The 71,729-nt window shown below is 34.2% G+C and overlaps 6 protein-coding genes across 10 annotated transcripts in view; 3 read left to right on the top strand and 3 right to left on the bottom strand.

The window, feature by feature from the left end:
* LOC132629851 (probable purple acid phosphatase 20) overlaps positions 1-3,214 on the top strand; it is a 5,783-nt gene extending 2,569 nt beyond the window's left edge. The window contains exons 2-5 of the mRNA XM_060345242.1: positions 1-275; positions 1,258-1,832; positions 2,050-2,138; positions 2,784-3,214. The exon at positions 1-275 is cut by the window's left edge and continues 20 nt beyond it. Of these exons, the coding sequence (XP_060201225.1) occupies positions 1-275; positions 1,258-1,832; positions 2,050-2,138; positions 2,784-2,967 (1,123 nt within the window). The 3' untranslated portion in view covers positions 2,968-3,214. The remainder of the gene's footprint in view (positions 276-1,257; positions 1,833-2,049; positions 2,139-2,783) is intronic.
* Positions 3,215-11,468: 8,254 nt separating this feature from the next.
* Positions 11,469-13,158, top strand: LOC132633632 (protein LITTLE ZIPPER 3). Of its 5 annotated transcripts, none has more exons than XM_060350161.1 (2): positions 11,469-11,559; positions 12,577-13,158. In XM_060350161.1, the coding sequence occupies exon 2, from the start codon at positions 12,579-12,581 to the stop codon at positions 12,813-12,815; it is 237 nt and encodes a 78-aa protein (XP_060206144.1). In that variant the 5' UTR covers positions 11,469-11,559; positions 12,577-12,578; the 3' UTR covers positions 12,816-13,158. The 5 variants fall into 5 exon arrangements, with proteins under 5 accessions (XP_060206144.1, XP_060206147.1, XP_060206143.1 ...); XM_060350164.1 differs by having other exon boundaries at positions 11,542-11,667; XM_060350160.1 differs by lacking the exon at positions 11,469-11,559 and adding an exon at positions 11,711-11,807.
* A 5,655-nt stretch (positions 13,159-18,813) lies between these two features.
* Positions 18,814-29,717, bottom strand: LOC132629849 (CAAX prenyl protease 2). The gene is made up of 8 exons (XM_060345239.1): positions 29,337-29,717; positions 27,994-28,050; positions 27,639-27,848; positions 26,039-26,150; positions 24,902-24,970; positions 21,371-21,433; positions 20,264-20,341; positions 18,814-19,278 (listed from the first exon to the last, which is right to left on the bottom strand). The coding sequence occupies exons 1-8, from the start codon at positions 29,553-29,555 to the stop codon at positions 19,145-19,147; spliced, it is 942 nt and encodes a 313-aa protein (XP_060201222.1). The 5' UTR covers positions 29,556-29,717; the 3' UTR covers positions 18,814-19,144.
* A 2,215-nt stretch (positions 29,718-31,932) lies between these two features.
* Positions 31,933-37,895, top strand: LOC132629850 (sm-like protein LSM7). The gene is made up of 6 exons (XM_060345241.1): positions 31,933-31,994; positions 33,074-33,137; positions 33,931-34,012; positions 35,076-35,147; positions 36,878-36,930; positions 37,597-37,895. The coding sequence occupies exons 2-6, from the start codon at positions 33,135-33,137 to the stop codon at positions 37,681-37,683; spliced, it is 297 nt and encodes a 98-aa protein (XP_060201224.1). The 5' UTR covers positions 31,933-31,994; positions 33,074-33,134; the 3' UTR covers positions 37,684-37,895.
* A 5,816-nt stretch (positions 37,896-43,711) lies between these two features.
* On the bottom strand, positions 43,712-48,644 carry LOC132633631 (fatty acyl-CoA reductase 2, chloroplastic-like). The gene is made up of 9 exons (XM_060350159.1): positions 48,320-48,644; positions 47,462-47,565; positions 47,066-47,265; positions 46,847-46,947; positions 46,371-46,581; positions 45,985-46,146; positions 45,798-45,879; positions 44,569-44,957; positions 43,712-44,032 (listed from the first exon to the last, which is right to left on the bottom strand). The coding sequence occupies exons 1-9, from the start codon at positions 48,642-48,644 to the stop codon at positions 43,867-43,869; spliced, it is 1,740 nt and encodes a 579-aa protein (XP_060206142.1). The 3' UTR covers positions 43,712-43,866.
* A 1,438-nt stretch (positions 48,645-50,082) lies between these two features.
* On the bottom strand, positions 50,083-56,169 carry LOC132633630 (fatty acyl-CoA reductase 2, chloroplastic-like). The gene is made up of 9 exons (XM_060350158.1): positions 55,237-56,169; positions 54,828-54,931; positions 54,480-54,679; positions 54,274-54,374; positions 53,964-54,159; positions 52,392-52,553; positions 52,213-52,294; positions 51,153-51,541; positions 50,083-50,421 (listed from the first exon to the last, which is right to left on the bottom strand). Exons 1-9 carry the CDS (start codon positions 55,565-55,567, stop codon positions 50,256-50,258), a joined length of 1,731 nt encoding a protein of 576 aa, XP_060206141.1. The 5' UTR covers positions 55,568-56,169; the 3' UTR covers positions 50,083-50,255.
* Between the last annotated feature and the right edge of the window lie 15,560 nt (positions 56,170-71,729).

Here is a 71,729-nt window from a genome sequence, read left to right as displayed (position 1 = left end):
TGCTGACAAGATGAGGATTTCATGGATAACCAAAGATTCCGATACACCGGCGACGGTGCAGTACGGTACATCACCGGGAAGTTACCCATTTTCAGCAAATGGAGACACTACAACATACAAATATATTTTGTATAACTCTGGTGAAATACATAATGTTGTTATTGGGCCATTGAAGCCCAATACAGTCTACTACTACCGTTGTGGCCCAATGTCAAGCCCAGAGTTCAGTTTCAAAACCCCTCCAGCTGGATTTCCTATCAAATTTGCAGTTGTAGGTAAGAGCCCTATCTGGATGACTTAACATTTTATTTTATATGTTGACGGGGTAAGTCCTATTTTTACACCGTTAGTATAATTTAACTTGTTATTCAAATTTCCAATCTGCACTTACTATAAATAGTTGCTTGGAATTTACTTTTCGGAGATCACTTGGTAGTTGATTGTATATAAATTTCGGTGTACATATTTCAAAATGAGACGGAGGGAATAAGCTAAAACAATATGCATAGCTGCCCCCCCCCCCCCCCAGGGCTTTGGTCTAGTGGCAAGAATGCAGCTTGTGACATGTGCATTAGGCACACATCCTACAGCAGACAAAAGCTTGGTATTTAAGTAGAAAATAATAGAGAGCTGGCTCATTGTTTTCCATCTAGTTTGAATCGTGTGCCATTGGAACTTGAGGATTCCTCGGTTATTACAAAAGGGGGAAAGAACGTTGATGCCTCTTGAATACAAAATAATTACCCGTCCATACCCCCCTTAATTTCATGCCCCTAAAACTATTTGCCCGAAACGCCCCCAAAATTATGATACCAGTATGGTATCAACCTGTCTCTTATATACCATGATGGTATCATAGAGGGCTTCTTTCATTTCTTCAAAAACACGCATCAGCCCTCTATGAAACCCATGTGGTAAATATAATATACTGATAGTGTATCATAGAGGGTCGTGTTTATTTACTCATAACACACACTTTCTTAGTCCTCCATGATACCATGATGGTATATAAATATACATAGATGGTATCATGGAGGAAGGGTTTTGTGCAAGGGGTACTCGGGTAAATATTTTTGACCGGCTGGCTAAAAGCGAAATTACTATAGGAAGGGGCATGTGCGAGTAAATATTTTGCATTTTAGGGATATTTTGTGTTGTTTTTCCTTAAAAAGGTACGATATGTGTGGTCGTGTTTTATCCGGACATAGAGTGTATCGACATTTTAAGATTACCCTAACGAGTTAATATGAAAGACAGGTGATTTAGGGCAAACGGATTGGACAACGTCAACCCTCAATCATATTGCAAAATCAAATTATGACATTATGTTGTTGCCCGGGGACCTATCGTACGCGGACACTCTCCAGCCACGATGGGACTCGTTCGGCCGGCTGGTGGAGCTACTAGCAAGCCAACGCCCTTGGATGGTGACTGAGGGCAACCATGAGATTGAGAAAATATCAATAATTCATACACATCCCTTTACAGCATACAATGCAAGATGGCTCATGCCATTTGAGCAAAGTGGTTCAACTTCAAACTTGTACTATTCCTTTGAAGTTGCTGGGGTTCATGTCATCATGTTGGGCTCATACACTGATTTTGGGCCTGGTTCGGCCCAATACAATTGGCTAAAAAATGATTTGAAGAAAGTTGATAGAACAAAAACTCCATGGTTAGTTGTTCTTTTGCATGCACCATGGTACAATTCCAACACTGCTCATCAAGATGAGTATGAATCTTATGGCATGAAGAATTCTATGGAGGATTTACTCTTCAAGGCTCGTGTCGATATCGTTTTCGCGGGACATGTTCATGCCTACGAGAGATTTGTAAGCTTCCTTTTCTGAAAATCCGTTGTTTATTTGCCTTTCCTGATCATCACACCACAACTAAAAATAAGAATTAGCTATGAAAGTCATCGCTAAGTACCCCATAGCTAATAGGCTTTTCCGATAATCTGTCGTTAAATAGAATTAATCGACGGACTTTATTGTGCAATGTTTTCTTGACAATTAATTATGTCTTGTTTTTTAATTCATGATATAGACTCGAGTCTACAAAGACAAAGCTAACAACTGTGGTCCAATATACATCACAATTGGAGATGGTGGTAATCGGGAAGGCCTAGCCAGCAAGTAAGCTTGTTTCAACTTTTGCATTTCCTTTAACGGGGATTTTTATACTATACAGCAGGCCAACAAATCCCACAACAACATAAAAAACACTAATCTTTAATTTAAACAAATTTTAGCAAGTATAATCACTATATATACTTCTTATACACTTGTTACACACTCAATATATACCGATGGCGGCTACAATCTAATCTATTATGACTAGGCGAGTGAATTATTTTTGACCGACTAACTAAAAAAAGTTTAAATCCGTTTTTTGGTTTCCAATTTAATCAATCAGTCGATTGCACCTTAATTTCAAATTGTTGGACCGACTACACGAGTCTCTTTATATATATGCACTATATATTTTAGCCCATTTAATTTTTTGTCAATACTTTGTCTTGGTATCAAGATAGTGACACTTCAAAATTCTTTGTTTTTTGAGTGGTGTGCTTATATAAATTGTTTTAACCTTGATTTTGTCTTCTTTGGACCAAACTCACTTGTTTGAAATTAGTTGAGTAGATTTTTGTACCTTCATGTCTATCATCGTGAGCTGTTTTAGGAAAGATTAATCACATTAGTTTCCCTTTTAATTTACTTATTTACTTTTTTGTGCTTAGAAATATGTATATCGACTTTCTTATCGATCAAATATTACAGGTATTTAGATCCGAAACCGGAAATTTCAATATTCAGAGAGGCAAGTTTTGGGCATGGAGAATTTGATGTTGTAAATGCAACTCATGCACAATGGTCATGGCACAGAAATGATGATGATGAAGCTGTTGTTTCTGATAATATTTGGATAACAAACTTTGCTTCAGATCCCTCCTGTAAACAATAAAGAAAAACAATATTCAAAGTGGGAAAAAAAAAGAAAAAAAAAAGAGAATAATAGAGTATATGTACACCTCTTGTGAGAGTGTAGATTTACAAGAAAAAAAAAAACTAGAAAAAATTCAACTGTAATAATTTCAAGTCCATGGGAAAAGGTGAAGCTAATTCCAGGGAGTTGGCCTTATTGTTATTTTCTTTAAACTTATTATAAGATGGATATATTCTCCTTATATACACTATTAAGAGTTCAAAGTTGTTTCCAATCTCATGTTCAACTAATAATGATGTACCATGTTCAATTTCTATATTTGACAATGCACAAATTTGTTCGTATATGGTCACTCATTTTTCACTTTATTGCATTGAAATACTTATCTAAACTATCTTTTGTAATTTCAAGCATCACAAAGAGTTATTACTTTTCATTTTTCACTTTATTGCATTGAAATACGTAACTAAACTATCTTTTGTAATTTCAAGCATTACAAAGAGTTATATTACTTTTTATAACGAAAAATTCATTCACCTCTATCTAAGGATCCCAACAAATCAATTGTTGATTGAAATCGAGTATTCAAGTTGAGCCAAATTCGACTACAAAGAAATCGAGTAGAGTCGAACTAATAAAAGACAGGTCAAGTAGATCAATTCTATGGGTGTTCACGGTTTGGTTAAAAATTGATCCGAATAGCAAATCGAACCAAACCAATTAAATAAACCGACAGTTATTTGAGTTTGGTTTAGTTTGGTTTTAAATTTTATGAAACCGATAATATTTGGTTTTACTAAAACAAACCGATGAAAAAACCGAACCGAAGTGATTAAATAAATGCACAATTATATATACGTACACACTCACACACATTATACTAATTTTTATACATAATTTTAATATTTTGTTTATTCATTCATCGAAATTTTCTTTATCTCTATAATTAGGTCAATGAAGTTTACACCGTAAGCTCATTTCTTAAAAGAAAATCATGTATACAAACTCATATATTCGAAGAAAAACCTATGAGATCTACCTAAAAGAAAAGGGGTGTATTTCTTACAAATTTTATTCACTTGATTAAAGCTCATATGTCTCAAGACATTTTCTCTGTAAGCCTAGAAAATTATAGTTCCAACAATAAAAGGGTAATAACGGATTATAAGTTGAAAATGATGAAAAAGTTTTTCCTAATCGTAGGAAAAAAAATGAAAGAGAGAAATAACATTATGTTTCTTAAAAACTGAACCAAACCGACAACAGCCAAACCGATGGTTATGTATTAAATTTGATTTGGTTTGGTCTTAATAACTAAAAAACACTGACTAAATTGGTTTGGTTTGGTTTGGTTTTAACCTTTAAGTTATTGATTATATATAGATCGATATTAGAACTTAAACTCTTTAACAATTTTATCGACTTGATTAACAATAACAACAACAACATACCCAGTATATAATCCCACCAGATGGTATTTGGGGAAGCGACTTGATTGTAGAACTGATTATATGTTTTGTCCATATATACACACACACACACACACACACACATATATATATATATATAATTGGGGTTTATGACCCGTTGTTAATTAAACACATCTTGACTTAGGTCATCTCAACAACCAGCTCATTTATTAACTCAACTCATTTTGATTCGCCCAATTTAACTAATTAGGTATATATAATTAACTAATTTCATAGTTCAACCGTAACAAACCCATTTTACCGTTCTTCTATGGCTCTCCTTCACTTTCTTTCTTCTTTTAAACTATGTGGGGGAAAAGGATCAAATACTACTGACCCTTTTTCACTATGTTTTATTATTATTATTATTATTATTATTATTATTATTATTATTTTAAAATGGTATGACTTATCTGTATTAAAAGCTAAACTATCTGAAATAAATTGCTTTAAAGATTACATATGGCACATTCGAGTAAAGAATGTGAATAATATGTACTCTCAACCAAGCTGCAACTACTTAAGAAGTTATAAATTTCAGTTGCTCTACAAATGAGATCACATATGCATGGTGAGCTGTTTAGGTGTATTAAAAATAAAATGAGTAAGTTGAATTAGATTTTTTGAAAAAAAAAACATGTTGGTGGAACTAGATGCATATTATGCACTTCTACTGGTGATCTCAGTAATGTAATCTAGCAATGCTGTAAAAATAATTAAACATGATGAAATGTGTTGGGGAAAAGGTTGACAGAAGACAGACAAAAAGTTCATTAAAATAAATATTACTTAGGATTGACACCAATAGCATCTCTATCTAATTTCCCTTCTAATAAAGCATTTCAACCTAGATTAAGTGGACCAAACGTTAATTTTTTCTTTATATATAAAAAAAAAATGTAACTACCTCAATAGATTTGTGGTCCATCAATCGCTAATTTTTTTTAAAATTTTTTTTATTTTTTATAACGTAACTACCTTATAGATTTGTGGTCCATCAATCTTCAAATAATGAAATTTCTCAAGAATCTTTTTCTAATCTAAATATGGAAATTGGTATCATAATCATGAATCCATGTTTAGTTAATATTTTATAACATTAACTTGTCTTCACTTGATAACTCTCGTTATCCTTTATTCAATATGTTGTTGAATAATCTTAAACTTATTGAAACACTTTAAAAAAAAAAAAAATAGCGACTGACAATTTAATTAATATGTTTAACATTAACTTGTCTTCGCGTTGATAACTCTCTTTATCCTTTAGTCAATATATTGTTGGAACAATTTTAAACTTACTATAACACTACAAAAGAACAGGAATGAGCGACAAACAATTTATGTCGCTAAATATTATAAATTATTCCTAATTCTATTTAAGAACGGATTCGTGATAAATTATCAAAGAGATCATGTTAGTTGCGAGCTATTTAGTGACATATCGACAACGAATTTTATACATTTAAAGTTTTTTTCGTAGTGTAAAATGCATGATTAAGAGGGGTACATTGTCTGTTTTAGTACATTTTCAGGGGGCAAAGTTAAATTATCTATCCAATTAAGTACTCCAATTGATTAGTTAATATTTTCTTCTTAGAAAAATTAAATGGGATACTATTGATGCTAACAAAGGTGGGCAATTATGTGAAACTGTTAACAAATAAAGTAGTATAATATATTCACATAATTACCAACATCTTATTCTGTCTTCCATACCAAATTTCAACTTTTGCAGTCTTCGAGATTCTCTTCTCATCATTATCACTCTCTTTACACAAGGACCAAATTTAATTCAGTCCTTTCCCCTAAATATTTGAAAATAAATGAAAAAATGAGTAGAAAAGAACAAAAAAGCAATTTTATGATCTTTCCATGTTGCAATCTAAGCCATCAGATCAAAAATCTAGTTTTGAATTTGATGGCTGAAGTGTATGTGTACTACCAGCCCATATATGCAACTTGGATTAAATTTTTAACATATATTCACTAACTATCAAATAAATTTTTTGTATTATTAACATAATTTAACTTTTATACAAAAAGCTTACTTGTCTGGTTACTAGTTTTACTTATTATGAGTAATTATATATGATTATCTTTCAAAATAATCCGCTTGTGTATGTATACACACATGCACATTTCATTGAATTTTTCTTGAAGACAGTATTCAGATCGTTATGTCTTTCTTGTGGGTCGGAACTTACTTGACAAGAGATTTTGCTACGAAGTGTTATTGTTACGATCCTTCGTTTACTGGGGTTTCACTCGCCTGCTCCCGCTGTCATCAAGTCATGACCAACTTTCTTGAGGTTTCTATACTAAACAGGCGTCGGTCCCATACATGATCTTACCACTTCGCAATTCGATCATTATCAATATGGAAAATTAGAACTCTAAATTATAAGAGTGATCATAGGTCCCACAAAATCAGTGACTCAAGAAGAAAAATAAAACTAATAAATGAGTAGCAAATATAAACACTCACGTGTAGGGTTCAATGCACCACAGGAAGGAAAAATAATTGCAAAAAAATCCATCATTAGAGTTGCAGGGTAATGGTATTATGTGAAATCATTAGGAATTACCTCAGAAAAAAGTAAACTTTAATTTTTTTTTGCTGCAATAGTGATGAGGTCATTGCAATGGGGTTTTCAAAAAGAAGTTTCAATTGACATTAAAAGTCTTCACATGTATTTGTACCCCAAAATATGAGAAGTCTTCACATGTATCAATAATGTCCCTATAGGATGACACACGAGTGAACACCCCCCCCCCCTTCCTTAACCCCTCCCCCCAGCACCCCCACAACCAAACCCCACTGCCCAAATTTTGTGTTATTAGGAATCAAATGGTCCGACTAAAAATAGAATTATGCAAACCAAAATCATTATAAAGGATTTAGCTCCACCAAGGCCGTCTTCATTTCTAATGATCGAAATTGAGATCTCTAATTAAGGCCGAAGGGGTACCTACCACCCCGTTACAATTTTGGGTGGTAGGGGAGGGTGGTTTACTCTTATGTGTTTGGTCTTGAATGGGTAAAAAGAAGGGCTAAGTGAATAATTGTAGTTAATAGGCAAATGTAGGAAAGTGATGATGAAGTTGGATGGGTACTCAATTGGATTAGAATGAATGCCTTTGACATCTATGACCATGCAAATCTTTTTTCCATGACTGCTGCCATTACCATTCATTTATGAAACCAAAATCATTATAAAGAAAAATGGAGTAAATTAATTTCAATGGCTGCAAAAAGCAGAAGGTTTATTTATTACAGTATTAAGAAGAAAAATAAACAGTAGTCTAGATGCCATTATTATTTATTTTAGCTATATAGGCTTTGCCATCATGAGTATTTTCAGAACAAATACACTTTGCCATAAATAAGGCCAGTACCCAAAAAAAAAAAAAAAAAAACGTATTTGGCTAACTAGTGGTTACTCTCTTATGCACGTTGGAGGAGAACTCTTCTTTGTTCCACCTATTATTTTGTATAATAAAAATAGTGTAAATGAATATTTATTATCCAATTGACCAAAATATAAAGAGTGCAATGAATATTTATTATAGTGAAAACCCGACATTAAATAAAAATAGAATAATGCAAATTAGAGATTCATGTCATTTAGGGATCGCTCCTCTCTATTTCTCGTCTCCATTTTTCCCAAGTTCTAGCTTAGATTAGAGACACATCGCATATGTTTAAATTAATGGCTAAAATGTAATTAACTAAAGCAAGATCCTAACCATAATTAGAATAATAAATATTTTCTTTATTTACTTTCAAAATTTTGACACACAATTCTAGCTAAAACATTTTCTCTTTCATCAATATATTAAAAGAGTTATATTTATCACTGGATTTGAGTAATTCTTCGAGCTAGGTTGAGGGGGAAGCTTTGGAGATTAATTTTTATTTTTATTTTTTTTATTAATCATATATCTAATTATGAATCACTTTGTAATTTTCAGAACATGTAGGCTGGTGTTCTAACCATGCTTTATTAATTGTTAATTATAATTAAGTTTAATTCTTTTAATCTTAAGAAAAAGAATTATTCCTTTTTAAAAAATAATTTTGGGTTATAAATTACTCAATTGAAGACTTGAAATGGATCTTTTAATTAAAGTACCAAACAAATAACTACACATATCCCATGTAGTAAGATCTCAAAAGATGTAAAAAAAAAATCAGCAAGGATGTGAAAAAGAAAAAAAAAAACGTAGTAAAAAATCTAGTGGTAAATATAACTCTTTTAATATATTGAAGAGAATATGTTTTAGCTAGAATTGTGCGATTGTCAAAATTTTGAAAGTAAATAAAGTAAATATTTATTATTGTAATCATCGTTAGAATCTTGCTTTAGTTAATTAAATCTTAGCCATTAAATTTAAACATATGCCATGCGTCTCTAATCTAAGCTAGAACTTGGGAAAAATGGAGAGAAGAGAAATGGAGAGGAGCCGGATCAGTCATTTAGTTAACATAATCCAGTGTTTTATTACCACATTTTGTAGTAGTACCCCTTTTTTATTGTAAAAAATAATCAACAGCAACACTTTTTTCTAAATTTATTGATTTTCCATCATAATGCATTTTAGAAACATCGAATATGAATTCACATGCCAAAATAAGATCATTAAAATAACCAAATTTGCTATAGTAAATGAATGAGGTAATATTTGAACAAAACAGATGCTATTTTCTTAGAAAAATACACAAAATCTTGACAAGTGGAGGTTCCATTGATAGTTAAACTGCTCAGAATATGAAATTAAATCATACATAGATAATATCAAAATCGATGATTAACCAAAGCGAAAGTAAAGGGCCTTCATCTAAATTCACGAGAAAAAACCTTATGATTTTACAAAATATTCAACAAAAACATTATTAACATGAATGAGAAAAAATTAAAAAGAATATGATGCTTCCATCCAAAAAAACATTAATGCTATCATTTATCACGTTAATGCACTCATAACCCATGAGGTTGGTCCATCTGTAAAATTGAACCGCTCATAATTATTTCAAATTAATCACACTAAATATGGGAAAAAGAATGCTTAACTTATGATACTTGGCAGAAATAATTATGATTACTATAAGTATTACCTAAGTAAAAAACAAAACACTATCATGCAGTTAGCCAATTGGAATTTCAAACGGCAAAATGGTTAGTATATGAATATTGATCATCCCAAAAGCTAGCTTAGTCCTCTTAATATGAAGCTTTAATTTCCTAGTTTTATTTTCGATTTTTTTTTTAATTTCTAAAAGCTTTAAAAATGTTTATTAGAAAGCGTACATACATTTTTGTAACATTTGACGAAAATGTAGAATAGAAAATATTGGATATATGTTTCCTATTTCCTTCTTTTTTATAGGCATTCGTCATCTGAAATTTACAAGTCAATCTTATTTAGACTCGCTCTAGGTATGACTGATATAACACGTAACATGGTAAAACTATAAAATATTCTCTATTCGATATTTTAGCATTCGAAACTTTTGATCAAAGGAAAAGGAATCCCAACCACCCCATTGCGTCTTTCTGTATTTATTTTATTTATGATTGTCATTTTAGGGAAATACCTAAAGACTTTAAATAACAATCACATAAAGGAGTGGAACTGAATTTCATTCGGCGAAGAATTACATTGTACATATAAGGTTTTTTTTTTTTTTTTATGTATATACAGTAGACGTTGGATTTCTTTGTATGTTTCCTTGACTTCTTTGTATATTTACTTCTGACCCCGTCACTGCTCACATGGACAAATAAGTCAAGTTAATACAAAAAAAAAAAAGTTCTAAGAAATTCTTTTAAAGAGATCAAAAGAAGAATTATGCAAAATGGATAAACATAAAATAAAAAACATTAATTATGGGGTGGGGGTGGGCAAGCGGGGGTGGGGTGTGGAAGTGATGATGGGCCTGTCTTGGTTCGAACCAATCCAAAACATCATTGCGAATCTTTGGAAGGCCAAGCCCCTATCATCATTGGACATTATTTTGAAATTCCCAAAATACCCATCTTTAGGCCCAAATCTCTACATGTAATGACAAAATTACCCTTGATTGCCTTTTGTTCAAGGACATAAATACCCTTTCTTGCAAAAAAAAAAAAACATATCATTCACATGACGCCATCACCTTGGCCTAAAAAACACTATAATCATCATCATAGTAGAATGGAAGAAGAAGGTTAAATCCTTCCCCACATATTACTGTTGATGAATTTAACTTATATGCAATAGTACTTTTAGGTAAAATTTAAATGGAAGCGTAGTTATCATTTTTGTTTATTATTAATTAATATTTATTAAAAAGAATTATCTGTTATTACTGTACGAATAACTTGATTACATAAATAAATTTTAGATCGTTCGTACATTCAACTCAAACTAAAAAAAACTATTATCATCTGTGAATTTACAATCAGCGAATTTTAACTTTTATGGAAACTTAATAACTTTCGCCCAAATCTTATATATAAGCTAAGAATTTACTAAATACTTTAATGTAAATCTAATTTTTATTGTCCATCAACTTAAAATAGGTAAGTAACTTATACGGTAATCTATAGATTTTAAGTTGTGAATCTGATTCTCATAATGATTCATAGTACAATAGAAGAAGGATAAGTCCATGCCTGTAGATACAACAACTAGACAATTATACACAAGCCGCTTTCCATGTTAGCTAATAACTCATATAGTCATTCATAAATTTTAAATTCAGAATCCAATTTTTTAATAACTCATACGTTAATTTATAAATTTTAAATTCTGAATTCTATTTTAATAATGATTCATAGTTGAATAGAAGGAGAAGGTTAAGTCCTTGCATATAGATACAACAACTATACAATCATACAGAAGCCGCCTTCCATGCTTACACATGCATGATTGTTGTGCAGATAGAAAGAGAGATACAAAAAGCCCTGTCCCCCACCCCACCCCCCACTCCCACCCCAAAGATTTACTCTTTCTCTCTCCTACTTTTCCCACTATATATATCTCTTTTTTACTGCCCGAGAAGTATTAGTTTTTGTTTGTTGTAAGAGAAAACACACCAACAAAATCTTCTTACTTCTTCTACTTCTGGTTCTATAACTGACCAAAGCCCTTCCAAAAGGTAATCTTTTTTGAAAAGATCAAGAACACCCCCCCACGCCAACCACCCACACACTTACTGTACACTCAGTTTGTCTCTCTCGTTTTTTCTTTCTTTTCACTAACAAAGGTTAGACAAAAGCATTTTGCATAGCTGCATTTTTTTTGTTAAAGTTTACAACTTTGCAACTTTCTTATTCCTTTTGTCTCCTCCCACAAACTAAAATTGTCTTCTTGGATCTCCTATGTTTTTATGTCTTAGATACATAGGTTGTTCTTGTCACTTGTTTTCTTTTCCAACATTACATTGCTTCTTTAAACTTTTCAAACTTTTTCTTTGCACAATTTTCATGCATGTTCAACTTGGGAATATTACAAATTCCCTTTTCTTGATTTCCATATTGTTCTGTTTTTTATTTTTTGGTGTGTAAATAAGAAGTTTGTCTCTTGTTATAGACTTTATTCTTGTCTTCCAAGTGAGGAAAACAGAAAGAAAGAGAAAAGCACCAATTCTTGAAAGTGTTTCCTTATTCTATTTGCTTTCTATCTTTAACAAGAAAATTTCAGCATCATATCTCACTTGTTTTGTTTTTCTCAATTCTTGATCATTTGTTTCTCTGAATTGTAATGATTTCCCCTACTACTTTCCCTTATACCAAAAAAACAAAGGTTAAACAAGTCTTATTAATTGCGCTGCAATAACCCCTCTTCATATCATCATTTCCTTTTCTACCTTTCCATCTCTTTCTACAAAATCATCTTCACATTTTATGATCTTAATATCTTCTTGTATCTTATCTATGTAAATGCAATAGGTACATTATGTAGTTTAACATGTATTACCATGTTAGGGACTTGATCCCTATGTTGTTCGGACTCGCTAAAAATGTTATTGCACCCGTGTCGGATCTTTCATTCTCCAAAAATGCACTATTTTTGAAGGATTCAACATACACTCGTCAACATTTCTTACATTATCAGTATATAGAACTTAACTGTCATGGTTTTTATTGTTTTTTTTTTTTTTTTTTTTTTGCAGAAATGGACAGAATCAACTCAAAGCTCTACTTGCAAAACTGCTACATAATGGCTGAAAATGAAAGGCTAAGGAAAAAAGCTGAGGTATTGAATCAAGAAAATCAACAACTTTTGAATGAACTCAAACATAGGCTTTCACAAGCTGGTCCTAGCAACAACAACGACAATGGAATTCCTGATCTCAATCTCACTAATTGCTCTTCATCCAAGAATGCTTCATCAAAATCCAAGAAGAAGTGAAGAAAAACAAATTTGCCTTTGAAAAAAAAAATCAAGAACGGGTCCTACCTAGTCATTGAAATAGTATTATGGTTTTTCTTTATTTATTTTATTTTGGGGGTGTTACATATTATTAGTAGTACAATAGTAAGGTCAAATAGTTGGAAGTTATGGTTGTTTGTGGGGGGGTTGGTATTTTGCAGGTTTAGTTAAATGGTAGGGGAATAGGTAGGAGGAAGGAATATATGTTTTTCTTGTTTTATTTTTGGTTCCTTTTTTGTATGGGTTAGTTCTATTTTGGAGCTGAAAAGTTGTAATCAAATCTGTTTAGCTACAAAAAATATAATAGTATATGGTTCCTTTATATGTTCCTCTTTAAAATTTTCCAGTTTGTTTCATTTTTTGTGATTTAGTCCCAAGATGAAAAGAATTTCTTAGGAAAAGAAATGGATGGAAAAATTTCAAGAATATGAATATTGAGTGCCACCTAGTCATTAAACTAATATTATGATCCTTTTGGGGTGTTTTATATTAATATTATAGTAGGAAGTTTATTTTTTAGTGCTTGAATTTGTCCAAGATTACAAGAGTTGAAAGTTCAAAATGTAGAATCTGCTTTGTGCCTTAACATATTTATTTAATGGAATCAAATTAGTAACAAACCACAAGGACTAAAAATACATTATGCTAAAAAACTCACATTTTTCTTACCAAAAGAGTGACACTGACTGTAAATCATTATCCTGCAAATCTTATGGGTTTTGGTAAGTTAACAAAATACTAGAACCAATAAATTATTGCATTCTTCTCTGTATCATTAGAGGAATCTCTTGCATAATTCACTTGAAATATAGTAAGTATTAAAACAGAGGCACCTAATTTGTTCAACTTGTTTCAATAGAATGCCTAAAGTGTAGCTAACAGATTGATCCAAACTAGTCAATTAAAGAAAATTACGTCAATAAATTGCTTAAGTTGAGTATTACACTATTACAGAGTTGGCCTATAATGTTATAGCAATTAAATAAAACAAATTATAATCTTTGTATTTAAAATACTCTTCCACACATATCACATATGCATGCTTTATATATTTCTCTCCTTTTTAATTTCTAAAATTTTAAAATGTACAATCTGCTTTGTGCTTTACAGACTTATCTCCAAATTTACTTGGATTGACTATGGAATCAAATTAGTGTCAAACCAGAAAGACTAAAACGAAATAGAGTGTAAGTTTTAGGGATAATTTCAGAAACATAACCTGAGATTTTGGCTTGTGGTTTCAAATATTATGTTAACCTCCCTTGTTTGATGATTAATATAACAAAACTATTCGAAAACCTAGAATGGAGAAGTATAGGACCTGTGTTAGAATCAGTTTCTATTGTGAGTGGAATTAGGATTTTCTATCTGACATTAGTTACGGGCAAAAAGGAGTTCATTCAAATTACATTATATATATATATATATACATAAGGTTAAAATATTTTTTAATACAGTTCTAATTTGTCGATTCCTTCGATTTAGTGCCTCATAGTATAAAATCTAATAGATTGATTTAAACGAAGCAATTTATAAGGAAAAATTATACTTAGCCAATTGATTATAACAGATTTTGGCCTGTAGAACTTCGAAAACACCTATTTACTCTTCTACCACTGATAATTCATAAACGAACATATTCTTTATATTTACATAAGCTCCTCGAGCAAGTTTGATTATTTCTTGTAATTATTATATTGCTATATAGGGCGGACTGTTGGCCAGTTAACAACACTCATGTTCAGAAGAAGAAAGTTGCAGAAATGAGGATGTTGAGGTAGATTTGTGGGCATAGTAGGAGAGATAAGATTAGTAATAAAGATATTCGGGATGTGGGAGTGGCCTCCGTGGTGGCCCAGATGAGGAAAGTGAGATTGAGATGGTTCGGATCACGTGAAGAGATTTGCAGATGTCCAGTGAGGATGTGTGAGAAGTTGGCAATGGTGGGTTTGTGGAGAGATAGAGGTAGGCCGAAGACGTATTTAGAGAGGTGATTAGACAGGACATGACACATTTTCAGCTTACCGGTGACACGATCTTAGGTAAGAGGATATGGGGGTCGCAAATTAGGATAGACAGTTAAGAGGTAGTTAAGGGTTATCGTGATTTCCTGCGGGATAGGCTTTGTGGTAGTTTAGCTGTACCTGTTTCTCCTTTCATACTAGTAGTATTAGCACTATTCTCATAGTTTCTTGTCCTTCGGTTGTTGTTACTACTTGTTGCTTCTTGTGCTTCAGGTATTACATTATTTTTATGTTGTTACTGTTCCTTTTTTCTGAATGTCATGTAGTGTTTCTCCTAATATTTTTTTCATGTCTTCTTTGCTTCAGTATTTTTTTTTCAAACTGTTTTGATATGCACCACTTGAGTCGAGGGTCTTTGGGAACGACCACTTTATCTTTATGAGGTACAGGTAAAGTCTGCATACACTCTATTTTTCACGTACCTCACCTATAAGATTACATTGGGTATGCTGGTATTGTTTTATTTTTCCGTGAAAAAGAATAAAGAAAAGAACCTTGGCAAATCAAAAGAGATTCTGTGAGTTGAAAAAGGATCTAATCAGAGGAAACGTCATACAGAAGATTTATGTATATATATATGCTATAAAGTCAATGAGAATTTTAGTACCTTCTTATACTATTAGTAAGTAGGACAGAGGCCCCCACCATATCTCTTTTGGATATGACATGGCGTCTTGTCATTTGCTGATGCTATCCACGTCAAGTTGACCATCCTTCATTAGTATACCTCTATATGACATTGAACTGAAATAAATCAATAATAATACGTACTTGATCTTCTTTTTTGGTCATAGAGTTGAGAAGAATTAAACATATTTTACGTAACAATAATTAGAGCTAGACCGATAACTTTGTAGTGAGAGGTTGAGCACTTGAGCTAGGGGGGAAAGGTTTGTCCGAATTTCATTTATCGAAAAATTAACTTGTGTATATATAAGGTTAATAATTTTTTATGTATATCATATAGTAATAACTATTGAATTCTGTTGATGAAAATCTTTCCCTTGCTGGTGCCTGTAGTGATCATTGTCGTGATTTTACAATATAGACATAACAACTACAGGGCCAAGGAAGTATTTACGACGACATTCAGTAGAGAGAGTTTTATTTTCACAGTAATATTTTTCGGTGCGAATCTAAATTAATTGAGTCCAGAATTGGTGAGTCATTAGTTCTAGTAGGATGTGGCCTGATTTTCTCACTTGAGTCTTTAATGTTTTTGAAATTTTGATTGTTCTGATGCTCCTTCCATCTGAACTTAAGCGTTGTACTTTCCTTTAATCTATATAAAAAGAACGTCGATATTTGATAACTCTGTAATTCTAACATTCAGGCTTGTCTAAGACCATAAGATATAAGAACATTTTAATATATAACACACATCATTAACTTAAGATCACAATAATCAAAACTTTCTTATTTTCATAAACTCGGTGCTTAGTCAAACTAAAACAGTTAAATTGTAATGGAAGGAGTGTTTTGTATTAGTTGCAGACTCATCAAGATTGTCACCTTAATTAATAGGTGAAAGTCTTGATACACAAAATCTCCAAAAATCATGCCTATGCCTTCAAAAATGGAATGCTGCTGCCTGCTTATTGTAGCAAACGTTTTTTAATGCTGATCTATATCCTTATTATACTCGGTACAATAATAAGACTCTGTATTACATACCTATAAAGGAGGCCTGCGCGTAACTGGTAAAGTTGCTGCCATGTGATCAGGAGGTCACGGGTTCGAGCCGTAAAAACAGTCTCTTGCACAAATGCAAGGTAAGACTACGTGCAATAGACCCTTGTGGTCCGACTCTTTCTCGGACCCACACAGCGCGAAAACTTAGTGCACCGGGCTATCCTTTTATTACATACCTATAATGAATTAATTATGTCATTAAGTACAATCAAACAAGATCGAACTCCGCATTTCTACGATTTTCCCTTCTTTTATATCTTTCCTTTTCATTTAACAAACACCATTTCCCCGTACAAATAATTACAATACGAAACCAAAGGAAATGATTTTTTTTTTGAAGTACCCAATACACATATCTTTGACCTTTTATCTCCCCTAGTCAATTTTCTTCATTTCTTATCCAAGAGATTTCAAAATTATGTTGATCTTTTTCATCATCACTCATCATCTTCTGAATATATTTAGGGTTTTGCAGGTCACTTCATTGAAATATATCACAAGTAGTAACAATTTTTTTAAACACAAGTCAAACTAGGAAGCTAATAAATACGGAAGTATAGGCTATGATGACTGTAAAAACGACCAATAGATGCAGACACACACATTGGCCAAATCTTCAATAATTAATTAATTAATTATCCATTCCCACCACTCCTCCGGAGGGAGAAATAAATTTTTAGTCCTTTACAAACTCTTTTTAGTTTTATGACTTTTTTACTAAAGAATTTTATTTTTTTCACCTAATTAAAGATATGAAAAAAATACATAAGAGATCTAAAAAAGTTTTTTTTTTTTATTCAAATTGTAAGAGACTAAGAGATCTTATTTCCTCCAAAATGATGGCAATTTCAATTTTAAAATATTTGGATTTTCTAAAAAAAAAAAAAGTTAACAGTAGTTGTGAAGACTTAGGTCATCTTTTGGTTGAGAAGATCTTGGTCATCAGAAACTATATCTAAAAGGCATCATTTCTTTCTTCTAAAAACATCTTTTCAAACAATCAAGAAAATGAAATAATAATATATAATAGTATACAGTTATAACCAAGAGTCTTACACGCATACATATATAATAATTAACTAGTAATAATTAATGAGGTGAAAATATTTTCTTCTCTTCTTTCAGTTTATGAGTACTCATCATTGATTATTTTGTTGAATGGATTTTCATTGGTATGGGACGATCTTGTTTTAAAAAAAAGTCAAGCTTGAAATTAAGTACGTACTTCTCCATCACCTCAACATGTCGTCCTTCTTCTCCTCTTCTAAAGTGTAACGTAAAAGTTTTTCGCACTCGGTGTTTATATCAAATCATATTAAGTAAAAAATTAAGATAAAATTATGCAATACTTAATAATAATATAACGCATGTAAAGAAATGTGTCATGTATGCACCCATAGGAGGATCCATGAGTTTAAGTTTATGGTCTAGAGACCATAACTCTGTTTGCTTATTGATTCTTGATAGATTGTTTACTCATATTAAGTGAATTTTTTAATATAAATATCAAGTTTATGCTAAGTGAATTTTTTAATATAAATATCAAGTTTATGCTAGAACTATTAGGTTATGTAGCTTTTACTGTGGACCCACCCCTAAATTCGTTGATACATTTAAGTTTTAAAATAAATCTTCTAATATAGATAGTATTTGGATTGACTTTTTAAAAGTAGCTTATAAGCTAAAAATTAAAAGTCATAAGTTGATAATACTCAACTTTTGGCTTATTTTTGTACTTTTCTTGCCTAATAGTAAGTTCTTTTAAGCACTTTTTTATTTTTGCCAAACACTATAAAAATTAAAAAAAAACTTAAAAGCCAATAAATAATTAAAATAAGCAAATGCAAACATCCTCATAATCATTGTTCTTTTTTGCTTGTTCCTTTCCTGCTCTTTCTTGTCCCACTTACTTTTTGATTTTGATAATCATTCAAAGCATAAGATGGTTGACCTTTTTAAATCTTTCGTTCCTTTTCATCTTTAACCAAAACAAAAATTACTCGACACAAATTTATCTCAACATACTTTCCATCTACATATTCTCTAGTAATTACACAAAAATTCGGATTGTAGTCAATTCATACTTTTTTCCCTTTTGATATAAGTTTACCTTTTTTTTTATTTTTGATAAAGGGTAGTGTCTGATGTGTGTACCTCGACTATTCCACCGGATACATACTATCCCCCATCCACCAACACAGGTCTTGCGTAACGTTGCCCTTCTTTTAGCTAAATAAAAAAAGAACTGTATTTCAAGCAAATGTCTCAAACATAAATTCATGATAAACTTCCCTTCAGATTTTCGGAAGACTGGACAATGCTTGCCAAATTAAGCTAAAAAGAAAAAAAGAAAAATCAAATATAAATACAATTCAAAAGGAAAATAAATTACCATATTATTCATGTTACATTAATTTAGGAGTTCTTTTTTAACCCTTGACAAACTTTCTGGGAGTTGAGAAAATTTTCACTTTATCAAAGGAAGTATGTTACAGACTTTTAGAGCAGACTTCGGAATGACCTCCCTCTCACAATTAAGAAAGTGGTTAACTATCTTGAAAAAATTCATATCGTCCATCCGTTTTGTCTCAATTAGCTCCAAGTACAATATCTATGCCAGCACATGCAATTATCCGTTGTGGCATTGTACAAATGAGGACTGGTGAGTGGAAAAAGAAGCCAGATGAAACCTAGCAATCCAGCCACAGATGCCACTGTTACCATCCCTAAGAATCGTAAAATAGGAAACAATTGTCATTAGTATGTTTAGGAAGAACATTATCATATGCCGAAGTTTCTATATCTAGCAACAACTATGTAAAACAGGTTATCTAATCGAGGGATAATGGTGTTCGGGTCAATTTGCACGCATCTCAACTACTCCACCAGGTATCTGCTACCTCCCATCAGCACAAGTATCGGATAACTTTGCCTAACAAAGGCTTAAGCATATGGGAAAAAATCACCTAGCGTTCTTTTATCTAGGTTGGGAATTAAACCCTGATATCCTATGATTTTCACTCACTTCATTACCGCTAGACCACACCTTGGATGCACGACTGATATGTAACTTCACATGCCTGTTTCGGTGATAAAGATGCTAGACCTAGAAGACAATGGTCAGAAGCTCTTCCAACCAGGGGCGCAAGAGGCTGTTTCCACCTAAAATTATACTATATATATAGGTCAAATATTGCTTGCAAGTAAATACTAAGTCTGGAACATCCTTAAAGAAATTCCTGGGTATGCCACTCCTTCTACCTACCTAAGGAATTTTAGGAATGAAGAGGCATCTATGCATGAATTCATGCATTTTAAGTTCTTGTAGAAAATTATTATCTTCCCTTAGGTCACAACCTATTATACTTTCTCGAAGCCTGCAAAACTCTTCTTCTTAAGACAGACAAAACTACTATATTTGTATGATCATGCGATATGCCTAATCATACAATCTCCTCTATTATGCGTGAAATCCTAATTGACAAGTTATACGATAACCATGCCAACACACTCGAACGAAGTAAAGGAATCGGAACTTAGTGGAACCCCAAAAACTGGTGGCCATGTATATTGACGTCATTAACTTGACATACTATACAGTCCACAATGAGGCATACATTATATTTACACTTGCATCATGCATTAGTACCTTCTCCCCTTTTCCAATCGAAGATAGACGGTTGAATTCAGTTAGTGGGAAGAACGACATACCTGTCCTCTGTGAGATTATTATAGGTAAGCCCAAATAGTTGCAAAAAATATGAGCAACTAGTGGAGCGGTAAGATGTCCTGCAGTTAACATACATATAGTCAATAGCGCATTAAGCAAAAGCATTGAATGTTTAGAACATTATATAAAAGATAGCCCAATAAAAGACACGGGGAAAATCATTAGCAAGGGCTGTAACTGAGGCAAATTAGAGGATTCACCTCACATGCTAACTTACTACTCAAATACTTTCAAACTTGGTACATTGGAAATCAAATTAAGACATGCATCATGATATGGAAATTTTACATTCAATTGGAAACAAACCGGAAAATTTGTGAAACTAGAGTCTGAAGACTTTAATGAAACAATTCTTCAAACATTAGCAGCTCTTTACTGGAAGGAAGATGTGCATTTTTTTTTTCATTTAGCAAATTATTTTTTAATAAACGTGGTGGTCGGGCTAGCTTGCGCGCACCTCAACTAATTCCATGGAATACTTGCCACCTCCCACGAGCAACAGGTACTAGGTAACTCTCTCCACCAAAGATAGGACAAATGGGAAGAAATCACCTAATGTTTTTATTTCTGTTGGGATTTGAACTTGAGACCTCATGATTCTTAACCCACTTCATTGACTACTAGGCCACTCTTAGGTGCTTCATTTAACAAATTTTAAACCCTAAAATTTAGATTTAGCACATAAACCTTCATTTATCGTCCATCAACCAACAAAGAGATTGGAGGAGGGGGGCACTGCACACTCTAGCCTCCCCCCCCCCCCCCCCCCACCCCCCTACTGGATTCACTCCAGTAGCAGAGCATGGAGCCTACAGGGAAGAGCTTTATTACTTTTCTCTTAATTCATAGGCAGGGTCGAGAAAATTCTAGAATGAAAAATAATAGGATGTTAAAAAGCATTCCGAAAAGCTACCCTTTCAAGCCAAAGATATGTTAAGCTAGATCTCATTCTTAAAAGTCAGAAAAAAAAAAAAAACAGCTGTCACCACCTCAAACCCCTACAATAAAAAAGGAGATGAGAAAAATAATGAATAAAAGATGAAAGGAGATTCTCCATATGACTAAAGCACAGTGTAAGCGTTGCTAACCTGTCCGAACAAAGAGAAATGAAGCATATGATCCAAAGATGACCGTGTAGCCGACTTGGAAGCCTGAAAACATAAAAGCCATGTCTGAATGCAAACTAAATATCACTTTGTCCTATGTGGTGAAAATGCAAAACTGCTTACTCCATCCACATATACCGAGAAAGAAAGATGTGGTGAACAGACGAGCGTTATTATTATTATTACTATTATTATTTTTGAAGTTAGGTTTGTTGATGTATGCCAGCTAATGGGTGGAAAATATTATATCCAAAAAGTAGTATGAACATCACACAGAGTGTAATGAACAGATAACTCCAGCATGACTTCGGACTCCTAACACACTTGCAACTGCCATGTTGCACCAAGTATAGTTAAAGGGATGATGTTCCAGGTAGAAAAGAAGGGATTAATCATGCCTCTCTTGTGCCAAGCAACCAGAAAGCCCAAAAAAGATCTTGGCATGCACCAAGTGATACCCAAAATGTTAAACACCAGAATTCAGAGTTGAGAAAACTTTGCAATGAAGAAAGAGGTGGTGAATGTTTTACCTCTTCTTCCTTCCAAAACATCTATTATAGAGGAGGACACCTCTCTTCTGCAGGTTGTCCACACTCAAGCATTTGCCATTAGCCGCAATCCAAGTGAAGCAACTGAATTTATTAAGAGCCTCTGCTCTTCCATATTCCAAGGCCAATCAGTGAGAGAAAAAGAAGAGCAAATGAGGGAGAGAAGTAGCAATTTGTCCCAGAGACTCTCATTTGGAATTAAATTCCGTCTAATTAAAGAGATCTGGTGAGCACAAAAAGGTGGGATGTGGTTAAGGAGTTGGAGCATCTGTGTGTAACCTTAATTTCTCAGTCATTAAGATTTCTCTAAATGGAATGCACCAATCTTGTTTTTGCCTAAAATCCAAGACAGTCATCCTTAATGTTGATTCTGGATTTGCTAGTGGGTTCTTAAAGAATAAACACTGTAGGATTAGTGGGCCATTTGCGAATTTTCATGACTTCAGCATACCCTTTGGGGGATGACCTACTGTAGGTGAAGGAATGTTGGTGTTGGCATAAAGCCATGTGTGAAGTTTTGATGATTGACAAAGTGAATGTACGAGGCAAAGAAACCAGGTCCATAGACATGTTCCATTGCAACAAAGCAGCAGAATGCAGCCACATGGACACAAACCCAGATTGCAAGATGTGTCTGTAAATGCACAGACAGGTAAGCAATGAAGAAGTTAGAGGAACAGAGATAATGAAGAAGGAATTAGGCTGAGGAGAGAGGTGAAGTGACTCAGACTCAGAAGACATGTTCAGAAGGAAGAAGTTGTTCAGATTAAAGGGTTTGCAGACTAAGCATGTGAATCAGGTTAACATAAGAACCAGGTCTGCAAACATGTTACCATCACAGAGCAAGAACAAATCAGAAGTCAAAGAGTGAGTCAAGGTTGAAGACATGATTTATTCCAGCAATGAATAAATACATGTGAAAAAGACATACACAGAGCTTACAGTTATATGAAAGAGGTCTGTCAACATGTTCCAGCCAAAATCTTAGAAGCAATTCAACGGTAGATGAAGAATGAAAGAGATTGGTCGAAAAGGTACAACAAGAAGAATATTTTTTTATATCCGCCAGTGCAGAGATTCAGAGGCAGACGAACCAGGTGGATGAAACAGGTTCGTGAACATGTTCTAGGGCAAGTCCTACAACAACTATGATTTGCAAAATTATGGAAAGAACTTGGCAGTCAAGTATGAAAGATTCCTTGCCATAATTGTAGGGATTAGTAAGCCTTCTACAAGGGAAAAAAGCCGACTCAACAAGGCTACAACACAAACCCTATTTGCGTGTCATTGACCGACTAGGAAAGGGTTTTGTGTTCCACCGACCTGCGGAACATAATGTTATAAATACCAAGGTCTTTCCAAGAAGAAGTTTGCGCACCCACAAAGAGAGAATTCAGAATATTGAGCGTATTTATCCGTCATAGTCAAGAATGCAGGGTTGCGTCCCTATTACACAGAAAAAGATCGATGGAGCTGTTTTACTGAATAATGTTTCCCAGTTCTGAAGTCTAGATTTGTGTATTAGGTTGGTTTATCAAAGTGTGTCTTTATCAGCTTATTTAGAAGCATTAAAGTAGATACAAACAATTGTAACTCCAAGTAGGGAGTTTACTACTTGGAGATAGCTTGCTAGTCAGAGTTTGGGTAGCAAGGCTGTTGTAGGAATTAGGTTGCAGAGTGTGTAACTTAATCTGCAGTTGGCTCCGTTGTAGTGAAGTTGTTGGGGAAATCCTGCAGGTTAGGTCGTGGTTTTCATCACCTTTTGAGCCGGGTGGTTTCCATGTAAATTTCGTGTGTCCTTTACTTACCTGCAGTTTTATTCCGCAAAGATGATAGCATAGAACGGGTACAGTAACGTGTTTCATCCTATAAGCGAGAATTGGATACGCATAGGATAAGCAGTAGGTCGTGCAACCTAACAATTGGTCTTCAATCTCCAAAGCTTATCAGATGTCTGACCTTCCAGTATTTTAAAAAAGAAATCAGAGATAATGATACTTCTTCTCCTTTAATTGAAAAAGGTAACAACTCTCTGATGCCTCCCTAAGTGGTTTAAGTTTTGGAAAAATGAGATGTGACCAGAGAGCTGGTGACCCGTCTGCTTGAGACTTTGCCCATACATTTCGAGGTGAGTAACATAATCCGACATATTCAAGCAGAGTGGATATGTTGCTGAATATGCGACTGAGTAACCTGGTTGGTGACATACCATCAGTAACATTCAGTAGCCCTTTCTTTGACTTCAATTAATCTCTGACCAACAATACAACAACAACCTAGTGAAATCGCACAACGTGGGGTCTGGGGAGGGTAGAGTGTACGCAGACCTTACTCCTACCGAGGTAGGACGGCTGTTTCCGAAAGACCCTCGGCTAGGTGGCTTAGTTTTATGTTGATCACCTATAAAGATGATCCACAGAAAACTAAGAAGAGAGAGACAGAAAGAGTATGAGTGGCAGGGAAGGCTGAAGAAAGATTAATCAAAGGGGGTAGAAAGATTTGGAGACGAGAAGGAGAGCATGACTTGGAATTTCCAGGGAGTTAGAGAGAATGGGGAGCCGTTTCATATATTTCTTCCAAAATTTGGACTATCTTCCTGGTGAACTGAAAGGCTTTATTAACTCAAACTTCGATGTTATTTCAATATATTCTAATTTTTTAGGAGTGACATGCAATGTATGCATGCAAGTTGAATATCACTTTGCTCCATGTGGTAAAAATGCAAAATTGCTTAATAATCCAAATATATGGAGAAAGGAGGATGTAGAAAACTGATAGGCTTTATCCATGCTCAAGATTTGATGCAATTGCTCCTATTATAATACGCTACTTTTCCAGAAGTGTTTCACTCTAATAGAAACTCAAACTTACATCACATGACACGCTTCCCAATGAAAGCATTGTATAATGGTTCATTCCTATTATTCTGATGTATAAACATTTAATGTGAAGACAAAGATCATACCTACAATCGTAAGAGCTTTAAGCCAGCTGCCGCTTCGTTGAGCTTGTTCTAACAAATGATTTAAATGAGCTGCAAGCAGATAACACAATAGTTGCTCCTGATGAGGTAATGAAAAACTATCCATAGTTTCAATTAAAGTAGCACAGATCACCTTAAGCCTAATAGTTCGCCAATATGAAACAAACAATGGCTAGCATCTCCTTTTTTATTTGACTATTCAAATACTTATTTCATGTGTGTGTGTGTTTTTTTTTTAGTTTTTTTGATTAGGGCTTGGCAATGCTTTTAGACTAATCCTTTTGCCAAATATATGTACTTAACTAACATTCTTTTTTCTTTGCTGATGTGTATACAAATGTAAAGACCAGTAGCTTTAGGATATACCTACATAGCAGGTATTTCCGTACCATTTTTGCTTCTATATTATAGTTTCAGTTCATTGACAGAATGTTCTAAACCATAAAAGTGTTACCAATGCTGAAGCACAAAGTCATTATGGGCATTTTAGATACTCTGGTGCCAAGATCAATAATATTTAATAAAATACCTATCTTTTAATCATAGCTTGATAACTATTCACATGTATATTGTACTTCCATTGTTAGTTCTGAATACTACATGTGCACTTGCTTCAGTTAGAATTCGCCTGATTAATCGCCTAAATGAATTCTTTGAGTAAGAGACTATTTAATTTCTCTAAATACATGAATTTCACGGTTTTAACTAATGTCTTAAAGTCGCTCTGTTTCATAGAACCAATGTATCTTAGCGATGTTTATTTCATTAAAATATATTCCATTGTCTTGTCAAATAGTGTTTCTGTGTGTGTCTCCATGCAAAAATATGAGACTAGCTTAGCTTGTGTTCGTTCCAACTATTTAAACCATATGTCACGCATGAGTGAACCAGTTGGCCACTATGGAGATCAGAAAACAGGAGAATAGCAACTACAATGCAAGACTTTTGAGTTTATTTCTTAGTAGGAACTATGATTATAAGCATAAAATTGACTAGACATGTGGTATTACCAAGAAAATTCAATATCTTACTTCCCAGAACTCATATACCTCAACTCTTAAATCCTACATATATATGAAAGTTTTATCTGAAAATGAAATCCTTGTAGCTTGTACTTACCTAAACTGAAAAATATAGGACAAAGAAACACCACTGTAGAGGTGCTGAATCCTCCACAAAGAAGCAAAGGTATCATACAAGCTCTAAAAACCAGCTCTTCCGTAAGTGGGGCCTGTTAAAATGAACATTGTCCAAACAAGAATCTTGAGATTTTGATTTTGATTTTGATTTGACATGAATAAGGAGAAAATGCACACCATGCGATTTCTTCTTTTATTTTTTATTTCTTCTTGAAAGAAAGATAAGGTAAAGTACACACCATATATCAATAGCTTCAACAAGACATTCACATGCCAGAAGCACTTCTCACAACATGGTGGAGTATTTGGTTGCACCTTAAGAGATGGAGATCTTCTAAAGTACAATTTCACGATAATTTTCTTGCAGGAACTGTATTTATAATAGCTTTTTGAGGACTTTCCAGGAAGACTAATTCATTGCAACTATCCAAAAAGGCCCATGAACTAATGCTACATATTTAGTTATCGCAATTCCTGCGACTAAATTACAACAGTACTACCTAATACATGCTCTTAAAAGTTAAAACTAAACTCTCACAATAAAAGTTATTGAAGCGGGAGACTTGGACATATAAGCTATATTTTAGGAAATGCTCAGTATCATTGCAAATCTATAATGTTTGAAATTGGTTTAACTCTAACAAAGTATCGTCATAATTTATTGTGTAGCGCCACATTTTGATATTATTTTTGTCCTATGGAAAAACAGGCCATCTTCTATTTATTTTGTTTATGTGACAGGAGAATCTGCAAGATAATACATTAAAGGAGTTTGACACCGAACACCTTGGACTGCATGCCAAGTCACCCTTTTGAAAGGACTTGAAAAATGTGCATTCAGTAAACACATGCAGTATAGTTTATTTGAAAAGGACGCAGCAAACACGAAGCTCTTCAGGGAGATCCTTAAGTATCTCCAACTCTAACATGATAACCTGTTCAAGCTTTATCTTTTTCAGGAGGCTAGCCAAACCAGATAAGCCAAAATGGAGATGATGAAGTACGTAATATTTGTTGCAAAGAGATTAATAACAAGAAACTTGATCGTTCCTCCAGAAAAAGAAAAAAAAAAAAAAGACTTGATATATTCCTAGTTTGATGTTATCATACAATCTAACATACAAAAATGCATCTGCATATTTACAAGGAGATGGTGGCATGAAAGCTATTTCAGAAGTGAGCTAGTAATAACAGAAGTTTGCAGCAACTTATGTTTTGACTAGTTTAGCTGAATACTGAGATTGCATAGATGCTGATCACTGGGACCGTCCCTAGGAGGTGCACTCACTTTGGTTAGCTGAGTGAGATTAGGAGTAGCACTAGTTGCTTTTGTCTGTATTGACACAAATATGAGACAGCAAGCTGGGATGTAGCTATGCTGTGGTTCTGTTTTGCCTCACTTAGTGATTAATATAAAATGATTGGTTCCCAAAAAAAAAAACACAAGTTTGACGGTAATCTTATTATTGATCTCGCAACCATGAAATAGAAGGATTGAAGTAAATCCTGCTCCTAATACGAAGATCAGATAGGCAAGTGAAAGTGAACAGACAAAGAAATATTCTAGTAAAGTTACTGACCACAAAATAATTACGCCATGCTTGAATATTGTACGCCATTGAAGAGATCGATTCAATAAATTCATGAACAACATTTTTAATAATGTCAAGCAGGCTGCTTCCATTTTCCCGATCTTCTTGACCCGAGTCTAGCAACAGTAACAGGTTGAGGATCAAGGTGCCAGCGTACATTAATGAAGTCAATGCAAGAGGAAACACGACAGCTTGCCACTGTTTTAAACATAAAATTGCATTTCAGCAATCAGTCACCCTTTCTCAATCTGCGAATCATAAAAGAGCAAAACTTGATAACAACCACATGCAAAGCATTAGTCTCATGCAAAATAATTAATCAAGTGGAGATTATGATACTTACGATATGATCCAATCTGATGCCATAAACACTGGAAACGTGAGATTTACCCCACTCAATCTGAAAGATTGGAACATTGTATCAGATCAAGAATATAAGAGGAAGCTGCTGGTAAAAGAAGCTTTGCAGAAAAGCCTTAACACCAAATACAACATTGCTGCAGATGAACTCACTGCTTTTGACGCGGAGCATAAATTTATGTGTAGAACTCCACTTTAATTTGAGCAAATAGTAGATTCGAATGAATAATTTTAACGATACAATCGGTTCAATGCTAAGAACCTTAAAAGGTTGATCCTTTGGATCCCGGATATGGAACTTGTATTAAGAAATTTCCTTCCTCACTTGTTTAGCCTTTATAGAAGAAATTTCCTTCCTCACTTGGATTAAAATGTTTTCTGCAAAAATATTTGCCCTTTAAAACACACTATGAGCCTGTTCAGCTTATAAGCTAAAAAAAAAATAAGTTGGGGTAGTCTAACTTTTTTTTTTTTTTTTGGCTTATAAGCTGTTTTCAGCTTATAAGTTGCTTTAGATAAGCTAAGTCAAATGGGCCCAATTATTTTTTTAAGTTTATTTTAAGCGCAAAATGACTTTAAGCTGGTCAGCCAAACACTCAAAAAAGCTGAAAACAGTTGATAAGCAACTTATAAGCCAATCCAAACGGGCTCTATATCTATAAACATAGTGAGCCATTTTGTGGTAAAAAAGAACTATTTTTTTTTTTTTTGATTGAAGACCAGAAAATGCCTTCAATCTAAACAATTGAACTAATTAGAGGGGAAAAGAAGATTTTTTTTTTCAATTAAACTTCATTATTTACACAATTGAACTAATTAAAGGGGGAAAAAGGACTAATTTTTTCAATTAAACTTCAAAATTGAACTAATTAGAGGGGAAAAAGAACTAACTTTTTCAATTAAACTTCACAATTCAAACAATTGAACTAATTAGAGGGGAAAAAACCAGTTTTTTTTTCAATTAAACTTCATTATTTACACAATTGAACTAATTAAAGGGGAAAAAGGACTAATTTTTTCAATTAAACTTCAAAAAAATTAAACAGTTGACTAATTAGAGGTAAAAAGAACTAATTTTTGCAATTAAACTTCAAAGTAAAATTTTAAAAAGTAGAAAATAGTATCAACAAAAAACTAATCTTTTTCAAATTAAAAACCAGAAAAATGCCTTACAATTAAACTAATTAGAGCCACACAACAACAAAAAAAAACTATTTTTTTTTATTAAACTTCAAAACTTAAACAATTGTTTTAATTCAAATCCTATAAAAAAAAAACTAGAAAATAGTTATTATTATTTTTATCAGGGAAAAAAAAAGAACTTACAGGGAGGATAAGAGAGCAAGCAATGAGTGAAAAAACAGAGGAAATAGCAGCGCATATGAACCGTCGGATCATATATGATTGAAACGAATCTGACGGTGGTAAACGGAGAATCAACGTCGGTGCATATAAGATTGCAACATACAAAATTGCCATGAAAGTACACGCAATCGACGCCACCGATTTCGACACGTCATCACCGCCGGTCAATGATGATTCCATATTCGCCAGATTTATTATTAGCAAATAATAATAGTGTACAAATGTTAGTATTATTATGGTACATAAATTACAATAGAGATTTGGTGAAGTACTCTTTGGACTCAAATGAGTTTTTGATTTGTGCAATTTGGTGCATGACGATTTCGATACTTTGACTTTTGGCCAAAAGTTAAGCCTTAAAATTAGGGGCGGGCATAAACACCGAAAACCGAAAAATTGGACCGAATCAAATTAATTCGGTTTTTCGGTGTTTCGATACGGTTTCAGTTTTTTTATATAGCAAATCCGGTGTTCGATTCCGATTCACCGATTTTTTAATATTTCAATTTAACCGAAATTACTATATACAATTTTTTTTTGACAGCATACCATATCAAAGTCCACTCTATTAAGCCCAAAATAATTTATCCAAGCCCAACCCACCCTAATTTCATTTCATTTGGTATTTCATTTCACCAAATGAAATGAAAAAAGGTATGGCGGCGGTAAGTTCATTTTCTCCTTAACACAAGTTTGAGTGTGGAAGTTTTGGATAAAGAATCACTGGCTTTGTATTGGGTGTAGCTTTTTTGTGAATATAGAGGTTGGTTTGTTTTAAATTCTTTTTATTTTCAGTAAAATTTGAATCTTTATTGAATAGAAGTTTTCAATTCGTGTACTAATTCCATTTGTTATGCAATCTGTTGTACTAATTCGTGTTGGTTTTATTTCCATTTCTTTTGGGTTTTTGGTTTAGGCAAGGTTCGACCTTGAGAATCTATTTGATAATGTGGGAGATAACTTGTCAAGAAGTGAAGCAAGTAGAGAGAATCAATAGTCAATGTCCAATTTAATGTATTGGTGTCAATGTCCAAGAACTTATCATAACATGCTCGAATGATTGGCTCAAATAACCTTAGCTTGTCCTGTATGAAATATTGGATTTGGGTAGAATCCATGCGATTCCGGGCTATGTTTAGTTTGTGCCTATAAGTGACAAAGAAATCTGGACGTGAAAAATGGTATGGGCCTAGGCCTACTTTTTGAGGGACATAAGCTTGTGTATTAATTTCTTTAATGGTTTTAGGAACTTGACCAATACAGGGAGAAAAGTCAATCACTATTTCTTTATCTAATTTGAAGGTATTGATAGAGTCAATGAGCCAATGTTGCTCAGCTAGTGGATTATCGATGAAAGATGATTCTGTGGTCATCTTTTAATGTAGTAGTAATATATTTTGGGTGTGGATCTTCTGATGTGAAGTGAAGCAAATTCTAAGCATGATTTATATATTGGTATTGGATGCAGCTGTTTTCCCTTTCAAAGGAAGTAAAACCGAATTAGAAAAATCGAAACCGAACCGAACTAATTTGGTGTGGTGTTTGGTATTCACTTTCAAAAAACCAAAACCGAAGAACCAAACCTAAGTTTGAAAAAACCGAACCGAAGAACTGAACGCCCACCTCTACTTAAAATGGATGTTTCGCGAAAATCTTGTCTTGCGAAATTCTTTTTTTTTGACTAAGCAGGGGTTTGGGCTACTTTTTTAAGTGAAGTGTAAAAATTAAAGATCAGCAATTTCGTCATTTGATATTGGGTTAAACCGAATAGAACCCAAAAAGACACGTAAAAATTGGAGAAAATGGCCAAAATAAGTCACTTATGTTTGAGTATAGATTCCAAACAGTCCCTTAATTATGCATTTAATAGTTTTGGTGCTTTAAGTTTGTCAAAATATAACACTTTTAGTCTCTATCAGATATTTGCCGAACTTTGTGCATTAGGTTAGATTTTGTGCATTAGATTAGATGGCAGCTGTAGGGAAAATAAGAAGGAAATTAGGGAACTCATATTTAGAAATACAATTTTTATAGTTTATGCTATTTTTAATTGATATTTAGTATCTGGTACAAGCTCTCTTAGGTGTAATTTATGTTAATTTTTTAAAATTATCTTATAACCTGTTTGGCCAAGCTTATTTTCTCTCAAAAATACTTATTTTAAAAAAGTGAGGTATTTGGCCAAACTTTTGAAAGAAAATAAGTGTTTTTGGGAGTAGCACAAACAGTTTTTCAAAAGCTAAAAGAGATAGTTTTTGCCCAAAAGTACTTTTGAGAAAAATACACTAAGAAAAGAACTTTTTAAAAGCTTAGTCAAATACTAATTGCTACTCAAAAGTATTTTTTAAGTTAACTGGCCAAACACAAATTGTTTTTTCATAGTTTCCGTCTAAAGTTGGATAAATATTTAAAGGAGGCTAAAAGTGTTAAGTGCATACTTAAAGGACTATATTGAATGTACCCTTAAATTTAAGTGACCATTTTTGTAATTTTATCTAAAAGTTGGGTGAGAAATGGGTATTAAAACCCAACCCGACCCGACCCAATAATTTCACGCTAGGTTATATTTATTCATTGCTCGTTAACAAACGTTTGTCCTAAGTGTTCTACTCTTTTTTGGTTAGTTTTAGCATTCTCGTTTTACTATATATCAATAGTCTTTCTACCTTTTCCTATTAATTGTTTCTTTTACACTCTTGATTTTGTAATGAAGTAGAAATTTTGCTGAATCTTTTTTTTTTTTCTTGAAAAAACCTAGCTTTGTACTAAATCTACAGTCTGTGGCCACTATGAGTTTATTTGATCAAAGTGACTAATCAATTTAAAAAAGCACTTTTGTCCAGTACTTTGTGCTTGACCTCACTTTTGGTACCGTAGAAGCTTGGCCAAACATGCTATTACTATATGGTTGAAGAGTTTGTAAATATTTATAGCTTATCTTGATAATACTCGAGGGAATTTGATTATTGCTCCTCAATATTTTGTGTAGCCTTTATTGATGTCCTTCCTTTAGTTGACTTTAATAGTTACTTGATTACGCCTTTGGCCAAACCTAGCTTTGTTTTCTTCCATTTTTGTATTCATATTTATTTTTGTTATATGAATTTTTGCGTTTTAGTGTTATATAAGCCTTTTATTAAGTTTTTCAATTGAAATATTTGCTAGTATATTTTTGAGTATATGAGTTTTTGGGTATTTTTATATATGCATATTTAATATTTTAATTTTTTGTGTTAATTCTCGCCTCGCTTCTAAAAGGCGCTCGCCATGAGGCGTGAGGCGAGCCCTTGTCGCCATGCCTCGCCTTTGGCCATCCTAAACACTGTAAAACACATAGGGTGTATAAGAATAGCACTGAATAGGGTGTATTAGTAATGCTGGGATCAGTTATGTTGGCATTATTTTTTTATCGACTTTTTGATTTTGTTGTATTAAATGAATAGGAATAGTACTGGGTTAATGCCATGGTTTACTATGTAAAAGAATACTATTGAATAGGGTGTATACATAGGTTGAAAACGCTACCAAACAAGGGATTAAATAATAGCAAAGCTAATGCAAGTATTATTTTCTCTAATACCTCCCACCAAACGACCCCTTAGGAGGCTACCAATTATTAGAAAGCATAGCTGTATCTACTCTCTACAAGTTTGATGGACTTTAGTCATTTTTTTCTACTTCATGTTTTTCTATTGCAGGATATATCCAGCTTGTAGAAGCACAATTTTTCCATTAGTTGGATAAAGAATATACAGAAGGATGGTAAGTTCTCACTTACACCATAGTCAGTTTCCTTCTTCCTAAGTTGATTTTAGGAGGAAAAAGTGAAACATGAAAGGATCAGCATGAAAATTGGAAACTCTCTGGTTGTTACTTTATTCTTTGTAAAAAGTTAGTTGGAAACTGTCTAGATTCCGTAAGTTGGGATAAAAATAGAAAAGAAGAATAAGGATTCTTAGTAGGCGATTGGCCATAGATTCCAAATATGGAATTTATGGAGTTGGAGTTGGAGTTGGTTTTTGCAAAGAATAATTGGAACAATGTTCGTGCTTGAATATACTTAAATAGAACTTCAAAAGTGAAATATAACCTTTCAACTTCAAGTTGTACTTGGAATGTTCATGGCCAAACGCTGATTTTCAAATAAAGTGAAAAATTATTCCGGAAAAAAGTGAATAATTTTTATGGCCAAATGGGTCCTTAAGGTATTTGTTGATGAGACGGAGGTCAAAGGGTTAACTGTTACCTGTTAGTAAAGGCGCAGTGCCATATTTTTTACAACAGCAAGGAGGAGGAAATGTGATTTTTAATTTTAACGTCATTTATCTTATTATCTGTTGCTATTACTGCCTATTATTATTGTTGTCTTGGCACCTTTTCTTGACCGGGGGTCTATCGGAAACAACCTTCCTACCTCCCAAGGTAGGGGTAAGGTCTGCGTACACTCTACCCTCCCCAGACCCCACCATGTGGGAATACATTGGGTATGTTGTTGTTGTTGTTTTAATTTTAATTGTCATAGTTGCCTCATACACTTTCTTGTTATGCTCTTCAGTCTGGCAGAAAAGAAACAGTTTTAGATTTGGCAAAATTTGTTGACAAGGGTGTGCAGGTCAAGCTTACTGGTGGAAGACAAGGTGTGTCATGCAATCTCTTTATTTGAGTAGTTTAGATACATTCGAATATTAGACATTTTGTGGGCTGCATCGAAATTCTGTGCTAAAATATTAATGTTAGGTTAGTTATGCTTATGTTTTGACCCTGTTTCAACAAGTATAAGTAACATCCCAATTTGTTTAGTTATTGATAGCTGGAATAGATGGAAACACAAGTAGCAATATGTTTCTTTGAAGGATAGGGGATTCAGGTCTGGTCATACCAAGTTTAATCATTTTAGACTAGTAGAGTCCGGCATTGATTTGGAGTATGGATTGTTTCTCTATATATGATCTTGGATAATTCTCACCTTATGAGCTAGCTTTGAGGGTTTATAGCTTGTTTGACCAACCTTCCAAGATCTGATTATTTTGAAAAGTGCTTTTTGAAATAGTATTTTTTAGAGATTAGCAATTTGTGTTTGACTAATCAACTTGACACGCACTTTTGCCAATATTAGAGCAGTACTTTGTGCTTGGCCAATGTACCAAAAGTGTTTTGGGAAAAAGTAGTTGTTTTTTAGCTTCTGCTACTGCTCAAAAGCATTTACCTGTTCTATAAAAGCTTGGGCAAACACCTCAACTTTCTAAAATGAGCACTTTAAGGTCACTTTTTGAAAAAAAAAGAAAAGAAGAAGAAGATACTTTTGGCTTCACAGACGCTTGGCCAGATAGGCTATTAGGTAGGTCTAAGGTCGGGTTTTCTTCACAAAGACATTCATTCTATCAATTAGACCTTGTTTAGTTAAGAATATCTACCCTTGCTGGTTAGGGAATGGTATTTTATTACTGAGCTAGTCTAGTGTTATCATTAGAATGTTCATCCTCTCAATTACACCTTTCCTTGCTTTTTTTTTTTTTTTTTTTTTTCTGAGACTGAATCACACCTTTCCTTGCTTAAACAACTTATTCTTGTCTATTAGCCAGTTTGAGACTTTTTTTTTTACCTCTTTGTTATCACGCTCTCTTGCAATAGCTTACGGGGTTATGTTGTGAGATGCACATATTACAGCTTTTTTCTTGCTGATTAATTATCTCTTCACAGTGGTAGGAACACTTAAAGGCTATGATCAGCTGCTTAATCTTGTCTTGGATGAAGCCGTGGAGCATCTTAGAGGTAACACAATTACTCATAGCAGTCTTTCGGAGTTTTATTAGTAGGTGTTTCCGTGTTTGGCCACAGAAACCAAATATTTTTCACTTTATTTGGAATTTTTGAAGTTGGGAGTTAAAGATGGAGTTGTGTTTGGTTATACTTTTGCAAAGGAGAGAAGACAACATTTTATTTGAAATTATGAAGATGGAGTTGGAAAACAGGTTACTGTTTTTCAAATTTGGAATCCAACTTCAAGTTGACTCTGGAATTTTCATGGCCAACACTGATTTTCAAATAAAGTGTAATTATTCTGGAAAAAATGAAAAATCTTTATGGCCAAACAGGTCCTTAAGTTCAAAATGCAATTTTTTTTCTGGTTTTATTTAACTTGAAAATTCTATTTGCCAATTACTATTTGTTTTTTCAGTACAACAGAGCAGCAAATTGCTTAATTAGATGCTAGCTAGCTAGCTACTCAACATTGATAATTCTATTGGGGCAAAAGACATAAATTGACCCTTAAACTATACCCCAAATGTCGATATCACACTTAAACTTTACTAGTGACCTATTACACACCTAATATATGAAAAAATGATATTATTTACCCCCTGAGAGCTGATGTGGCACAATATATATATAAAAAAAAAGGCGCGCTTTTTATTTTTCCTTTTTTTAATTGTAAAATTTAATTTTTTGTAACCCCCCACCCCACCCCTCATTTTCTTCCACTTCCACCTCGTATTTTTCCTTGATTATTTCACTCTATAACAAGTGGGCCCCCTTGTACTTCTTCATCCCCACTCCTCCCACTTTCTTCTGCTCCTCGTTTTTTCACCATTCTTATTAGCTTCAAATTCCTTCATTTTATTTCTCTCTCTCTTTTTTTTTTCTCAAACAAGTCGAGCTAGCTAGAAAGAAAGGGGCAAAAATGGAGAATGGAGACTTTCTTTTGTTTTTTCTCGTCCCCAGAAAATCAAGGAATTACAAAATCAAGTACCCTTTTTTGTTTTGTTGTTGCTTTACCGGAAGCTCTGTTCCGGCACCGGAACATAAGGAAGCTTAGTTTTTTTTTTTTTTTTTTTAATGGGAAATGGTGATTATTAGTTTGTCTAGGAAAAAAATTTAAAAAGAATCATAAAACTGTGGTGGATATGGTGGTTCCGACGAAAAGGGGTGACGAAGAAGAAGGGTTCTGGAGGTGGGGGTGGCGTGAGGGTGGAGGAAATGAAGAAGAAGGAGAAGGGGGTTTGGCGGGGGGTGGGCGGACGGCCTGTGCTAATGAAGAAGAAGGTGGCGGATTGGTGGTTCCGGTGAGATGGGGTGGTGGTGATGAAGAAGATATAATTATTGGAGGATTTTAATGGTTAATTAGGAATTAATTAGTGTAAATATAATTAATAAAAAGAAAAGGAAATGAATGTAAAATTAAAATTTAGGAAATTTCCAGGGTGGCGCTGGCGTGGCGCTGATGTGGCGAGAGTGTGTTACACTTCCCATTGTGCAACTGGTCATCAGTTTGAAGGGGGTAAATAATATCACTTTTTAATATATTAGGTGTGTAATAGGTCACTAGTAAAGTTTAAGTGTGATATCGACATTTGGGGTATAGTTTAGGGGTCAATCTATGTCTTTTGCCTTCTATTGGTTAAAAAGAAACACTGTTTTATCTTTCATGGGAGGAATGTTGTTAATTTTTTTTGGACTATCGTTTGTTGTACAGTTGATGATTTTAAACTTTTTTGCTATAGATGCCGATGATCCCCTGAAGACTACCGACCAGAAACGAAGTCTTGGCTTAATAGTATGTGTTCACTTATCATATACCTATAGCAGTTTTCTGCTTATTTCAAAAAGTACTGTTATGTATTTCATCATGTTGGCATCAAAACAATCCCAGGTTCTTCCACAAGTTTTATGAATATCTGGTTGCAAACTGAATATACGATCTTCAGTTATAAAAAAACGTTTTGAACTTTTTGTAGGCATAAAAAAGCACATTTGATAGTTTCAAGCATATTTCACAGAGGAGTTTATGTCCGAATACTAGTATTCATTTCAACTGTGAAGTATATACTGAGTACTATATATGTCTCTCAAAGAATATATGCCTTCCTAAGAAGTGCCATAACCTTGTTCCAAGAATTTATTACGAGTATGGTGATTTACAAGAATGACCTTGGAAACGAGTGATCTTGAATTTTTGACTCCGTTTGCCCTGTGGGCAGAACTTCAAGTTTGACGCGTTTTGTCCCATGAGCAACACTTTTGACTTTTGACCTAAAGGTTTGCCCATGGTTAAACGGGGTTCAAAACTTCAAGACCACCCATTTTCAAGGTCATCGGGTGTAATTTCCGTAGGAAATGTGGAAGTTAACTTAAATTCGACAACTTTTTTCTGCTTCTAAAAGCCTTCCTTTCACCCACAGTTTTTTTTTTCAGCTTCTAAAAGCCTTCCTTTCACCCACAGGTCTGTAGGGGTACTGCAGTAATGCTTGTGGCTCCAACTGATGGTACAGATGAGATATCCAATCCTTTTCAGCCAGACGGGGCATAGACAGATCAACCTTGTTATTTTGAATTTAGCTGAACTGTAATTCTGTAAACAGTCTGGACCTTTGCCTTTTGTTTGTGTTTTAATAGAAACTGCTTCTAGTGGGAATTGTCGATGCATTTCCTTCTTGAGGTGAAGTCATTTTAGTTCCCTATTCACCTGTGACAATGTTGGATTTATATCAAACATTAACTTTTGGCTTGGCTATTTCTCAATTTGTGCGTGTCATTCTGGATGGGTCATGCATGTCAATCTTCTCTTATTACTGAACCACACTTTCATCGTTGAACAGGTGCTCTTGACGTAGGATCAAGTTGCTGTGTTAAAAACACAACAAAGATTTTTGAAAAGAAAATTTTCAGAACTAGTTCCATTCCATTCCCTTCACAATAGAGGAAGCAACAGTTTTTGACTGAAGGAAAAAAAGCTTCGGCTTTGGGCTAATTTTACTACTACTCCGTATTCAATGCAAATATTGGACATCAAATGAAAAATAAAAGAATATTAAGGGCCTGTTTGGAAAGCCACCCAGGTAATTGGAATAGAGTGTAATTACACAGTCTGATCTGTTTGTTTAATTAAGTAATTACACAGTTTGGTGGGAATTTGATGTAATTGAGAGAGCGTAATTACGCTCTTCAATTCTCAAGGTTGGGGGGGGGGGGGGGGGGGGGGGGGGCGGAGGGGGAGTTGAGAATTGGGTGTAATTACATCTTGTAATTAAAGGGTTATTTTTTAGTTTGTTTCTTTTTTATTTTTAATTTATTTTTTATTTCTATCATTTTAACTTCTTTTGATTTTTTATTCATTTTTATTTTTATTTCTTTTTTTATTTTTACTTTTTAATTATGTTATTTTTTAAAATGTATTTTTCTTTTTATATTATTTATTCTTCAATTTCCTTCTTCTCATTTCCAACCTTTACTTCTTGTAGTTCCATGTAATTGCTCGTATTTTATTTTATTTTATTTTAATTTTATTCATTTAGCATAGCCGTGTTATTATTCTAATTTTTGAAACTATACCTCTTAGTATTGGAAAGAACGAGTCATTAACAAACTTGACATAGTGACTTATTAAAGTAGAATTTTATTTTTGAATGAGGTTATAGACTTATATTTTCCCTTTCTTTTGAATTATTTACTTAAATTATGTTGGAACTTACGTATGTAATGTTGGAATTTGACATAAGAGTATTATGTTAAACTTTTTCTTTTGGATTTTGAATCTAGGTTATATTTTCAATCTTAAGTTATTTGCTTTCACATTGCATGTTGTTTATTTTTCACTTACATTTGATGGATTTTTTATGTCAAACATTTGAATAATGTTATGGCATTATATTTATAAATATTATTTTTTGGTCAAACATCCAATCCATGATGTTCTCACAAAAAGTCTTCTTTTAAGTTTTATAATTAGTTAAAATTAAATATTATTAATTTGAAAAATATATATCAATTATTTTTTACAATATTAGTTACAAATATATGATTATTAATTAATATATTTTCAAGAAAAAAAGTGTTATTAAATAAATAATTTAATATCATTTATGAAGGCAAATATTTTTTAAATATTAATTTTAATTTTTTTATAATTAAATTTTATTTTTATGTTAAACTAACTGTGTAATTACACTTGTGCAACCAAACAACACGCTTGTAATTATATTGTAATTATGTTATGACAAATAAATAGGTCGGGGTAATTACACTACTGTGTAATTATTAGGTCGTGTAATTACTACCCTAGTAATTACACCAATTCCAATTACCAGGTGGCTTTCCAAACAGGCCCTGGGAGAATTTGGAGATGTAGTAGTATCAAAGCCTTTTTTTCCAAAGTACTTGGACCTTTCAATTTTTCTAATTCCTTCTTTCAGGAAGAGAGTCTTTGAATTCTTAGTTTTACTTTTTCTGTGTCTTTGAACGATGTAGTTTTTTCTCCAGTAGTGGCATGAAAGTGATGTCTCGATCACCCCTAGTTTTATTCTGCTAGAAAGGACGGTTATTGGTTTTGTTATAATGAATATAGTACTCTGAATTAAGTTGCATTTATTTTGATTTAAAGAAACCACCAACTAAGATATTTATTTTGATTTAAAGAAACCACCAACTAAGATACACCAACGTTCATGGTTGAAACAAAGCTTATAAGAGTATTTAATAAAATTAAGCTCATAATCTTGGACAGTGACGTACGCAAAAAAATTTGCAAGTGCTGTTGATATTTAAATTAATGCGTAAATGGATAAATAGCAATAACAAAATCATATCTATAAGATGCAACTCAAATACATAAAAATGTGAATGTCCCCCAGGTGACATCTAAGGTTATTGCTTAGTTATCAATGAAGTAAGTTGAGAATTATGAGGCTATAAAGACAAAAACGCTAGGTGATTTCTTTTCATATTTGCAAACTTCTATGGACAGAGTTACCTGATACATCCACTGGTAGAGCTAATAGGTGTGTGCGTAAGCTGGCTCATACACCTCGAGTATTAAAAAAAAAGTCCCATGGATGCTCAATTTCATGAATGGCCACTCAACTTTCACTTTATTGCACTAACATCGTTCTTTTTTTTTTTTTTTTTTTTTTTTTTTTTTTAACATAAAAATCCCTCGTCACTAGACTCTTTTGAGCAGGGTTGGTTGAAGTCAAGAACACAAACGATTTTTGTATAATTAATCCCTATATAAATAATTTCTACATTTGCATAACTTGTATTGTTGAAAAGTGAAAAATAACGTCACCTACTAGAGTACATGGACATTGAATACCTAATTAACCTTTGATGCAGTGACTGTTTCTATTTCCAGCTTTCTTTGTCAAATCCACAGGCTGACAAAAGCCAATTTAATTAATTCACTGCCAATAACTAAAATTTCAAAGATATCAGAAGTAAATTCCCTTGCATCAACGAATTCTTCTTCTAAGGTTGTTGTGTCTGTTTTGCTGCTTCCCAATATAAGGCTTTATGAAACTACAGGTCCACAAACAGTAAAATTATTTTCTCCACTACAAAATAAGTGTCAAAGTTTTCAAACGAATAGGGATTAATCGGCTCAGAAATTGTACTGGTTTTATGAATAAGGATTTCCCTTTTACTTACTTGGGATGCCCTATTTTTGTTGGACAAAAAAAAATCTGTTATTTTGATAACATGGTGGCCAAAATCATCAAAAGAATCAATGGATGGCAAGGTAACATGTTGTCCCATGGGGGAAGACAGGTGCTGATTAAAAGTGTTATTCAAGCTCTCCCTACCTACACCTTAAGTGCCATAGACCCTCCTAAGAAGACTCTGGAGATCATTGAACAACATATGAACAACTTCTTCTGGGGGGCATCAAAAGGTAAAAAGAGATATCACTGGAGCTCTTGGAGTAATATGTGTTTTCCTAAAGATGAGGATGGGATAGGCATTAGAGGAATGCAAGAAATCTCATATACTTTGGCAATAAAAAGATGGTGGAGATTTAGGACCATCAAATCCATATGGGCTGATTTCTTAGTGGCTAAATATTGCAAAAGGAAACATCCAGTGGAGAAAAAATGGGTCCCTGGGAATTCACAAGCATGGAAGAGTATTTTGTTAGCTAGGGATAAGGCTGAAAAATGTATAACCTGGAAAATCAATAAAGGAGAATGCAATTTTTGGTGGGATAATTGGCTTGGTTTTGGTCCGTTAGCTGACTTCTTCTCTGATTACAGGACTGGTGGTGGCAACAAAGTCATGGTCAAACACTTCCTGATAAACCATAGATGGAACATGACTAAATTGTACAATATGTTGCCTGGAGATATTGCTCTTCACATTAGCACAATTGACACTGGTCAAGAAGATAGTGACGATTATGCTATATGGGATAAAACAGAGAATGGCTGCTTTTCAAACACTTCAGCGTGGCACCTTTCAAGAAGATATAGAACTAAGATGCCTTTTTTAAACAATATTTGGCATAGTTCTATCCCGTTTAAAATATCCTTTCTTACTTGGCGATTGATTCACAAGAAGCTTCCTTTCAATGAAGCAGTGGCTAAATTTGGAAAACAAGGCTTCCCTACTTGTATATGTTGTACTATTCCTGAAAATGATTCCATTCAACATGTATTTGTGGAGGGACAAGCAGCTGATCACATTTGGCGATTTATTGGAGCCCCTTTGGGCATTAATCATCAACACATTCCTATTAATGGCCTGCTACATCAATGGTGGAACCAACCAGCCAACAACAAGGTACACAAAATTATGTATAAAATTGCTCCTATTATGATATGCTGGGAAATTTGGAAAAATTGGAGTTCTTGCAGGTTTGGAGACCAAAAAAAATTTTCATTATATAGAATGGAAAATCAGACCGTATGGAACATCAAAACTACGCTAAACGTTGCTGTCCCAAACATCTACTTCGGTGGCAACTGGATCAGTACATGTGCGACAGCGGAAAGAATTAAGCCAGTGCAAAAATGTACTCCAATCTGCTGGAAGAAGCCGCAGCTTGGCAAGCTTAAAGTTAACACTGATGGCAGCTACTGTAGTACTTCTAAAAGAGCTGGAATTGGAGGGATTATTCGAGACGAACACGGAAAACTGGTCATGGCATTCTCTATCCCAGTCGAATGTGAAAACAGTAACCATGCGGAAGCCTTGGCTGTTGAATTTGGAAGCTCCTGGTGCAAAAGTAATGGCATAAATGATATTCAAATGGAACTTGACTCGCTAATCATTGCCAACATGCTCACAAAACAGAACTCGAGAAACTTGAAACTCAAGCACATAATCAACAAGATCCTAAAGAATGTGGAGGGCACTAATATTGAATTCCTGCACTGTTTCAGAGAAGCAAATTCTGTGGCGGACTACTTTGCTAAACTTGCTTCATCAAGTAGAACCAGGTCCGTATATTACTCTCACGACAGTTTACCTGGCGAGGCAAAGGGACTGGCTCAACTGGATCAATGGCAATTACCTACTTTTAGAAGAAGAGTTGAGAAATCTAATTTCTTTGTTAGTTAAAAAACCTTTTGTATCACGGAAAGAGATTTGTATAGGCTGCCTCTTTCCTTAAGATTGACTTTCAATCTTCTTTTGTAGATTAGAGGCAAGGTTCCATGTCCCCCTCTAATCATTGTAATCTAATTACTTAAATTAACATGGTAGGGGTCAAGCCAAACCCCCCACACCATAGGTCCACAGCCTAATGGTGATGGCTTATTAAAAAAAAAAAAAAAATACTCAACTAAAAAATAAAGGTAATTATTAATTATAAATATTATTTGATTAATAGCATGTTTCGGTCAAACTTTTGAAAAGTAAAAAGTATTTGACCAAGTTTTTAGTGAAGAAATAAGTAATTTTGAACAGCAGTAGAAGTTGTTTTTTCAACTTTTAACCGGAGGGTCAAACATGCCCATGGATTATGCAAAAGGTTCATATTTGTCCTTCATTTGAAAAAAAAATATGACTTAATTGTAAGATATGTGGCATCAAGTAGATGTTAAGCTTCCCTCATTTCGGTAACGGGACGCCATATTTGATCCCCTACTATTAACAGTGGCGGATCTAAGATTTTCACTGAGGAAGTTCAAAAAATAAAAATGTAGTGACTGGGATTTGAACTTAAAATCTCAAGGTGAATTTTGAACACCCTAGACCAATGAACCAACCTCTTCTCTTGTTTTTAGGGTGTTCAAAATCTAAATATGTACATAAAAATGAAAAAAATATCATATATATATAATATTTGGTCGAGGCGAACACCCTCAGCGGACCCTAAAAATCCGCCCCTAACTATTAACATACGACAAATTTGTATCATTTATTCAACCCAACTATTAACTGAGAGCAATTATATACAACTTAATGTTGGCATAGACTCATGCCATTTCACAATTATACCAAGGCATTTTATACCATGTTTTTATAGGGTAAAAACACAGTTAATACAACTCTTCAAATGAAATTTCAAAACTAGTTCCATTTCTTTCACTTCAGAATAAAGGAAACAGGAAGTTTGTCATACATAGAGGCATTCAAATAAAACTGAAAAAATCGATAAAATCGAACAGATCAAACCGATATAATAGATTTGGTTTGGTTTTGATAAAAACCAAATCAGACCAACTCTTGTACACCCCTAGTGACACAAGGACAACATAATGTTAATTTTATCTTTCCCCTACATAGGTACTCTTTTGCCTTCCAATACATTTTTTCTCACACCAGGAATGTGAATTCCTGTTAAGTAATCTCTCCAATTTATCTTTGATGCATCAGTGTCAAAGCTTCTTCTCTCTTCTTCAGACATCTCTTCCATTAAATTCCTCATATTGCCAATGTGAAACCTTGCAAAAAGAAAAACAAAGAGAGAACAGATTGATGAGCACAAACAAAATTTACTCTATTATGTGGTGGTATTTAATTGGCATCGAAGTTCTACAAAAAGATTTTTACTTTTGACTTTGTACATACCATGATATTTATATGATTATAAAAGCTTGTCATTAAGTATAAATGTAATGTTTAAAGTATAATTGTTTTTCTATGTATAAATGTTCCTTTTTTACAAATAAATTTAAACAAAAAAAAAGAGTACTACATAAAATGAAACATATAAAATAATAATTATGATTTTGTAAAATATATATTTAGGGTGATATAGACCCCTGAATAGATAATGACACTCTTTTTCTATTTTCATCGACAGAGTAAATAATTTTTATATTATTAGGTCAACTTTATATATAGAGTAACAGGTAATTCGCCTTATTTTCAAGACTATAAATTCAAATTTCATGAAATTTTTCTATAAATATATTTGGAGTGACCTGATAGTAAAAGATTATTTACACCGATGCATATAAATTAGGAAATATCATACCATCCTCTGTAGAAAGCATATGGTTCATAGAGCTTCATGAAGTGCTTCAAATATTGCACTTTCCTTTTAAGTCGCATTTGAATCTTCAATAACTCTTTTTCAGTTAGATCTTGTATTCTATGCTGCTTGGATAGTTCCTCCAAAATGTAATTTGAAAAGTCTGATATATTGTAAAAATATTTCATCTCCTTAACCTCAATTTTATCTCCTTTTGAGTTAACAAAAGGAAATGAATTGAAATATTCATAGCAAGAGTTGAAAAGTTGATATAATGAAAAAGGATTCACAAATGTTGATGCTAAATGATAGACATTTAGCTCTGGAGTTTGCAAATATCCATGCTTTGCAATAGCAGCAATTGTTGCATTTACAACCAAATCAACTGGAACCTAAATAAAGTGAAGAAGTTGTCACATAATGCAAAAAAGTAACTTAATATTATTGTTAGATCCTAACTTTTAGAGATATAATTAAGTTAATAAAAGTATGTCTCGTCTAATACCTTATGTTTAGAAAGAAATAGTCACACACTTCAATATGGTATAACAGCAGGCAGAGACCTTGAGTTTGAGTCTTATCGCAGCCCATTATTAAAGAGAAATTCCACGTGTTTGGCCCATGAAAAAAGAATATGTCCCCCATGTAAAGGGACGTCGTATTGAAAATATAATTAAGTAAATAAAAATGTATTTTAAGCTAATAACTCAAACTTTTAAATGAGATGGTCGTACACTTCAATATGCATCATAGTAGACAGAGGTCCAGAGTTCAAGTTTCACCGCCTCCCCTTATTAAAGAGACACGTGTTTGACTCATGGAAAAAGAATAGGCGCATGTGAAGGGCCGTCTTGAAAGATATACTTCAGTAAATAAAAGTGAGTTCTCTGCAAATATATTAAGGTTTTAAATGAGATGATCACACAATTCAACCCAATATAATTATAAAACTAAAAGCAATAGAAGAAAAAAGTAGGGAAAATTGCGCACTATGTCTAATTTTCAAAATATTTATGTCACGTAGCCTATAGTTTGAGTATAAACACCCGATTTAGCCTATATTTTTGTATAAATACCTTTATACACTATTATACACTTTATAAGGTTGATATATTATGCATAATGCTTCCCCCAGATATAACGTTGTATAATATTATATGTTGGGATACGTGGCGTAAATAATTTAAAAAGCTATACCTTTTTGAAAATTCCCCACAAAAAAGTATACTTACCACATCAAGAAGAGTATCTGGATCACCGAGGAATCCTGGGAGGTCCCCTTTTCCATATAGAAAAACTGAAGGGTCGATTACCCTAAGAGGGATAGACAGAGAGACAACAATAAAGTAAGAAACAATATTCCTTGTTAAAATAAAATTCTACAAACAAAGAAGATATTTTTTGATATGTTATTGGCACCTGAATCCTTGTATCCATCCTGGAAAAGGTTCTTTATAACTACTTGTTATCATTGAGGGACGAAGAATAAGTATTGGTATTTCCTCTCTCATGCTATTTATCATCATTTCACCAATTGCCTTTGTGAATGCATATGTATCTTGCCATCCATACAACTTTGCCCTATTTAATTAAATAAGCATCAATTAATAGTGAACTGTTTTCTTATGTAATTAATCAACTATTAAAATCACGTGAATTTCTGATGAAATTTTTGAGAGGAATCCCTCAAAAATTGGCGTCTTTTTGACGAACATTTTGTTGGAAATCTCATATTTCCGATGGACCTCTCTAGAAAAATTGTCAGAAATTTACGAGTTTTTAGGAGTAATGACAACAGAAAATACCTTTCAACTCCTAAACTCTTCATTATTTGCTCCAAGCCAATGTTTGAAATATTGTTCTTCAATTTTGAGACTAAGTCCATTTCATTGTCAGCATGCAGTAAAGGAAAATTAGTAAAGGGAGAAATTGAAGTGACTTTTTCCTTTGTTATGCTTTCTCCCATGGTAAAAGGTTTCTCCAAGATTAACCCTTCTCTTTCTCCATTGGCATAAGCTTCAAAGAAAATAAATGAGTTAATTTGTTATTGTATAATTAAATGCAAATCATATCTAGAAAGAGTTTAGGTATATGCCCTAACCGCCTAAAAATCTTTATACCATTAGTTCAATATAACTAGTTATAGCAGCTTGCAATGAAGATTTAACTTGTTGTTGGAAGGCAACTTAAGGTGGTGGTGTTAAAAGTTCTATATGTTGTGTGTGTGTGACAAACTCATCTACAAAACATATGTTTTATTGAAGAATATTCAAATGCATACCTGTGGAATAATGCATAAGAAGTTTAAGTTTCTTGCATTTCTTGGCAAACATCATGAGTTGATATGGACCATTCACATTAGCATCAAGAGCTAAATCATACCTAAAAAAAATATCACAAGGGAATTATAAGCTAATTACACAAAATTCATACAAACCAATTTGTTAATTTGTCTATCCTCTATAATAATAATTTATAGGGAAAAATAAAAACGAAGAACCTCTCATCAAATGTAGTGTTTGCTGCAGAGTCAATGATCAAATCAGTTTCTTCAGCAATTTGTTGAGCATCAATAATATCCATACCAAGATTTGGCTCATATATATTTCCAATCACAGGAACGATTTTGCTTAGTATGAATGGCTTATAATATTCGCCATGCATTTCTTCTAAGCATTTGAATAATTTTGACTCTATAATCTGATGACAAGAGAAGGTATATAAATAATTATTTCACAATTAATTACAAAATAAAAAGAAATTAGATACGAACTTCGTCGCTAAATAGCCGGTATCTCCCAGGCTTCTTTACAATCTATCACTAATATGTTATTGAATAGGAGTAGCAACTAGTTCCATTTTTTTTCCCGTAGTAAGAAAACATATTTAAACATACTTCACTTGTTAATCTGTCAAATGCAGCTCCTTTATCCTTTGCCCTGATGAGTATGTAGATCTTGTTTATTTTTGATATTGTTCGCAGCATCTTTTCAATCAAAGCTGCAGGAAAAACAATTGTTGTTTTTTATAAAATATGTTACAATGAAGAAATTAAAGCTGATGATAAATAATAAAAACAAGCAAGTATTTACAATTTTGGTGTTTATTATTTCTTACTATATGGTTTGGTACCATCATATTTTGTAATCTTACAAAAATCTGAAATACATTAACAGAATTTTACATCATTAGGTCATTTAAAAGTTAATTACAGGTACAACCAACGCTAACCGGTCATATGCAAAACAAAGTAATAACTAAGAAAATATTGCAAATTTAAAACGTACCTCATATTTGTAGCTCAGACCCCCCAAAAAAAATGTGAATAGTCTACTCATTAATTTTCCTAAGATACTAAATGCGAGTGGATTCTCTAAAGCTAATTAATTAAATGAAGTAAACCTTTTGCCAGAAACCTTGTACCACCAGTGACAAGAATCTCCTAGGTCTGCTTATAATTTCAATAGAAGAAAAAATAATTCTTCAAAAATTACCGGTGTTTTATTCACAGATTTTCTGTATTACTAGTTTTTACTGATTTCACGTGGAAAGAGTTATATAACTAAAATAACATTTGTATAGACTATAAAACCAAATCTCTGCGGGTAAGAGGGGTAGCCCGGTACACGAAACATATAATGTAGGAAGCCATGCACAAACGATAGTAGTTGATTCTACCGTTCGAACCCGTGACATATAAGTCACACGGAAACAGCTTTATCATTGATTAAATATATCAAAATTTTGAAATAACCTTTTGCAAGGAACCCTGTAGCACCAGTAACAAGAATGTTCTTCCCTTCATAAAACTCAAGAATCCCTATACCGTTATTGGCTTTTTGAGCTATAATTTCTTTTTTGTCCTCCATGGTTATGGTTGCGACATTAGTGACTGCTTTAATTGAAACATGTTGCTCATGAGGAGAAGAAAAAAATGAAGACGAACATATTTTTGCTATTCTTTTTTCATTCAAAAATGTTGAAATTTTATAATCAAAGCCAGGAGAAATATAATTTTTAGAAAATAACTTAGTTGGTTCCCTTGTATTAAGGGGAAAAATATTTTTGAAGAGAAGCATATTAACAATTGGCAAAAAAAAAACAAGAAAAGTAAAGAGAAGATGTGGGATAGGAACTAAAATAATCTTCTCTATTTATAGAGCTAGCTAGGGAGTGCAAAGACAACAAATAAGATCTGCTGTTTGGTTGTGTACTTGTATTTACCATCAGCTAGCAACTACCACATGTTAGAGTATCAGTAATATTGTTGGCGATATCTTTTTTTCCTTAAGACCTATTTAATTTGAATTCTTATAACCTTGCCAATTAAAGCTTTGTGTTCTCTTTGTTTTTTTGGTTGGAGAGAAATGGTTAAAGTGTATGACGATCTTATTTAAAAATGTAATCTCTTAGAGAGAGCTTTTTTAATTACTTGATCATGTCTTCAAAGCTCCCACTCTGGTTCCATGTTGAAGAATGTCCATCTCATTTAAAATTGTAAACTGCTAGAGAGCACAATTTTTTAAGTAATTACTCGATAGTGTCTTCAGCACGATCGCTCATGTGTGAGACTTATTCGTTATTATGGGGCAAGATAACGAGCAACGAGGAGACTCGAAACTAGGACGTTCGCATGCTTAGCTACCATGTTGAATTGTGTAACCATCTCATCGAAAAATTTAAACTGTTAGAGAGAGCAAATTGTTAATTACTTAATACTGAATTCAACACGCTCCTTCATGTGCGGACCTAATTCTTTTTTGAGGGCCAAGATCATGAATAGGAGTGAGACTCTAACCAACTACATTTGTCTATTTTGATACCATATTGAAAAGTGTAACCATTTTAAATCAGTCAAAGCATATGCTAAGTGTAAAGAGCTAGTATTATACTCTTCCTAAAAAGAAAACCTAAACTAATCCTACATATCTTCTCGTTATATTTGTTAGGACCAAAGGATAACAAGGAATTAGATTGAACAATGTCACGTACTATAATTACAACAAAATAAAAAGAATTTGCGGCAGACAACTTTCTTTCACTAAACAATAAAACTTTGTTTCTAATTCTACTTAACGATGAATTAATAATGGATTCTTAAAAAGTTTTGCTGGCTATGGACTATTTAATACAATAATTCTTTATTATCTGCATAATTCTTTATTATCTGCATAATATTGGCATGAAATAAATTTAAATGGAGTATCGTGATAAGTGAGGATTCATATATCTGACCCCAATTTATTTGGGACTGATGAGGTATAGTTGCTTGTTTGTAATGCGATGTAGATTTTCAAAAGCTAATTAAATGAAAACAATCCGGAGCCACATCCTTTGAAAAGGGGGTTCAACTGAATCTCCTTCATTTGAAAATTTTATTGCGTAAATAGGATTAAAAAAAATTCTCACAGATATAAACTATGAATCCCCTTAACATTAGAAGAGTTTTCAAACTAGTAGAAAATGTAGTTCAAAAATTGCTTTAGGTCACCCGTTCAAAATTTTTGAATCCCTACGATAATATTCATGGCTCCACTATTACCCGACACAAATCCAAATTAGTCGAGTAAGAGTACGTCATGTCCTTCAAATTGTATTCAATAGACAACTCTATATAAAACGAAATATCTGAAATCATGTTTATCATCACACAAGTACAAACTAAGCAAATAGCATTAAATGGTTCAACATTAAGAACGCATCTTTCTCCCTTCTAGTACATTTTTCTGTAGACCAGGAATGTGTGTCTTTAGAAAGTAATTTCTCCAATTAATTTTAGTCACATCCATTTCAAAGCTTGTTTTCTCTTGTTCAGACATTTCTCCCATTAGCTTTCGTACGTTGCCATTGTGAAACCTAGCAAAAGGAGTCATTATTAATACATACATAATGTTAAGAATATTGTCTGCTCCTAAAGAATCAACGAATAAGTTGATCAGTCACATGTACTATATTGTACTTAAGTTCAGCAATTACACATCTATTTATCATGTTTCAGTAATTACGCACTCTCAATTTATGTCACATATTTGACTAGACACAAAAGTTTTTTATAGAAATTTTTTTAAAATTTGTAGTCTAAAATAAAATATATACAGATATGCTGCTATAAACCAGTTCAATAAGAGTAAAATGGAAAGTTTAAAATCAAATTACATTTCTGAGATAAAAATGTCAAACTAAAAAGAGAAGTCATCACATAAAATAGGACAGAGGAGGATCCAAGATTCGAAGTTTATAGGTTTCTACAATGACATCAAGTTAATATTATAATAATAACTAGGTTCATAGTCAAATATTTATAGATATTTAGTGAAGTTTTTAATTTAGATACACACACAGAGAGTTTGAGTAAAAAATGCTACTGGATTCAAGTGATTTCCTAAGCCTCTAGACATGTCATGTTGGATGTTGAATTTTAAAAAAAAAAATTGTTTATATATATATATATATATATATATATAAAACAAGACATTAAACACACAAAAGAGAGAAAGGTGCGTAACACATATAAATTAAAATTATAGAAAATACAGAGACCAATAATCACACACTTAAAAACAGGCTAAAATTAATATAACACGTACCATCCTTTGTAGAATGTGTATGGTTCATAGAGCTTGCTGAAATGCTTCAAATATTCCACCTTCCTTTTAAATCGCAGTTGAATCCTCGAAAGCTCTTTCTCAGTTAAATCTTGTACTCTATGCTCCTTGGATAGTACCTCCCAGATATAATTTGAAAAGTTTGCTATTTTGTCAAAATATTTCATCTCCTTAACCTCAACTTTATCTCCTTTTGAATTAACATAAGGAAATAAATGGAAAAAATCATAAGAATAGTCAAAAATCTGAGATAATGAGACAGGATTCAAATATGTTGATGCCAAATGATAGACATTTAATTCTGGATTTTGCAAGTATCCATGCTTTGCAATTGCAGCCATTGTTGCATTTACAACCATATCAACCGGAACCTAAATCAAGTGAAGAAGTGGTCACATAATGCCAAAGATAAGGTGTATATATGTTAGACTGAACATGAAGTTTAAAAAATAAATAAAGATTTTTGAAATTTGAGGTCTTAAATACACTAAAAAAAAAAAAAAAAATAGCGACAGACAACATATGTCGCTACACAACAAAAATTTGTTGCTAGTCCTATTCAATGACGAATTTGCAAAAGATTATCAAAAATTCCTATTAATTAGTTATGAGCTATTTAGCAACAGCTTAGCAAATTTCATAGCTAATTATTCCTTCTTCCTTTTTTTTTTTTGTAGTGATAAGTCATAACTTTTTTGTGGCTATAAAAAATTATTCTTTGGGGGTAAAAATGTAAAAGTTTAAGTCAAATTAGTTTTCAATTTAGAAAGGTGATATTATTTTTAAATGGACTAGTGAGTAAATAGTAGTTATAATAAAGTTTAAGTTAAATATGTTGTCAGTGTGAATATTTTTTTTTTTTTACACTATCACGTCACCAAAGGATATCTACATGTAAACCTCCTTAAAACGTTTAGATTTATATTAAAATACAGTTTGTTCGACCAAAAAAAGAAAATAAGATGGATAACCTACTGTAACAAATAAAATTCGTTATACTAATGATACATATAACTTAAACATTATTGAAATATATACTTACAAAATCAGTAAGACAATCTGGATCACCAAGAAGACAAGGAAGCTCCCCCTTTCCATACAAAAAGATTAATGGGTCGATTGTCCTAATAATCAGAGAGTGAAGAAAAGAACTTGAACAATCAGTTGTTCTAGGTGAATTAATAATAAGATAAAAATAAGTCTGAATAAAAAATACAATACCTAAATCCTTGTATCCAGCCTGAAAAAGGTTCTTTATAGCTACTTGTTATTACTGAAGGACGAAGAATGAGTATTGGTATTTCATCCCTCATACTATTTATGATCATTTCACCAATGGCTTTTGTGAATGAATATGTGTCTTGCCATCCATACAACTTTGCCCTGCAAGGTTAACAAAAAAAATATCCGCTATTTCTAAGAGACTCGATCGAGTTATACATAAATTAAGCTGGGATAAAGAAAATTAGTTATGTGTGTGTCGATGACATAGTTAAATTAAATAAAGTGTGTTTTCTCTAACAGGTTAAATGAGATGGTCATACACTTGTGATGTTTATGACAAAGAGTGAGTCGATGAGGGTGGATCAAAGAAAAGGACTGATAGATTTCTGGACTAGCAGGCTTCTGACACCTTAGATGAATTCCTCATCCTAATGATTGAGAAAATGAAGGGCTTTAAAGAAGAGCAGACAAAAAGACAAGTGTGTTCAAAGTTAGGAATAAGTAAATTTACTTAAGGTAAATTTTTTGTAAGCTAAACTGTATAGATAGAACACAATATATATTGGAAAATGTTAAGCTAACTAGATTTAACATTCTCTTTTTGCTTAGATTGCTTGCAAGTTGTGTATGTACATCAGGGGTATGATATATAATGATATACAACACCCCAACACACTTATCCTGGAAAATAAAAAAATAAAAGAAAAACTAAATTACTACATTATCATACTACATTATTTATGATATCATACTGCATGACTTCAAAATTATATAAAGCTCGTGATTATGATATCAAAGATATGCAGCATGATTTTTGTATCATGTTTAGGACATAATTTTGAGATTCTATTAAAGATCTAGTGTGGGAACTGGAGGAACCTTTATTTACAACAGAGAAGAAAATCAATGCGATTCCCAATGTATTCGGAGGATCAGATACTACAACAATTAGTTGAGCAACACATGTTATAAGAAATCAATATTTTGAAGAAAAAAATTAAATCTAGAATACTGCTGTTTTATTTAAGTTTTCTGTATGATATAATGGCCTTATGGTATAGGTATGTATTTTTAAATGTACAACATTAATTATGGTCCACGTGCAAGAATGATTTGATTTAGAGACCAAGTTGACCTCACCTAATGGCCAAGGAACAAATCTGCGAGGTCTGTTGGTGATAATATATACCATGAGCTTAGATCGTGACAATACTTCGATATGGAACTATAGTATATAAGAGATCTTGGATTCGAGTCTCATCGTCATCAAAAATAATTTCACATACGTGTTTGACGACCCATTAAAAAATTTACCTTGCACGTTTTTTTTTTTTTTTTTTTTTGTTTTCCACCCGGTATGCGGTAACCGCATTGGAGCCCGATCAAATCCTGATTGCGCACTACAGGGCCCATTTTTGGGAGCAGTGCTTCCGATAGAAATTTTCCCATTTCCAGGAGCTCAAACCCGAGACTTTTGATTAATGGTGGAGGGATGTCAACCATTCCACCACAACTCATGTTGATGAAAAAACATGCTGAAGACAACGTAAAAATAAAGAGCAAAATTACCTCTCTATTCCTAATTCTTTCAAATTTTGCTCCAATCCATTATTATTAATAGTGCTCTTCAACTTTGAAACAAGGTCCAATTCTCTGGCAACATGCAGTGATGGAACATTTGAAGTGATCATTTCCTTTGTTAAACTTTCTCCCATGGTAAATGGCTTCTCAAAAATTAAGCCTTCTCTTCCACCATTTGCATATGCTTCAAAGGAAAAAAATAAATAAGTAAGACATTAATTAATTCCTTTATTTTAAAAAAATTCATATGTAATTAGTAATAAAAAGCTCTTTATTGAAGAATATTCAATATACATACCAGTTGAATAATGCATAAAAAGTTTAAGTTTCTTGCATTTCTTTGCAAACATCATGAGTTGATACGGACCATTCACGTTAGCATCAAGAGCTAAGTCATACCTAAACGCATAAAACGGAAAAAAAAAATAGTTTCGTTAATTAAATTTTGTATCCTAGCCAGTAGAATAATTTATTTGTTTGTTTATAAAAGGTGAATTAGTTTACCTTTCGTCAAATGCAGTGATGGCTGCAGAGTCAACAATCAAATCAATTTCTTGAGCAATTTTGTGAGCAGTAATATTATCCAAACCAAGATTTGGCTCATATATATTCCCAACCACGGGAACCAATTTATTTTGTATGAATAACTTGTAGGATTCACCATGCATTTCTTCTAGGCATTTGAATAATTTTGACTCCATAATCTGATTTATTTTTAAAAAAGCCAAGGGGTAAATAGTATGTTCACGCATTATATAGGCTAGCTAGTGGCAGAGCCATAATTTTTATTAATGAAAGTCAGAATATGACACAGTAAACACATAAAGAAGTCAAGGTATTCTTAAAGCGTACTTCACTTGTTAATCTGTGAAATGCAGCTTCTTCATCCTTTGCCCTAATGAGCAAATAGATCTTGTTAACCTTTGGTGTTGTTCTTAACATTTTTTCTATCAGAGCTGCAAAAACAAAATGCAATATGATCACTTAAAGTTATATAACTGAAATAACATTTGTAATGGACTATAAAATCAGATCTCTCAAGAGTAACAAGGGTTGTTTGGTGCACAAAGCATCCTGTATATTCACTGGGTTTGGGAAAGAACCGCACCCGACAGGGTGTATATGGAGGTAGTCTATCCTGAAGCAAGCATTAGTGGCTCACGTTTCAAACTTGTGATCTATAGGTCACACGTATACAACTGTATTGTTACAATTAAATTCTTAATATTGTAGTTACTAATTTAGTATATATAAAAACGACCTTTTGCAAGGAATCCTGTAGCACCAGTGACAAGAATGTTCTTCCCTTCAAAAAACGCAATAATCCCTACACCATTATTGGCTTTTTGTGCTATAATTACTCTTTCATCCTCCATGGTTATGGCTGCAGCATCAGTGACTGCTTTAAGTGGAAAATATTGATCATGAGGAGAAGAAAAAGATGAAGACAAACATGTTATTTTCCTTGTTATTTTTTCATTATCAAAGGATGAAATTTTATATTGATCAAAGCTAGGAGAAAGATAATTTTTAGAACATAATTTAGTTGGGTCCCCTGCATTAAGGGGGTAAATATTTTTGAAGAGAAGCATATTGGCAATTGGCCAAAAAGGAAGAGAAGATGTGGGATAAGAGCTAAAATAATCTTCTCTATTTATAGAGCTAGCTAGGGGAGTGTAAAGACAGTAATTAAAAAATGTTGATGTGCGCACTTGTCTTTTCCAATCAAAGCTATAACAACTACCACATGTTGAGTATCAGTAATATGATGTTGACCGTATCTTTTTTTCCAATGACCTGTTTAATTTGAATTCATACGTTGCTAGTTAAAGCTGTAGGTATCTTTTTTTTCTTTTTCTTTTATTTTAGCGGAGAGATGGTTAAAGCGTGTGTCGATATCGTCTAATAGTTTAAATTGTTAGATCGAACATATTTTAATTGCTTAATGATATTTTCAACATATTCCTCGGGCCTGATTCTTTTGTATGGGTCAAGATAAGCAAATACACAGTTTATTATATGGATTCGACAAAACACAATAACTTTTGCGCTAGTTGTTGCTCCCAAACGCACACGCAAGTATACGTGATCGTACGAGTAATATAGATTGTTAAGTCCAGATATCGATCCCACGGAGACTTAGATTCTACTGTTAAGCTAATTCAAATTCGAATGAAACTATTCAAGAAATTGAAAATCAAGATGTTTGTTGTACTAAACTAAAACTAAAAAGTAAATAATTTGTGATGGGTGTTTTTGTGACTGAGAGTATTTCGACAAAAATTGTAAGGTTTATCAGATGAGAGAAAGTTCCAGGGTTATGGCTTTCGACAATGCAGTTGATCTTCAGACAATTCCACCTATCTTATTTCCTGGGTTACTAGTTGACGGGTTAATTATAACTTTATGAGTATCTTTTGAGTTGCTTACAAGCCTGTAGATACTACTATAACGCCTATATCCCTATGGTCATCAAAGGTAATAAGAACACATTTACTTCTCCGTATTCAACTAAGCAGGGCTAAAGGGTATATTCCTATCCTCATTAGCGAAACGATTATATCGAACAAGCCCTATTTATTCTTATTACGCATGTAAATTCCCTATCCCTAGTTCAATTCACACGCCACAAATAGTGTCTAACTATTGGCCAGATAATCAAACAAGTAAGATCAAGAATAAATAAGGAACCCAAAATATGGAAAATCAATAAATAATAATTGTTATCAAACCAACTTTCAAGTCTTATGCCACAACCCTAGAATTAAGAGATTAGCTACTCATGATTCGATCATAGATAAAAGAATTCATGATTAGCTTAGGGTTTATGAAGATAAAAGTAAAAACGGGGAAGGAAGGGTTAATGACGGCTTACATTTGTCTCAAAGTATCTCAGCATGCCGTTCTCAACACTTAAAATACGTATTTATAGTCTAGGAATTTAATGACTCAAGAATAGACAAAATCCTAATTAAATTCGGACAGGTTGAGCTCATCCGTGCTGGCCCCGCGTCGCGGGTTTAGCACGAACCCTTTAGTGATTTTCAGATTATAAATGTGCCCAGTCCGCGACGCGCGTGCAGCGCAGGCCTTCACTTTCCCGCAGCTTGAACTTCACCAGCACCCGTGCTACAGGTCTGGCACATATGCATCCTTCAGTTTAGTTTTTCACGTGCTGGATCCATGCTCCGGGTCTGGCACATATGCCTCCTTCAGTCCAGTTTTTCTTCTCTTTTAGTTTGTCACTTGTGGTCTTCACCTAGTCACCTCGTATAATCATTATATGCTCCAAAATCAACCACTTTTAGCCCGATTTTCCATCGCTTGTCTTTATCGTGCCTATACGTATGAAATATAACAACATAAGCCCCAAATACGGCGATTTCATCATAGATTAAGCAATAAAATCATAAGAATAGGATGTAAAAATGACACGAAACATGATATTTGTGCCAAATATCACCAGCCCCCACTTAGACTTTGCTCGCCCTCGAGCAAATACAAACCAACACCAGGCTACACTTCTAACTCAACTCATTCAAACAGGTCTGCAACGGGATTTGACTAGTATGACTATTTCCAAAAGAAGGATTTTAAAATCAAAACAATGAGCCAAGTTATGAAAGCTATGCCAAAGATTTAATTTCCTCATTTTTAGCACCCATGACCACCTTCTTGAAAACCACTTCACTTTTAAAACCAATTGACCCAACGACACCACTTTAAAGCATGTAAGCAGCCTTATGATCAAGAAAACAATGCTTCACCACTCTATTGCTAATTATGTGCCCTCACCACAAGAAAGTAGTCCATATCTCTCGTGAATCACATATGTTTAAATCAATGGACATAAAATCACTAATTACACTCACTCTCACAAAGATTATCACATGCAAAGTACGACATACCATAGGCTTGCCCGTAGCGTAACCACTCTACTAATACAAGTAAGACGAACCTAGAATCAAGTAGGACTTTGAGGGTTGTAATGTAGGCCAAGGGATGGGTAGGAATTATTTGGATAATAGTGACTAACCTCCCTAAGCACTTTAATACATACACTTCTATCATTCTTGCACAATTTCTTCATTAGCCCTTATTCAATACCAACCAACCTTTAAATTTCTCCCAATTCGCCCATTTTTTTATTTGTTTAAGCACCACTCTTTTAAAAGTCACAAAAGTTAGAAAGGAAAAAAATTCGCTACATTTTTTTTTCTGTCTTTTCCAGATTTTGTTTTTCTTTTTCAATTCCTAACTAACAAGTGAATTAGTTCTTTTCATTTGGTGCTCTCATATTCTTCCTAGATTACAATTAACAAACACTTCCCCTTTTTCATTCACATCCCAACTCCCATTATATATGTAAATGATTAAAGTGCTCATAGAGTATTTGGATCAAAAATCAAGTTTTATAGAACGAGGGGTGAAGGCTAATTAACTGCTATCAAAGAAAAGGCTAAAGGCTCAAAAGGGTTAACTAGGGTGTTATTTATAAGTTGGTAGGATAAACGTTTTAGGCTTTTTAGTGACTAATCAAAGAAACACCTCTATCATTTTCTAGGCTCAACCGAATTTCATTTTGCTTCGCGAATACACAGGGCAAGTTCTAGATGTCAATACCAAACATGGATACAAATGCAAAACCTTACACACACATGACACACAATTAATGCAAGAAGGATCCGGTTATCCCTCGAATCAAACAACAATAAAAATCAACAATGCCAAGTGGGTCATAACGAGTCAATCAAAAACAATTTGTAAGTGCTTTCAAGAAAAGTGATACAACTTCAAGGCATGATTTCACAAAAAAAAAATCAAGATCACTCATATGCCAATACTTCACCTAACCCGTGCACCTAGCATTTGAATACACATATCCTAAGGACTAATTTTCCCTCAAGCAAGTTGTCATCCACCCGTCATCGGGAAAAGCCCTTTCCATGACTATAAAAGAAAAATCTACCTACGCCCGGTTCAAAGCCCCCCCCCCCCCCTCGGGAAAGAACCAAGGCCATAAGAAAACCAAAGGGGGTGGATGATGAATGCCTACTAATGAGGGACTTAAGAAGTTATCAAAGAAAAATAATAAAAATAAAAATCTTTTTGAATTTTTTTCTTGAACTTTTTCTATTTTTTTTCTCGACACTAAGACGCAAAACTAAAAAAAATCGTAAGGCATACTAATCATCATCCACAACCTCAAAACATGTTGATACAAATCAGGGACGTATTTTCCCATCCCTCACTTAAAATTATGCAATGCCCTCAATGCATATAAATTTGAAAAAAACAAGCGCAAGTAAAGTAATAAATACTCCCTGGGGCCCACTAGGGCCTAGTCATCATCATCTAAATCATCGGCCTCGCCATTCTCTAGCTCAACCTCCATAGCGTCTTCTTCATTTTCTCCCGAAGCCAAGTGTGACTCCACCTCCACCCCAGCTTCAATGTCTGCCATCATCAGGTCATACGAGTTCGCATCCTCGTCAGCTGGCAACCTGGTCTCACCACCAATAATAGCCAGAGAATATGGAGTATGCGGGGTCTCTTTGAACACACTAGAGAAATCTATATCAAATTGCTCACCCGCACACAAGGCCATCTTATACATCTGAGCCAATAAAGTGGACTGCCCCTGTCTCTCTTGGGACAGCGTGAGATTCACCTTCTTGTTGAGTTCGGGTGCCTTGACATTTGAGATGTCCAGCACCTCTTCTGGTGCATCTAAGATTCAGTCATATGGCTGTTGCAACTCCTCTCCAAAGTGTAAAATGTATGAGGTGAGAGTGTTGCCAAAACTCAATCTCAGAGGTGAATTTTCACACACCCTTTTCATCTCTTGCAGCATCAAATGGCCTATGTTGACCGACTGCCCCGTCATCAAAAAGTAGATAATGCAAACTCACTCTTTTTAGACTTCTGAAGAGTGTTCCAAAGGCCAAATGCGATAGTTCAAGATATGCAACCACACTCGAGCGTCTTGGTAGAAATTGCTCATTCTCAAGTACTTGTGTTTCCTGTACTTTCCAGCATAGCAGGCCCATGATGTCTTAGAATCAGGACCACACAAGGTTTCTCGAATCGCTTTGTAGTCTAGCCTTTTGATGAATTCTGCCAATGGCTCGATAGGATAGTCACGAACGCCAAGGTGAGCACATAGGGTCGAAGCTGAAATTGGTATCCAATTGCCCCTCAAATACACGGCGTCCGGCAATTCACCTCCAGTGAATTTAGTGTTTGTATAGAACTCCAACACTAAGTCAATATTGCACGGCCCTGGTGAGTCAAAGATTTTCACCCACCTCATCTCAACAAGCTTGTTGTGCACATGCTTGTATTTCACCTCTAGAGTAGCCAAGTTAATAGCCCGCTCGTGCATATATCCAAACGGGGTGGCTTTGGCAAAGTCCGCATACCAAGTACGATGGCCCACAATAAGATCAGGCACAGGCCTCCCAGCTTGAGCTCGTGGGATGGGAGTTCCTTCTTTCTTACCCCTGAAGAGGATTTTACCGACTTCTTCCCTTGCGTGGGATTTGCTCGGGTTCGCTTTATTCCTTGGGAGGTGGAGACAGATTTTCCCTTTCCTCGTGGGTGGACCATTTTTCCTGCAAAACAACACCATACCAAACTTAAATTAACTTCCAAAACCACAAGGGTCGTGAAATGACTCCACGCTTAATTTATTTCGATATTTTCCAAGTTTGAAGTTGTGTTGCCCCCTTTCTAGCTTTTCGGGCCTTTTTACGATTAACACCTAAGTTGGGGTTGAACCAACCCCACACTTACTTCTAACTACGTAAACAAAAGTAAAATAGAGAAGTTAACTAAATTAAACTAGAATAAAAAAGAAAACTAAGAAAAGAAAAGAAAAGAAAAACAAAAGGCACTAGTTCATGTGTTAGGACGTTGGGTTGGTGGTTCATGATTTTCTCAACCCAATCCACAATTCGGTAGGCACAAATGATGTCCCATGGTTCGTATGACTATTTATTGTCATATTATTACTCAAGACTTCACAATTACACATAAACATTCATTCGAGCATTTTTACAAACACGTAGCGGGCATAGAATTTTCCCTTTGAATGTTAAGCAATAATGGTGGGTTTAAACCCTTCATTATACCATGGGACTCATCTTCTAGCCCTAAATAACAATAATCAAACAAGCAATACTAATCCCCCCCCCCCCCCCCAATTTCTCCTAACCCATCAACCCTAGTTTTTCAACCTTTGAACATTCAAGAACAAGAGGAAAAGAAAAAATCTTACTTACCTCTTGAAGTTCTAGAAGATGATTTTACAAGTTCTAGAAGTGTTGTGGGTCTTGAATGGATTTTCGAGAAGAGGGGAATTAAAGTATGCTTGTTTGTAGAGAGAGATTAGGGAGAGGGATTTGAGTTTGAGTTGGAATTGGAATAGAATTATGGGAGGGGGCCGACCCATGTAATACTTAAAAAAAAATCAAATTTTTTTCCTATATATGTTGGATCCTGTCCCTCAGGTGCTGGACCCGCGTCACGGATCTGGAACGGATCTCCCCATTCTCTGTCGATAATACTTAGGTACTGGACCCGCGTCGCGGGTCCAGCACATATCAAACCTGGACGATGATTTTTTCACATTTTTTGCTTCTTTTCGCGTCCTAGTCCCATTCCGAGCCCTGTAACATGAACAAACATGACATATATACATTAAAAAAAAAATTGTTGGGTTGCCTCTCAACCAGCGCCTTAGTTAAGGTCGTGGCACGACACTTTTTGTAATTTTTTTCCTTTTTCATTTTTTTTCACACGGGTTGCCTCCTAAGAAGCGCTTGATTTAATGTCGCGGCACGACATACGATTTCCTCAAGCCTCCTTTAGATCCACCGAGGTCTTCTCCGGAGTGATAACCTCTCCAAATTTAGAAAAGTCTTTGATGAACCGTCGATAGAAACCTGCATGCCCAAGAAAACTGGGCACTCCCCAAACTGAAACGGGTGGTGGAAATTTTTCAATTGCTTCGATCTTTGCCTTGTCAACCTCTATTCCCTTGCTTGATATCTTGTGCCCAAGAACGATGCCCTCTCGAACCATGAAATGGCATTTTTTCCAGTTAAGTACCAAGTTCGTTTCTTCACAACGAGCTAACACGACATCAAGATGGTTCAAGCAGTCATCAAAAGAGTCCCCAAAAACAGAGAAGTCATCTGTAAATACCTCCACATAATTTTTCACCATATCGGTGAAAATAGCCATCATGCATCGCTGGGAAGTACCTGGAGCATTGCACAAACCGAAAGGCATCTTATGAAATGCAAACGTGCCATATGGACATGTGAATGTGGTCTTCTCTTGATCCTCAGGTGTAATCATAATCTGGTCTAACCCGAATAGCCATCCAAAAAGCAATAATAATTACGCCCAGCCAATCTGTCGAGCATCTGATCCATGAAAGGCAAAGGAAAGTGATCTTTTCTGGTGGCGTTGTTCAACTTGCGATAGTCAATACATATCTTCCAATCCGGAATGGTTCGTTGAGGCACCAATTCATTCTTCTCGTTCTCTACCACAGTCATGCCCCCTTTCTTTGGGATACATTGTACAGGACTTACCCAATTGTTGTCAGAAATGGGATAGATAATGCAGCTGTCAAGCCACTTGATTACCTCTTTCTTCACCACCTCCTTCATGATCGGGTTCAGTCGCCTCTGGCACCTAACAATAGGTTTACTGTCTTCCTCCAATAATATTTTGTGCATGCAAAATGAGCTACTAATACCTTGAATATCAGCTATCGACTACCCAAGGGCTCGGACTCGATCTCTTAGCACTCGTAACACACGTTCAACCTGCACATCAGTCAAATAAGCAGAAAGGATTACGGGCAATGTGTCTCCACTACCCAAGAAAGCGTAGCGAAGGTGAGGAGGTAATGGCTTCAACTCAAGAACTGGAGCCTCTTCAATAGATGGTTTCGGCTTCTTCCATGACTCTGGTCTATCTAGCTCCTCAAACGGTGTACTTGCTCGTAGATAAGCGCATGAAGTGTCAAGAATGCTAAGACACTCCTCGACTTCTGCATCAATCATCAAATCTTCCCCATACACCAAAGCTATCTCCAAAGGGTCTCGCAAAGCTAGAAAGTGATCTAACGCAGCATTAGTAAGCTCGAGCTCCACCACGGAAATCATCTTCAACTCCTCATAATGGGCTGGAAGCTTGGTAGCTTTAAACACATCAAAAGTCGCCTCTTGTCCATCAACTATCATGGACATCTTCCCATCTTTCACTTGGATCACAACATCAACAGTAGCCAAGAATCCTCTCCCCATGATGAGAGTAATACTCTTGTTTTCCTCATAATCAAGTATCACAAAATCAACCGGCAGAATAAATGGGCCTACCTTCACAAGAACATCATCAATAATACCATCAGGATAAGCAAGAGATCGATCAGCCAACTGCAACGTAATAGTGGTTGGCCTAGGCTCATCCAAGTCTAACGTTCGGAATACAGAGGTGGGCATCAGATTAATATTAGCACCCAAATCACACAATGCTAGACCAACTTCAATGTTGCCAATCGTAATCAAAATTGTGAAGCTGCCCGGATCTTTCAACTTTGGAAGGATTTTACTCCTCACTCTAGAACTGCACTCCTCAGTAAATGCAACAGTCTCAAACTCTGTACAACGCCATTTTTTTGCAACCACATCTTTGATATATTTAGCATATTTTGGAACTTCTTGCAAAAGCTCCACCAAAGGTATGTTGATGTGTACCTGTTTTAAGAGTTCAAGAAATTTCTTGCAAGACGAATCTGCTTTCTGTTTCTGAAGTCGCTGTGGAAAAGGAGGGGGTAGTCGAACCACTTCCTCTACATGTTGCTCTGCGACTGTCTGCTTTGGTTCAACCCGCTTAGCAGGGATAAGTTCTGCCTCTGCTGTGTTCTTTTTTTTCGGAGGCATTTTTTCTAGCTCTCTATCATTCCTCGAGGTGATTGCCTTTCACTCTTTTGGATTCTTTTCAGTATTACTAGGAAGAGCACCCGGTGGTCTGACATTCTGCATAAGAGCCAACTACCCCATCTGACGCTCAAGCTCGTGAATAGATTTCTGCATCTCACTCAGAATTTTCTGATTTTGCTGCTACGTCACTTGATTTTGAGCTATGAGCTGCTTCATCATCTCTTCTAAATTGCTAGCTGGCTGAGCTTGAGGTTGCTGATAATTGTTCGGCTTGTGGAAATCTTGCTTCCCAAATGGAGTGTTGTAATTATTTCCATAGTAGTTTCCCCGATTTCCAATACCACGATTCTGCTGCCCCACAAAATAGACAGACTGAATTATCTAGTTCCTGTTCAAAGAATTCGTTCACTCTCCTTTTTTGATTGGAGAATTACCCCTTCCCCATTCACTCAAAAGTGGGGACTACTCTGGATTCAATGGACAATTGTTATAATCATGAGGCTCACCACAACTTACACATGCTGCCTGTTGAATATGTTGAACTGGTTGAATCTGTTGAGCTTGAGGAAACACCCTCAACATCATGTTAGTAAGAGTACCTATATCAGCCCGAGAAGCTGCAACATCATGAAATTCAAGAACCCCAGCAGCTTTTTATGGTAACACCCGGCTAGTCTCGTGATACTCATGATGACCCTCAGACATCATCTCAAGGAGAGCTTTCATCTCTTCATATGTTTTGTTTAAGATCTACCCTTGAGCTGACGCATTCAACAGGGCCCTTGATTCATGGTTAAGACCTTCTACGAAATAGTTGCCAATGATATCCTTTGGCTGCATGTGATGGGGGCAATCTCGCAAGTAGCCCTTATACCTCTCCCAAGCGTGTGGTAGAGATTCAGAATCTCTCTGCATGAAGTTAGCAATTCTTCCTCGCAGCTTCTTTGTTTTCTTGGGTGAGAAAACCCTGTCGATAAACTTATTTAATAATATCTCCCAAGAAGTGATAGAACCTGTAGGTAGATTCGTCAACCATTCCCTCGCTTCACATAATCATCGGGAACATCTCTATATTGGAAATTCTCGCTCAACTCCACGAACTGCATTAAGTGATTATGCGGGTCTTCACTAGACTTATCCATATACTAGCACGTATGTTGCATCAGCCGCACTGTTCCTTCTTTTAGCTCGAAATTTCCAGTAATGTCAGGCCTAACAATAGCCTTAGTAATAGTCGCTAGACTAGGCATGGTATAAATGGACAAGAGAATCCGTTGTTCTTGTTCCCTTGCAGCTGCCCTGGCACACGGTTCATCCCCGTTTATATTTCTATCCCTTTCTGCCTATTCAAGAGCAAGTTTTGCTGCATCATCAGCAATTTTTCTCTATCTGTGAAAAGTTCTTTTGATTTCGGGATCAAGATCAAGTAACGGTTTTCCTGAACTTCTAGTGCTTGGTATAAACTAGAGAAACCTGAAGTGACACAAGTAGAACAACGAAAAAGTAAAGACTTGAATAGAAAAACAAGCTCAAATTAGAAAAACAGTAAATTTTTCTAAGTCCCCAGCAACGGCGCCAAAAACTTGTTGCTCCCAAACACACACGCAAGTATACGTGGTTGTACAAGTAATATAGACTGTTAAGTCCAGATATCGATCCCACGGAGACTTAGATTTTACTGTTAATCTAATTCAAATTCGAATGAAACTATTCAAGAAAGTGAAAATCAAGATGTTTGTTGTACTAAACTAAAACTGAAAAGTAAACAATTTGTGATGGGTGTTTTTATGACTAAGAGTATTTCGACAAAAATTGTAAGGCTTATCAGATGAGAGAAAGTTCCAAGGTCATGGCTTTCGACAATCCAGTTGATCTTCAGACAATTCCACATATCTTATTTCCTAGGCTACTAGTTGACGGGTTAATTATAACTTTATGAGTATCTTCCGAGTTGCTCATGTTGACACCCAATTTTGTCCCGCCTCTCTTCCAAAATACCTATTTACGCCTCTAATATTTTTAGAAAAATTAAAATATATATATAGTCATTTTTTACTAAATTATCAACTTCTCATCAATACCGGCACTTTATTATTCTGTTGCAGTTACTCTTATTATTATTATTATTATTATTATTATTATTATTATTATTATTATTACAGTTCACAATTTTTATCATTTCAGTACTTTACCAGCTTACGCACACGCATCACATTTATCTTTGCATAATTAAATAATAGTATTTATCTTACTGTGGATTTTTGAAATATTATTGCACGACTATTACGACGCCATTTTTTATCTGAGCATTAATGTTTGCATATTTCATGTTGAGCAATATTTTAACACAAGTTATTTAAATAGGTCTCTTATTCAAATTTAGAAGCCAAACTATTTCTTGCACTCGGTCCGTATTTTGACTTACCGGACCCCAAATCAAAGTCCGATTAATTCCTAATGTTTTTTTTAGACTAAACCATATTTCTTATCTCAATTTTTTGATCAATCCATGTTTAATTCACTAACCCATTCTTTTAATATCCGGTCTAAAAAATCAACCCAGTCCATTTATGGACTGGGTCCGACCCATTTTCAGACGAAATAAGGGAAACCCTAAAAGGGTTCCCCTTCATTTTTTTTCCTCCGCCGCTCCCTTCCTCTCTCTCTCTTCTCATTCATCATCTTCATCATCTTCATCATCTCCATCCCCCACCCCGCCGTTCCCTTTACCCCACCACCGCCGCTCCTTTTCATCACCTCGTCCCCACCTCGCCGACGACCCCCACACCGCTACCCCACCACGCTCCTCTTCCTTTTTCCCCCGCTCCTCTCCCCCTGTTTTTTCTTCAACACAAAAGAACCCCCCAAATCCCCATAAATAGCAGGGTTAGAATCGCAGAAAGGGGAAGAAAAAAGAAACCTCCCCCCTTCCCCGGAAATACGAAGTCTCTGGAACCTCAGAAAATTCTTTGAACAAGAGCCTGTTTAGCCGTGAAATTGCTAATCAAATAAGAGTTCCTCCCTAGCTTGACACCCCTGAAAAATAGAGCTCTCTGAGTCGTCCAAAATCCCCCCCTAAAAATAACAAGTTTGCAGTGGCTGTGACAATTCGAAATATCGAGTCAAAAATGTTAACACAATTGTTTGTCTGTTTATTCGTCTGTTCGTTGCTGTGAATCCGAGCCTGTCGAGCTCCGTTTTGCAATCGTCGAGGTAAATCTGAAAACCCCCGTACCCACTTCGCTGCACCCGAAGAAGGTAATTTTCCTATCGTCGGCGTTTTTCTATGTTCGTTCCAGTTCTACATTAATTTGGCATTGGCTGTTGTTCGTTTTTTCTTGTTTATATGATACATCATGTCTATAGGGACTGATTTCCTTGATTCCATTCAGCTTATGATGTTTAGATTATGGTGTTTGGTTTCCTGTTTTGTTAAGTTTATTATGTGCAAGTTATGGTAGTTACTTCCCTGTTTTGTTTCGATCTATTATGATAAGTTTCTGGTAGTTGCCTTCTTATTTGGCTTATTTTAACATGCTTTGGCTTGGTTGTACCATTCGTGGCTCAATAGACTTTAAGGGATTAGTTGATGTTAAGGTTTGACTGGTTGATGTTAAGGCTCGATTGGTTGGTGTTAATCTCTATGTCGGATCAAATATAAATGGCTATAAGGCTTGTTTTAAAAGTGGTGTCGTATATTGTTGATTAAGTAAACTCAAGGCCATCACCCGAGTTTGAACATCCTGAGATTATTATTTTAATCCCAATATGTGGAGTGGATTATTAATTTGCTAATAACTAGACTGGGATGGTTGATTATGCATCTAGGTCTATATAATTCCACTTAGACATACCCATAGGCTTGGTTGACTGCCTAAGTGACAGTACGCTTGGTTGCATGCTCTTGTGTTACCTTCTGCAGAATCTGAAGCTATTCTGCCTTCTTGCATATAGTCGTTACCCTTAAAAGTATCACATGAATGCGCTTAATGTATATTTTCCTCCAGATATCCTGTCTAATACTAAGCTTTGGTTCTGTTAGTCTATTATTAAAGTGGATATAATGCTGTGATTGGACTAATTGAAACCTAGAAGTTGATGTTTATTATGGTCTGATGTGTTCTTAACCCAAGATTATCCTTATGTTTTCGAATAAGTCTATTATCATCCAAATATATACTCGCATACTTCTCATCCCTCAAGTTCGCTAGAATTGAGCAGCTCTGCTCTATCCCTTTGTTTACAATGGTTTGTTCCCTTTGCTTACTCTGGTCAGTTTTAGCTATTCTGTGTTAAGGTCATTGTTTGGTTCGATTAACAGGGGTGTTGGCTTCTGTTTGAAATGATGCTAATATACAGTCGAATTTCCTTTTCCAGTATTAATCAAGTAAGGTATGTTTAGCATGTTCTTTTGGTTTTACCAACCACCACTGTGATGTTTACCAAGCAGACATTAGAGATCAGTCCCTATCCTAGGACAATCTCGATGCAAATATTAAACTCAGTCCTTGAAAATATTCTATTGTGACTAAAAGGTTTGAGGTTTCTTTAATGCCATGGATTAAAGGAACCCCTGCAGATTTCTCTTTGTTCTCTCTACAGTTTTGCTAAGTTCTTTTTTTCAAATGTGTTGCATCTGGCCGACTTAAGAGATTGTCTTTGTTTGTCTGTGCTATTGGTTAGCATGTTTGCCCTGTTGAATTACCTAGATCTCCTTGCAGCCCTTGAGTTTTGTCCCCATATCTCTGTGCAAATTTTGTGTCCTGTATGAACCTTTCCTTATCCCTAAATAATTTTGGCCTCTTGTGATACTTGCATGATTATTTTGAGACTGAGTTTTAAGTCCTAAAAGCATAAAAGAAGCATGAGTCAATATCTTAGAATAGGAACTGATTTCCATACCCCAGCATGCCTAAAATGAATTAAATGCAACATGCGTATGTTCAGTTTTGAGTGTTTTAAGCATTTTTATTTCAACTGTGGATGTTGCACTATCACTGTTTATATTTGGTTCGGTCCTCTTCTTGTTTTGTTGGTCTTGTTTCTAATTTCTGAATCCTTTATCTCGCTAGCATTAAATTTTAGATTTGTTCCTTCTATACATTCTTGTAAATATGTATACATGAAATATACCTAAATATACATAGTATATATATAACCTACAGAGTTGTTTTGAATTTGTATTTTATATGTGTTACCTTATTGATTATATACTAATCTCTTGTCCTTTCTTTTTTTTTTTTTTTTTTTTTTTTTTTTTTTTTTGCATGAACCTCGCGTACGAGTCCGAGGGACTCGTCTCCCTCCGCATTTGGTGTTGGGCTAAATCCCAACGAAATAATCTTCTCGAGTCATCCCTCATTCAATCCATCCGCGGCAAATAAAATTCCGGGCCGAGGTCCATATAGCAAAAACAGAACCACATTCCATTTGAGGCAGTGTTAAAAAAAATTCTGGGCCAAAGCCCAGAGACAGAAAAAGATTGCAGCAGTGGTCCAAACGAACCAGATCCATTTATTTGGCATCCATCCCTTCTATTTTTTTGTTAAGTATTTGATTTCCATTACGCATGACTGACACTTTCATTTTTAGTTTAGAAGAATACTAATGAATTAGTAGGTTAGTTTTAGTAATGGGTAGTTAATTTAAAGGGAGATCAACAATTAATTCCATAAATTCCATTTTTTCTTCTTTTTTATATTAAAGTTATTTCCATAATATTTACTTCTAGAATAGGTGATAGAATTTATTTTCAAAAAAAAAGGTGATAGTATAAAATTCATATTTTTTTTTTTGTTAAAGGAGTCATAATTTTATTATCTTAATTACAAAACATCATTAATATGCAACCATAAATTCAAACATATTTTAAATAACTCCTCAAGTTTGAATCAATCACGTCTATTTCTAGTCGAGTATAATTAAATAAATCAGTAAAAAGAGGAAGAGATTCATCGTCTTGTATTCTATTTTTAAAACAAATTTAAATTTCTTACACTATTATACTGATATAACATCATATTGGCTAGGTTTTCTCTTTAAAGCTTCTATTTCTATACAAATCATTATACTTTGTAGTCTCACTTTTATAACAAAATTATTATTTTTCGCTTAACAAACATTTATAAATTTTATTTTTTAAGTGGACTACTATGCATTTCTTCAAGTCAGTTTAAATAGCATCATTATGTTTTCCCTTAAAATCTCAATAATATTTATAACCTATTTTTTTTTAAGAATTAAGTATTATATTCAACCTTAATTAATTAACCTAAGTTTGGTCGGATAACCGTAAGTTAACGGATTCTAAAGGATGCCTAACCCCTTCCCTTTAGGATAATATAGAGCCCTTACCTAGAATCACATTGGTTAAGCAGACTATCAACGAAGGTTTAGTTTCAACTTTACCTTAGTTAGTATTTAGGTGTCCTAATTCACCGTTAAATTAATTAGGTGGCGACTCCTTAAAACAAAATAAACAGGAATCACCAATACGTCATACTCCTAATTTTGACTCCGGGTTAAAATGGGGGTGTGACAGCTTGGCGACTCTGCTGGGGACTTTAGGCTCTAACCATAACAACTTAGGTTAATAAATAATTTGCAGGATATTTTGTTTGTTTTATTTTATTTTGCCCATATTATTGTTTTATATGCTTTTAAATATTTTGTATTCCATTTCTTATGTGCATTTTTCTATGTAATATGTATGTTACCGCTTTGATAAAACTGTCATTCCGTTCATATTTCTTCCACTCCTGGAAAATTCACACAATTCACACACTTAAAGCGGTTTCGCGGGTCGCGGCCGTGCACTACTAAATTACCCTTTTAGTTGAATTGATCTTGTGGATTTAGTCGATCGGCGGTGCAGTCGACGGCCACGGACTTTCCACTCCCAAGTTGTCCGCTTGGGGGAGCCTTGTGTCATAGGAAAACCACTCTTAGTCTACCTAGGGTAGAGCGAAGCCAAAACCTTGTAAGAACATGCATCATTTTAAACCTAGGAGGCTTAATACCCTTGGTGTATTAAGTCCATTAGTCAACCTTACCAAATGTCCAAATGAGTCTATGACTCTAAGTGACACTACTCACTATCTATGCGCATTATTTGGAGGACAAATATGTGGATTATGTGGACCTAATACTCTATAGATAAATATTTCAAGGAAACTAACCTTTTGTTGCAGGTTGTTGTGGAGCATCCAAAATTAATGCCGGAGGTTTGAAGACAGCCAAAGGAAATTAGTGGAGTTGAAGTATTAGATATCTTAGATTAACTTTGAATTGTATTATTGACTGGCATGTAATAAATTTTTATTACTCTTGTAAACTAGTTTTAGAAAGAGTTATGGAATGACACATCAAAAAACATGTTTGTCCTTCAAATGTTCGTTAGGCCTACCTCTGGCATAAAGAGGTCCCTTGCATTATTAGAACGCGATGTATTATGTGCAATAATGTGTTTATATGCAATAATATGTCCTTACCGTATACTGACTCATTTTCTTTTTTCTTTTTTTTCTTGTTTTATCTTTTTTCTTTTTAAAATTGATTTTTCAAAATAAAAAGGTTGACTTGTGCTAAAGGGGAACTGGCGGAGCATCCATATTTCACACGGTCTAGAGCCAAGAAATCAGACTCTGACTCATCACTAATCATCTGGTTAACTAAAAAGACTCGTTCTAAAATGGATCAAAGTTTGATCAATGCAACCACTTCATCTGAGCCATCTCTTAGTTTACCGATCACGAGTGATCCCACATCTTCTAATCAACCAGAAACACATTTGGAG

This window comes from Lycium barbarum, chromosome 3 (genome assembly GCF_019175385.1).
Source record: "Lycium barbarum isolate Lr01 chromosome 3, ASM1917538v2, whole genome shotgun sequence".
Taxonomy (NCBI): Eukaryota; Viridiplantae; Streptophyta; class Magnoliopsida; order Solanales; family Solanaceae; genus Lycium; species Lycium barbarum.
This window is presented reverse-complemented; position numbering and strand designations above follow the sequence as displayed.

Bases quoted from the DNA above. Each gene is read 5' to 3' on its own strand.
- LOC132633632 (XM_060350160.1), top strand. From the start codon at position 11,783: ATGTTTTTATGTCTTAGATACATAG. The intron at 11,808-12,576 runs GTTGTTCTTGTC...TTTTTTTTGCAG, and splicing joins TTTATGTCTTAGATACATAG to AAATGGACAGAATCAACTCA.
- LOC132629849 (XM_060345239.1), bottom strand. From the start codon at position 29,555: ATGGAATCATCATTGACCGGCGGTGATGACGTGTCGAAATCGGTGGCG. The intron at 21,434-24,901 runs GTATGATCTTTG...TTATGTTTTCAG, and splicing joins TAAAGCTCTTACGATTGTAG to GCTTCCAAGTCGGCTACACG. The intron at 19,279-20,263 runs GTATGTCGTTCT...TACGATTCTTAG, and splicing joins AATAATCTCACAGAGGACAG to GGATGGTAACAGTGGCATCT.
- LOC132629850 (XM_060345241.1), top strand. The intron at 35,148-36,877 runs GTAACACAATTA...TTTTTGCTATAG, and splicing joins AGCCGTGGAGCATCTTAGAG to ATGCCGATGATCCCCTGAAG. The intron at 36,931-37,596 runs GTATGTGTTCAC...TTTCACCCACAG, and splicing joins AACGAAGTCTTGGCTTAATA to GTCTGTAGGGGTACTGCAGT.
- LOC132633631 (XM_060350159.1), bottom strand. From the start codon at position 48,644: ATGCTTCTCTTCAAAAATATTTTTCCCCTTAATACAAGGGAACCAACT. The intron at 46,582-46,846 runs GTATGCATTTGA...TTTTCTTTGAAG, and splicing joins TCTTATGCATTATTCCACAG to CTTATGCCAATGGAGAAAGA. The intron at 44,958-45,797 runs GTAAGTATACTT...CACTTTATTTAG, and splicing joins CAGATACTCTTCTTGATGTG to GTTCCAGTTGATTTGGTTGT.
- LOC132633630 (XM_060350158.1), bottom strand. From the start codon at position 55,567: ATGCTTCTCTTCAAAAATATTTACCCCCTTAATGCAGGGGACCCAACT. The intron at 54,375-54,479 runs GTAAACTAATTC...TTATGCGTTTAG, and splicing joins ATCACTGCATTTGACGAAAG to GTATGACTTAGCTCTTGATG. The intron at 51,542-52,212 runs GTAAGTATATAT...CACTTGATTTAG, and splicing joins CAGATTGTCTTACTGATTTT to GTTCCGGTTGATATGGTTGT.